The sequence below is a fragment of the Trachypithecus francoisi genome, unplaced genomic scaffold (assembly GCF_009764315.1).
Source record: "Trachypithecus francoisi isolate TF-2019V2 unplaced genomic scaffold, Tfra_2.0 Lachesis_group21, whole genome shotgun sequence".
Taxonomy (NCBI): domain Eukaryota; kingdom Metazoa; phylum Chordata; class Mammalia; order Primates; family Cercopithecidae; genus Trachypithecus; species Trachypithecus francoisi.
The window spans coordinates 24,744,210-24,816,298 of record NW_022681467.1 but is presented as its reverse complement, the minus strand read 5'-3'; positions in this window follow the sequence as shown (position 1 = coordinate 24,816,298).

Genomic DNA, 72,089 nt, shown 5'->3' with positions numbered 1-72,089 from the left:
ATAAACCTCTAGCCAGACTAAGAAAAATAGAGAGAAGACACAAATTACCAATCTCTAGAGTAAAAGTATTGGAATATTACTACAGACTGCACAGACACAAATGGATAATAAAAAATACTATGAACAACTCTATCCACTTAAATTTGACAACTTAGCTGAAATGGGACAACTTAGCTGAAATGGGCCAATTTCTTGAAAGCCACAAACTATCAAGACTCACCCAAGAAGAAATAGATGACCTAAATATTCCCATGTCCATTACAAAATCAAATTAATGTTAATAGTTAAAAACATTCAACAGTATAACTCCAAACTCATACATATGGTTTCAACAAAATATCAGCAAATCACGTCCAGTCATCCACCATGTAACAACTTTTTGGTCAATAATGGACCAAGTATACAACGGTGGTCTCATAAGATTATAGAGACGAAAAGTTCCTAACACCTAGTGATGTTGTAGCCGTCCTAATGTCATAGTGAAACACCTTACTAGCATGTTTGTGTGCGTGCTGTCATCAACAAGCCTACAGCACTGCCAATCACATTAAAGTATAGCAATACAATTATGTACAGTACATAAGATGTGGTAATGATAATAAAAGACTGTGTTATTGGTTTATGTGTTTATTATGCTACATTTTTAATCCTTATTTTAAAGTGCACTACTACTTATTTTTTAAAAGTTAACTTTAGGCCAGTCGTGGTGGCTCATGCCTGTAATCCCAGCACTTTGGGAGGCCAAGGCAGGCGAATCACGAGGTCAGGAGATTGAGACCATCCTGCCCAACAAGGTGAAACCCCCTCTCTACTAAAAATACAAAAAATGAGCCGGGCGTGGTGGCGGGTGTCTGTAGTCCCAGCTGCTCGGGAGACTGAGGCAGCAGAATGGTGTGAACCCGGAAGGCGGAGTTGCAGTGAGCCAAGATTGCACCACTGCACTCCAGCCTGGGCAACAGAGCAAGACTCCATCTCAAAAATAAATAAATAAAATAAAAATTAAATAAAATTTTTTTTTAAAAAAAGTTAACTTGAAAACAGCCTCAGGCAAATCCTTCAGGAAGTATTATAGAAGAAGGCACTGTTATCATAGGAGATGGCAGCTTCACGTGTGTTATTGCCTCTGAACACCTCCCCCTGCAACAAGATGTGGAAGTGAAAGACGGTGATGCTGATGATCATGACCATGTGTAGCCCTAGGCTAATGTAGGTGCTATGTTTTAATTTTTATCAAAAAAAGTTTTAAAAAATAAAAATTTTTAAAAAGTGAATAGAATAAAAATATAAAGAAATAAAATATTTTTGTGCAAATGTGCAATGTGTTTTAGGCTGTTCTTTCAAAAGAGTCAAAAAGTTTTTTAAATTAAAAAGGCTATAGTCCAGACGCAGTGGCTCACGCCTGTAATCCCAGCACTTTGGGAGGGTGAGGCAGACGGATTACCTGAGATAGGGAGTTCGAGATCAGCCTGACCAACATGGAGAAACCCTGTCTCTACTAAAAATGCAAAAAATTAGCCAAGCATGGTGGCACATGCCTGTAATCCCAGCTACTCCCGAGGCTGAGGCGGGAGAATTGCTTAAACCCAGGAGGCTGAGGTTGCAGTGAGCCGAGATCGCGCCATTGCACTCCAGCCTGGGCAACAAGAGTGAAAGTCCATCTCAAAAATAAAAAATAAAAAAAAAAAAAGTCTATAAAGTTACAGTAAGCTAAGGGTTAATTTATTATGGAAGAAAGAAAAATGATTTTTATAAATTTTGTAGCCTAAGTATATAATGTTTATAAAGTTCACAGTCATGTGCAGTAATGTCATTCACATTCACTCAACACTCACTGACTCACCCAGAGCAACTTACAGTCCCGCAAACTCCATTCATGAGAAGTGCCCTATACAGGTGTACTTTTTTTTTTTTTTTACCTCTTATACTATATTTTTACAGTACCTTTTTTATGTTTAGAAATATTTAGATACATAAACACCATTGTGTTAAAACTGCCTGCAGCATTCATTACAGTAACTTATTATACAGATTTGTAGCCTCGGAGCAATAAACTATACCATGCATAGCAGTGTACAGTAGGCTATACTACCAAGATATATTTAAGTACACTCTATGATATTCACACAGTGATGAAATCACCTGACAATACATTTCTCAGAACATATCCTCATTGGTAAGTGATACAAAACTGTGTATATATGGATATGCAAATCACACACACACATGCACACACCCACACATGCATACACACACACAAATATATATATATATGTATGTATGTATGTTTTGCCCAAGTGAAGTTTATCTTGGGGGTCCAATGACAGTTCAACACTTGAAAATCAATGTAATCTAACATATTAACACAGTAAGGAAGGAAACCAAATAATCGTATTAATTGATGCAGAAAATGCATTTAACCACACTCAATATTCATTCTTTTTTTTAAATGTCTCTCAGCAAACTAGGATTAAAAGGCAGCTTCCTTAACCTAATAAAGGGCATCTACAAAAAGCCTACAACTAACATAATAATGGTACCAGAGGGAGCTTTTCCTCTGAGATTGGGACCCAGGCAAGGAGGTCCACCATCACCACTCCTATTCCACATTGTACTGCAGGTCTTAGCCACTGCAATAAGTCAAGAAAAGAAATAAAAGGCATACAGATGGGAAAGTAAGAAATAAAACTGTCCCTATTCCCAGACAATATGATTGTTCCAGACAATCGGAAATTCCAAGGTATCTAAAAACCAAAAAGCAACTAATAGGTAAGTTTGGCAAGGTCACAGAATACAAGGTTAATGCATAAAAATTAATCATATTTTTGTATACCATCTATGAACAATTAGAAACGGAAAATTTGAAAACAGTACCATTTACAACAAACCCCCAAATTGTAAAATATTTTGGTATAAAACTAATAAAACATATATGGAATCTGTATGCTGAAAACTACAAAGCACTGATAAAAGACCTAAATAAACAGAGAGACATACCAGACTCATTGATTGAAAGACTCAACATAGTTAACATGTCAATTCTCCCAAACTAATGCAATTCAAATCATAATCACAGCAGGAATTTTTCAGTAGATGTAGACAAACTGATTCTAAAATTTATATGTATAAGCAAAGGAATTAGAAGAGCCTAAATAATTTTGATGATTAAAATAATGTTAGAGGGCTTACATTACCCAATTTTAACATTTGCTATAAAGGTATAGTAATAAAATCAATGAGGTATTAACAAAAAGACACATAACAGTGGGACAGAACAGAGAGTACAGAAAGAGACCCATAAACATGGTCAACTGGTTTTTGACAAAGTTGCAAAAGTAGTTCAATGGAAAAAATCTCTTCGACAAATAGTGTTGGAGCAATTGAACAGCTATGTGCAAAAAAAAAGATGAACCTCAACTTATACATCATGCCTTACATAAAATTAACTCAAAATTATCACAGATGGAACATTTGAGACAAAATCTCTAAAAACAAGAGAAATCTTCATGTCCTTTGGTTAGGCACAGAGTTCACAGATATGATACCAAAAGCATAATCCATTAAAAATTTTTTATAAATTGGGATTTATCAAAATTTAAAATGTTTGCTCTGCTAACAGAGTGAAAACACAAGCTACCTGTGGGGACAAAATATTTGCAAGCCACATATTTTACAAAGGACTTGTCTTCAGAATATTTAAAGAACTCTCAAAAATCAAGAAGAAGGAAAAAAATTTAAACAGCCACTTTACCAAAGAAGATACATGAGTTAACAAATAAGCACATGAAGAAATGTTCAACATCATAAGTGCTTATGGAAACGCAAATTAAAGCCAAGATGAAACCATCACACGCCTATTAGAGTGACTAAAATCAAGAAAGGAAAATCTAATGTCATGTACTGATAAGGATGGAAAGTAACTGGAACTCTCATATATTGCTGGTAGGAAGGAAAATGGTACCGTCACTCTGTCCTTTAATAATTGATGAGCAAATTGTGGATTATCGACACAGTGCAATAAAAAAGAACAAACTGCTGATACACACAACAGTATGGATGTATTTCAGAGTCATTATGCTGAACAAAACATATCAGCATTAAAAGGTTGCATACTGTATAAATTCATTTATATGACATCAATATGGCAAAACTATAGGGGCAGAGAATAGATTACTGGTTTCCAAGGACTAGGGATTAGGGAAGGTTTGTCTCTGAAGGGGTAGCATAAAAAGTGTTCAGAGGATCATGGTACTATTTTGTATTCTGATTCTTGTTATGCTTATGTGACTATCTGATATATTAAAATTTATAAAATAGTATACCAACAAGTCAATGTCACACTATGTAAATTTTTTTAAAACCCAATGACAGAAAATGGTAGAGGAATGTTTACAAAGTTCTGAACGCAAATCCCAGAATTGTGTATCTACCAAGTTTTCGTTTGTATATAATAGCAAATCAGAGACATCCTCAAGCATGTATGAGCTCAGGAAACATAGCAGCAATGAGCCATTCTTGAAAAAGAAGTTTCTATTTAGGAAATTCAGACAATAAAGAGATAAGTCAAAACAAAGATTTCAGGAAACAAAAGGCCTGGTGGTGTGCCCTGAATGTACTTAAATACGTAATTAAGATTAAACAGCTTCAGCAATAATTATGATTGCCAAAAAATGTTGACAATATAATAATAATTACCAGCTTGGACAACATAGTGAGACCTTGTCTCTACAAGAAAAAAGATGAAGAGAAAAAGCTGGGTGTGGTGGCCTGCACTTGTGGTCCCAGCCACCTATTTGGAAGGCTGAGGTAAGAGGATCACTTGAGCCCAGGAGGTCAAGGCTGCAGTGAGCCATGATCACACACCACTGCACTCCAGCCTGGGTGACAGAGCAAGAGTATCTATAGCTACTGTCTAATAGTAATAATAATAACAATGAACAGAAATTGACAAGTTGGGGAAGAGAGAATAAAAATAATTACAAGGGTGCTAATATCATCATATCTCTTAACAGGGAATGACTCCTCTAGAACAAAAATATTCTAGAGGAATACTCTCTAGAATAAAACTATAATTAAAATATATACTCTCTAGAATAAAAATATAATTTAAAACTATGCCAATCTCTTGTGTTTTATAATTTTTTTCCTTAAGCTCAAAAGGATCTTTTGAAAAAGTTTTTATTTTGAAATAGCTTAGAATAGTTGAAGAATTACAGAAAGTTGAAAACATAGTACAAAGAATTCAGTATGCCCTTCATCACTTCCCCGAATGTTAACAATTTACATGACCATAGTAAAATTATTAGAACCAGGAAATCAACATTGACAAAATATCATTAACTAAACTACAGATCTTATTAAAATATTGCCAAATCTCCCATTGATGTCTTTTTTCTGGCCTAGAATCCAATCCAGGATCCTACATTGCATTTCATTGTCCTATCTCCTTAGTAAATTTTTTAGAGCAATATTAGGAAATAGTAACTCTTGGGTAAAGTCTCCTCCAGGAGACTTTGCTTCTAACTCTTTGACCAGAATGATCACTCCTAAGTGCAAAAGAGTCTGGGAATATGAGTATTTAACCTGAAGATATGAACATTGCAGATACCCAGAATCATGATTCTTTTAGTAAGGAAGAAGGGAATGCATATATTTTGACTAAGCAATTAACAATTTCTGCTAGACAGGCATAAGATTAACAACTCCAAACTATGTCAGTGAATGGGAGCTACAGACGAGTGGGTACATTTGAGATATTTAGGAGGCAAGATAGGCAGAACTTGGTAAATGATTGGCTGTCAGATGTAAGGAAGAGAGATGAATGAAGACTGTGTACCAGATTCCTGTGTTGGTAGCATACGTGAATAGGGATGCTAGGATTGGAGAAGGGAAATGCCACCTGCTATTTTCTTGGGGCTCCCGGTATATTGAACAATATTAGAAATGTTTTCCTTAATTTTTAAAATAATAATCAAAACAGCTACCATCTAATAAGCCCTTACAATGAACTAGGCATGTTACCAAATGCTTTATATGCATTATCTCATTTAGTCCTTATAATAACTCAGTTCATTTAATCTATTTTGGTCATTGGAATTTCACCAGTGCCCAGAACAGCACCCAACATATAGTAGGTGCTCTATGAATAATAAATGAAGGGCTAAAGGAAGGAAGGAAGGATTATCATCATTTTATAGGTGAAAAAATCTGAGAGTCAGAGAAGTTAAATTGGTTGCCTCACTAAGCCTGGACATCTGTAGAATGGAGGAGCTCAGAGTGTAGCTCAACTGTGTACTTCACCATGATTTACCACCTTCCCGTTGAAGACATGAAGCTCCCACTCCATCAGAGAAAATGGAACCACAAGGAAGTTAGAATCCTTCCAGACACCAAATCCTTCCGCAGCCTCCAAAGTCCTGGGTGATCTCGCCTCCCAGTGCCTTCCCAATCCAGTCTCCTCTCTCTCTCCTCCTTATTGCATTAAAGCCACTTTGCTTCTTGCTCACACCGAGGTCTTCCCAGCCTCAAAGTTGCCCTCAGGCTCTCTTCTCTGCCCTGAAAACTCCACCCAGCTCCTGGTTGGATGGATGGTTCCTTCTTATCCATAACTCTCAGAAGCCTTTCCTGGCCCCAAGACTAGGCCAAGTTCCCTAGGTACAGGGTCTCTTAACCCCATGGAACTCTTTTCTTTTCTTTTTTTCTTTTATTTTGTTTGTTTGTTTGTTTGTTTGTTTGAGATGGAGTCTTGCTCTGTCGCCCAGGCTGGAGTGCAGTGGCACGATCTCAGTTCACTGCAAGCTCGGCCTCTGGGGTTCACGCCATTCTCCTGTCTCAGCCTCCCAAGTAGCTTGGACTACAGGTGCCCGCCACCACGCCTGGCTAATTTTTTGTATTTTTAATAGAGATGGTGCTTCACCGTGTTAGCCGGGATGATCTTGATCTCCTGACCTCGTGATATGCCCGCCTCAGGCTCCCAAAGCGCTGGGATTACAGGCGTGAGCCACCGTGCCCGGCCGCCATGGAACTCCTTTCTATAGCACTTCTTGGAGCCTCTGATTAATAAGTTACTGGTGTAATTATGTGTCTATTGACTGAACTCATGCTGGAATGTAAGCTCCATAAATGCAAGGGCTCTGTTTGACTTGTTCACTATAACCCAAGTGTTCAGCACAGTGCTGGTCGATAGTGGCTGCTCAGCACGTATCTTATGCATGCCTGATGAATGGAGAAATGAATGTGATGGATGGGTGGATATAATGGAGGGATGGGCAGATGGTTGTCCATAATGAATGGATGGACAGATGGATGTCCATAATGGATGGATGGACAAACAGCTAAACACATGGATAGATGGACGCTATAGATGAATAGATAGATGCTATGTATGAGTAGAAGGATAAATGGATAGATGGATGGGTTAACGGCTTTCTCTAGATCACCTATGGCAGAGGTTTCTCTATCTCATATTCCCAGGTTTCCTGGCTGGCAGCCCCCTGCTGCAGTTTTTATTACTCCTTCCTATGCTGACAAAGACAGCCTGGTTGGATCTTACCTGGGCCCACACTGCTGGGAAAGTGGCCAAGAGACTCCAAATCTGACTTGGGTATGCAGCAGCAGGAGATTGTGGGCTGATGTGGAAATATCCTCTCCTGGGGAGAAGGTGGGCCCATAGCAATTATGCAACAGAAAGGGCTCTTGAAGTAAATCTGTCTTGCACAAACAGGTTAGAGTTAAATTTGACCTGAGCATGAATCACGCTGTCAGTTTACCAATTCAACCACATCACTGAGCTAGTAACCTCTGTGAGTGCTACTATTTATATAGATACAAATACATGTATTTATACAGACAGAGGTATGTGCGCAACTGAAGCTTTCTGATTAATTGTATCCTTGGAGAGAAAGACTTCTTTTTATAATACCTCCTTTTATGCTCAGTAAACGCTGGCTCAAGGCTACAGAGAGGGAAGTCCTTGAAGGACTTGGGGGTGCCTGGAGTGGGAGGAAAGATCAACAATTCATTCAGCAAACATTTCCTGATGCTTACTCTGGGGCGAGCACTTAGAAGTGTTAGTGGGGTGGTGAAGGGTGTGAAAATTAGTAACATGCTTTTCGCCCCCATGTTATTCAAAGTCTGGTGGGGTTGCTGACTGACACACGGAAGGATAGTGGGTGGTTAAGGATTTAGACTTTAAAATCAAATAGGTGGGGATTCAACTCCCAGCTTCACCACAAACTTGCTGTGTGACCTTGCCAAGTTATTCAAGGTCCCCGAGCCCAAGCTCTCACCTCCATGGGTAATAGATACAGATATTATATAGATATATAGATAGTATCTACCTCCTAGATTTTTGTGAGCCTGGAATAAGACAGCAAATGTGAAGCCTGGCACAGAGTAAACACTCAAGAATCATCATCATCATTGCTTCATAGCTAATCTTTTTCAGTGTTTAGGACATGCCAGGTACAAAAAGCACTTGTAGGTATTAACCCACTTAATCCTCACAACAACCCTTGGAGAGTGATATTATTCCCCACCCCATCCCATTTTCTCAGATGAAAAAGTATGACACAAAGAGGTTAAATGATTTGTCCAAGGTCACACCCCTCCTAATTGGTGGAATCAGGCTTTGAACTCAGAATACCAACCTGGGTCCAGATGGTTACAAGTCCACCCCAGGGTTTCTTTTTTTTTTTTTTTTTTTTGAGACGGAGTCTCGCTCTGTTGCCCAGGCTGGAGTGCAGTGGCCGGATCTCAGCTCACTGCAAGCTCCGCCTCCTGGGTTTACGCCATTCTCCTGCCTCAGCCTCCCGAGTAGCTGGGACTACAGGCGCCCGCCAACTCGCCCGGCCAGTTTTTTGTATATTTTAGTAGAGACGGGGTTTCGCCGTGTTAGCCAGGATGGTCTCGATCTCCTGACCTCGCGATCCACCCGTCTCGGCCTCCCAAAGTGCTGGGATTACAGGCTTGAGCCACCGCGCCTGGCCCACCCCAGGGTTTCTTTAGCACCCTTTTGGCATCCTTTTCGAAACTGTGATGATCCTCTGGGCCAGTGCCTCGAAGACCGAGGGGAAATTGCTTCTTTGATCATTAATTATTGTTACCTGCCAGGTATTTCATATATACGAGAAGCAGTGTTGTGTAGTTTTTATGGTTTGAATCTATGTTCTTATCCCAAGTTAAAGAAAAAAGTAGAAACAGTAGTAATAAGATGAACAATCTGCCGGGCGCGGTGGCTCACGCCTGTAATCCCAGCACTTTGGGAGGCCGAGGCGGGCGGATCACAAGGTCAGGAGATCGAGACCATGGTGAAACCCCGTCTCTACTAAAAATACAAAAAAATTAGCCGGGTGCGGTTGCGGGCGCCTGTAGTCCCAGCTACTCAGGAGGCTGAGGCAGGAGAATGGCGTGAACCGGGAGGCGGAGCTTGCAGTGAGCCGAGATCCGGCCACAGCACTCCAGCCTGGGCGGCAGAGCGAGACTCCGCCTGAAAAAAAAAAAAAAAAAAGATGAACAATCTAACTTAAAAGGCATTCTACAGGGGAAAGGCTTTAGCTCAGATCAGCTTCTGATACCATCTACCTGCTGTCTGACTTTGGGCAAGTCAAGTCCTCTCCAATGCCCTTTCAGCTACTCTCAGCACTTTGCTTATTTAATAAACACTTCTCTGGTCATTCTTCTGAGCATGTGGCTAATATTAAGTTTCATAGTAATCCTATCAGATGGGAACTTGGTATATCCCCATTCTGTGGAAGGGAAAATTGATACACAAAGAGGTCAGACAACTTGCTTAAGGTCAGACAGCTGGTCAAGGGCAGAGCCAAGATTCAAACCAAGCAGTCTAGCCCCATGCTCAGTCTTCTTAAACATGACCCTGTCCAATCTCATGCGCCCTATCACATTGCATCCGCCCTTCCACCCACAGTGGGTAAATAGTATCATTGCCATTGTACACATGAGGATGCTGATGCTCAGGGAGGAAAGCCACTCACCCAAGTGCTCTGACTTGTAAGTGGCAGTGCCCTAAGATCAAGACCAAGTCTGCCATATGTTCTCCACACAGCAGCCAGCAGGATTTTTCTGATCAGTCCACTTTCCCAGTCAGGTTCATTGGCTTCTCCTTGCCCTTAGGATTAAGTCTGAGGGCTTTAATCCAGTTTACCAGGCCCTAAAAGATCTGGCCAGCAATGTCTCCCACCTTGTCACTCACCACTCCCCCTCACACTACCTGAGCCAAACTGAATAATAGGCAGTGCCTAAAGGTGCCAGACTCTTTCCCAGCAGAACCAAAATCCTGCCCTTGATTCTGCCAGGAAACAGAGTCTGGCACTTTTGGGAGCTGCCTGTTATTCCTTCAAAGAGCCTGGGATCTCCCACTCCATAGCTGCCCCCAAATTCCTGTGACTTCCATGGGGCTTTGCCTGGTCCATCTGCTGACCATGTGAGCAAGGTGAAGAGGTGCTTTACTGAGTGACATAACAGCTCAGAGGAGCCCACAGTGGGTAGCTCCTCTCCACAGGCAGGTCATCCCGACATCTGCTCAGCTGTCAGCAGACAGGAGACCTGCAGTGGGTAGCTCCTCTCTGCAGGCAGGTCACCCTGGCATATGCCCAAATCTGGCTGAGTCTGGGGTTTTTATGGGCTTCAGAGGAGAGGAAGTGCATGCTGATTGGTCCATGGCCGGCCATGGGTGGCCCAGAAAAAGGGCCATAAGTTCTTACTCTGGTCTGCAGAACTGGCAGCCCAGTCCCCAGGCCTCAGGCTGTCCCTAGGCTGAAGGTGGCATTTCACCAGGGACCCACCCCTTTCCACTCAGGAGCCTGTCCATCTCCTGCCACCATTAACATGCCATGCACAGTGCCCATAGTGCCCAGGCTGTTCATACCAAGGGGTGCCTGCAGGCCTGTGCTGAGCTGCCCTAACTGCCCCTCTGCCTCCCTTCCATACTTGTCAGCACTCAAAGCCCAGAGGGGGCTGAGACAGCAGGAGGTTGGCATGTCAGTGCTGCCCCCAAGCACATACACACCTGGCCAGGTCGTGACAGTGCCCAGACTCGGCCACAACTTTGCTCCAAAATTGGAGTGGGCACCAAGAGCAGGAAGAGGCCAGGGAGTGGGAGCAGGCACTTCTGAGCCTGTGGGGGTAGGAGGGGTTCCCAGGCCCAGAGAATGCAGAGATTCCTGGGTCCACAGCCATGTCTGGGCAGCTGCAGCTGTGCCTGGAGGGCAGAGCTCCCACCCCTTTAACTTGGATGGGAGCAGGGCTCCCAGCTGTTCCTGGCTCCCACCAGCTTCGTGGAGTGTGCAGCCCCAGCCACACCTCCCCCACTGCAGCTGGTGTCATGGCAGTGGCCACCCCAGATGGGTTGCCATCATAAGTAATATGGGCTGCCATCATAAGTAATATGCAAATATAGTTGTCCCTCAGTATTCTCTGGTTACTGGTTCCAGGACCCACTTCAGATATCAAAATCCAAGGTTGCTCAAGTCCCTTATATAAAATGGTGCAGTATTTGCATATGATTTATGAACATCCTCCCATATACTTTAAATCATCTCTGGATTACTTATAATACCTAATACAAATGTAAATGCTATGAAAAATAGTTGTTATACTGTATTTTTATTTGCATCACTTTTATTGTTGTATTGTTTTTGACTGTTCTTTTTTTGAATATTTTTTGATCTGTAGTTGGTTGAATCTGTGGATCCACAGAGCCTGCAGATATGGAGGACTGACTATACTGTCATTTTATATAAAGGATTTGAGCAACCCTAGACTATGGTGTTCTCAGGGATCCTGGAACCAATAACCTGAGGACAGGGAGGGATGACTGTACACTGCAGAATGGCTAAATCAAGCTATGCAACATACATATTACCTCATATACAGTACTCATCATTTTTTACACTAAGTGTTCGTGGGAACACAATATCTACTCTCTTAGCAGTTTTCAAGAATACAATACATTGTTATTAACTATGGATGCCATGTTGTACAATAGCTTTCTTGAACCTACTTCTCCTATCTAATTGAAACTTTGTATCCTTTGACCAACATCTTCCGTTTCCTACTGTCAGTCCCTGCTAACCACCATTCTTCTCTCTGTGAATTCAACGTTTTTAGACTCCACATGTAAGTGAGATCACATAGTATTAGACTTTCTGTGTCTGGCTTATTTCACTTAGCATATCTTCCAAATTCACCCATGGTGTCAAAAATGACAAGATTTCTTTCTTTTTGAAAGCTGCATGCTATTCTATTGTGTGTACATACTACATTTTCTTTATCCATTCATTCATTGCTGGACACAGGTTGATTCCATATCTTGGCTATTACGAATAATGCTGCAGTGGATGTGTGAGTGCAGGTAGGTATCCCTTTGGCATATTAATTTCATCTTGTTTGGATATATACCCAGTAGTGGTTTTAATTTTTGTTTTGCTTTGTTTTTTACTATCAGGAAAACACGCTCTTCTGAATGGAGCCAGAAGACGTAGAGCCCTGGTGCCAGTGATTACAATTTGGTGGCCACAAAGGGAGATCCTACTGCTCACTGAGGATTAGCCCCCTCTGCATCGAGGGAACACAGGAGAGAAATACATCATGGTCACATTGCTGCTGGATTCATCCTCAGCTTTTTAATTATGTGAGTCAATAAATTCCTTTTCTTGGATAAGTCATTTTAAGTGGCATTTTTGCTTTTACTTTCAAATATAAGCATCCTAGCTCATGTACAACACGCTGCCAAATTGTTTTTCAAGAGTTGTCAACATTTGCAATTAGGCAGAAATTATTTTGAACCTATTAGATGAGAGAGTTGCTTCTGAGAATTCAGTAATTCAGCATATCAGGGATCACAACGACTCTAGGACGTTGACTCATTCAGTTTGGACCTTCAATGAGCTATGGAATGGGAAGTGGAGCAGTGTCTGTCACCCTCACCCCCACTACCTAAAGGACCAAGTAAATTCCCAGATGGTGCTGTGAAATTTTTTTATGTCTGAAAACTTTAAGAGTAATTTTTGCTAGTTTTAAAAATATGAAACAACTCTTGTTCATTACAGAAAAATAAAAATAAATCTATGTTTCAACTATCTACTTTTGTGTAACAAAACCATTCCAAAATTTGGCAGCAGCTTAAAATAACAATTTTATTATGCTCCCACATTCTGTGAGTCAAGAATTTGGAAAGGGAATGAGGAGGGTGGGCAATGGAATGTATTTGCTCCACCAGGGAAACTCAACTAAGATGACCAAAGGCTGGGGTTGACTTGATTGCTGGGGGCAGGATCATCTGGAGATGTCCTCACTCACATGTCTGGCTATTGTTGCTGGCAGTCATCCAGGACCTCAGCCTGGGCCATTGGCTGGAATACCCACATATGACCTGTCCATGTGGCCTGGGCTTGCTTATAGCATGGCTACCTCAGACTCCTTGCAAGGAAGCTCAAGGCTCCAAGGCTTGTACATCAAAATAACTAGCTAAAGCCTTCTGGCCTTTGATGTCCTAGCATTCGAAGTCACATTGCATCACTTTTACAGCACTCCCGTGGACATTTAGTCACTAAGGTCATTCCAGACTCAGTGGGAGAGAACGGACACCCCATCTTTTGCTGGAAGAGGCATCAAAGATCAACTTGCAGGCCTATTTTGAAATACCCCAAGATTCCAGCAAAAAGAAGACAGTAAGCAACAATGCAACTCTGCCCACCCAGAGATCATCACAATCAACACCTTCGTATATGCTTTTCTGGATACTGCTTTGTCGCTGATTTTTATAAAGCTGAAATAGTTTTAGTGGAGACTCTTTTACTTGAAAGTGAGAGAAACCCAATTCAAACTAATGTAAGCAATAAAGGAAATATATTGGCTCATAGAACTGAAAATCTCAAGGGGCTGTCTTCAGGAACAGGTGGATCCAGGAGCTCAATAATATCATCATGGATCTGTCCCACTCTCCCTCTTGGCTTTGCTTTCCCTTGGTTTGTTTCATCTGAAGCAGGTTCTCCCACATGGTGGCAAAGAGGGATCTGACAGCTCTTAGCATACATGGTTTTTAGAACTTATGCCTGCGGAAAGAGAGGTGCTTCCCTCCTGAGAGGTTTATCATCATCCTAGGATCGTTCACTGACCTAGCTTGAGGCATAAGCCTGGGGGGTACACTCATGACATGGCTTGCCCAAGAATATCTTGAAGGGATGAAAAGCTCATATCCATACACAGAGTTTTGTTTCTTGCTTTTTTTCAATTAACTTTATATTTAGGCAAGTAGATATGCTTCCAACAATATCATTTAGAATGATTGCTTTTTAGGCCTATGTGTGGATGTACCATTATTCATTTAATTAAATACCTATTGTTGAACAGTTAGCTAGTTCCAGTTTTTCACTGCAACAATCAGCACAGTATGCCTTTCAACTAAACCTTTGCCAACATCCACTACATATTATTTCTAGACATGGAATTTTAAAGTCAAAAGACATGCGTGTTTTTAATGCTCATAATGCTGTTTGTCAGGCTGTCTTCAAGAAAAGTTGTAACAATTTATACTCCCACCTACGTGATTTAAGATTGCTGATCTCCCCTTGTCCATATCTATACTAGGTATTAACACTTGAAAAACAAAATATGTGCCAAACAAACTGAATAATATTATGTGGTTTTGATTTGCTTTTTTTTTTTTTTTTTTTTGAGACTAAGTCTCACTCTGTCACCCAGGCTAGAATGCAGTGGCATGATCTTGGCTCCCTGCCACTTCTGCCTCCTGGGTTCAAGCGATTCTCCTGCCTCAGCCTCCAGTAGCTGGGACTACAGGTGCATGCTACCACTCTGGGCTAATTTTCTGTATATTTAGTAGAGATGGGGTTTCACCATGTTAGCCAGGATGGTCTCAATCTCCTGACCTCGTGATCTGCCTGCCTTGGCCTCCCAGAGTGCTAGATTACAAGCATGAGCCACCGTGCTCGACCACTTTTCTTTTATTGCTAGTGAGGCTCAATGAATTTCAGTTCCTTCTGTACAAATTGTATTTCCTAATAGAGAAGCAAAACACTGGTTAGAGTGAACTGGCTCAAGGCTTACAGCCCCAGTCCTGAGAGACAATAGTGAGTAACAAGTGTTCTAATTATAGTGATTATTTAAATAATAGTAGCTGCCACTTATAGAGCATCTACTGTATCAAGCATTGTGTCCATTCCCATCCACTCATCATTGTGTTTAACTTCCTCGGATGCCATCCATTAAGGTTCCCTGTTGCAGATGGAGAGCATTGCTCAGACCTTAGCTTCATGGCTATAAAGTCCTCCTCATGATTTCTGCAAAGGGATTTTCTTTACTGTGCCCTTTGCAGGAATATCTTTGTTACCTCCCGATCTACTCAGCCTCTTCCCTTATCTGTCCAGGAACTCCACTCCCACTGAGCATTTTGTGAGTTTTGTCAACTTGACTAAACTCTTGGGAACTGCAGTAAGTAGGCAAGAGGCTTACAACACTGTCTGACCAACTTCATTCTTCCCCGTTGCCTCCCTCCCTCTCAGGAGCAACAGACATTCCCCCTCACCATCTGCACAGCAGCATGGGAATCACCTTTGGTGGTTTTATTCTCTGAAAGGGGTGGGTGCATGTCTCTCATCCTCCACAAGCTTATCAAAGTATGTTTTCCAAACACAGGGAAAAAAAGAGAAAACAAAATGTTCTCTCTGGCTCTTAACACCTATAAATAAGGTAGGGTGCTAATGCTGTTCCATTTTGTAGATGAGAAAACTGAGGCTGGCAGAAATAAGACAATTTATCCAAGGTCCTAAGAACTTCTAAGGGATGCTGCCCTGGCAACAAGAACTTGTCCTAAACGTGCAGTTCATCTTCTTGCCCCCCGCCTTCTCTCCCACTGTTTCCCTGCTGCTCACTGACTGCACCACAGTCTCCCATTATCTCAATGTCTGTTGCACAAAAAGACCATGTCCTCATCCTTCAACCCAGGAAACAGAGCTCAGCATATAAGGATTGGAGAGGTCAGTCACACACACACACATACACACACACACACACACACACACACACATTGTCATCATGGAATGTAAGGCAGTTGCGACCTTAAGACCTTACCCTCCAGCACCCCTAGCACTCAGTCTTGAGAACACGGAGACCTGGGGAAGCTCTGGAGTGAGATACAGCTACCTGGGCTATGGGTAGAGATCAGCTTGTACCAAGGCTGATGACTGACTCATTCACCCAGACACGTTTCCATTTTCTCAGCTCAGGCAGCTCCTAATGCAAAGCTGAAAATTCTCCTCTGCCTCATTGTGTGCCTGCTCTTGGAGGCGGGGGCTTTGGGTAGGTTTCTGAAGAGCAATTATGCTTATTACTGGTTAGGATTTCAGAAATCTTCTCTGTTTGCTGAGTGCATTAATTCTCAGCTCTTTCCATCACTCATTTTTCCTGACAGCCCCATTTTGCAGGTGTAAATGTGCAGATGGAGAGCAATGGAGAAAGCCTGTATAAAAAACCAGAGATGGGGAAGAGAGAGTCAAGGATGGAAAGAGAGATTCCTAAGGACATTATTGGTGTCCGTGGCATTCCCAAGGCGTCTCTGTGGATGCCTCAGTTACGTGAACCAATAAATTTCCTCCTTTCCTTAAACCAATTTGTGGCAAATTTCTCTCATATGCAATCACAAGGCTTTATGCCTCTTAAATGTGGCATGTTTAAAAACAAAACAAAAATGTTTTTATCGCATTTTAATTTGTTTTACAAAAGATAGGTTCATTTTTAAAACTGAAACCATGTAAAACTGTCTATGCTATAGATTTATAGTTAAGCATAACCAGTGAAACACATAGTTACCTCTGTGCCCCTCCATACTCTCACTATAATTTCAGAAATCAAAGAGATGACCCACAGGATAAGGAGAAGGGGAGAGAAGACAACAGCAATGAAACCTTAGTGATGCTATGCAGCAAATGGACCAGTGAAAACTGACTTAGCAGATCTAAGAAAGCTGAAACCTATGCAGGCAGTATAGAACCAGAAAAAGCATCTAATTTATGCTATGGATCCCCACAAAGCTGAGGAACTGGCAGTGTGATGTGCCTCTTAAAAAAAGGTACAGTTGAAGCAAGAGATTCTGGCCTTGAGGTGTTCCATCCCAAAACGGGGAAAGGGCTGAGTTATGCGAAAGGTATCGCTTAAAGGCTGAGGCCTCATTCTCCTCTCTACTGTGACAGACTCGGGCTTTTACTCCACCAGTCGGGAAGATTCCACTTAGGGGAAAATGAGCAGTTCAGGAAAGAAGACCCAGAGATACTCACAGCTGGGGCTTACCCTGAGCAAACAGCCCAGCTATTACAGATCAGGTCTTTCTCAACCAACACCTTTCTCCTACGTATTTATTAATATGTACAGTATCTCAAAAGGAAGGAAGGTTGTAACTGCACACACAGTTCTGCCACTTGCTTTTTAAATTTAATTATGTGCTATGGGCACATCCGTATCTATCCACATCAGTCATTAGGTGCAGTGGAGTTATATGTATGAAGAATAGGATTTTCACACTATCTCCAAGTGTCATCCTAAGGGTTATTTATTTACAGAGGTGTGAGCGTCCAGATCTGATAACCACTGCTTAGCCAAGGGATTGAATTTAGCATCACCAGTGAGGGACAAGGGACAAACTGATATGACATGCCTTTCTGTGTGAGGCACTAATAAGGACATGACATCACTTCGGAGGCATTGCCACCAAAAATGCACGTCCTGAATCTAACCAGGAAGAAGCAATCAGATGGATCCAAAGCGTGAGATATTCTCCTTGACTCTTCAAATATGTTAGTGTTATGGGGACGGGGGGCACTGGGAAAAGGCTAGGGAACTGTCCTAGGTTGAAGGCAACTACAGAGACATGACATCTCATTGTAGGGCATGGTCCTGGGTTGAATCCTAGATTGGAAAGAAACTAGCTGAAAAGGACATTTGGGAGACAATTGGGAAAATCTGAATATAGAATGTGGATTCAAATATAGAACGTAGCGAATGTATGGTATTAACCTTGAATTTCCTGAGTATGGTGCAAATGTGACAAAATGTTGAAGGACTGGTGAATCTAGGTGAAGGATGTATGGGTATTCATTGAACTTGTTTTGAATTTTTCTGTAGGTTTGAGATTTTTTTTAAAAAATGAAAAGCTAGGAAAGAAGAGAGTTGGCCTCTGGAATGTGCTCCACCCAAACCACTTGGGCAGGTGACTCAACTTCTTCAAGTGTCATTTCCTCCTCTGTCAAAGGGAGATAATAATAGAACCTACCTCATGAGGCTGTTGACTTAAATGAGATAATGCCTGCAAAGTGTGTATCATAGTTCCTAGTAAATGTTAACTGTCATTATCATCTGCCTCCCTCTCTTTAATGGATGCATAATTCCATTGTCTTCAGTTTCTCTTCATTTGGCAGCAAAAGTCATCCCCCAGCTAATGAGCTCTGTGGTTATCTTGTCAGTGCAAGACAAGGTGGTCACAATTTGTGCTGTCTGCTACTGCTTGGAGCAGAACGAGGTCTTGCTCTGACTGTTGACTTTGGATGCCTGACTGTAGACACCTGTGGTTCAGAGCGCCTTTCCCTACCTCCCTAGGGAAATAGAACCCCCTTCTCTGTATATGGAACGCATTAAATGTGGTTCACCACCACAGGGGTAGCCACTTACCCAGACCTGGACAAAGTTCTCTTTTTGCCTGGCCATAGTGGTTACTTTAAGGATAAGCATCATCTCAGACAGAGTCATCTCTGGGAGATATTTGTCAGCACAATCTGGAATACCCATCATGAACCAGAAATATACAAGTAGATGAAGCCCAGTCCTGGTCCCAGGGAATCCTTGGGCCTAGAAAGGGGAGACAGACAATATGCAGATCCAGCACCCCAGGACTCCAAGTCCCAAAAGTACTCCAAAAGGATTAATGCTTTTACACCTTTCTGTCACCTTCAAATGAGGCACCAAAATTGAACTTCTCAGAAACTCGCTTTATCTGCAAGGGCAGAGATTTAAGGTTCACTCTGAAACACCTGGAGGAGCAATTTTCTTCCAATTACCACTGGTTTCTCGTCAACACCATTCCCCCTGGGGGCCATTAATAGAGGGGAGATAGTACCGGATGATAATGTCAGGGAACCGGCACCATTAAATAACTTCTGGAAATCCTCAAGGTTTAATGACAATGCTGTTGCTTTTAACTCCTAACTTCTTCCTCTTCTCTTTTTTTTTAACCACTCTCCAGTTATTTCATTTTATTGTGTTTAGGCCATCCTTTGACGCAAATAGGATGAATATAGTCACATCCATCTCTCTAATAGCACAGGGTGGTTCAGTTCACAGAGGAGAGCAGTCTCTGGCATCAGACTGCCTGCATTCCCTCTTGGCTCTGTCAATGAGCAGCTTTGTAACCAGTGACTCTGCATCTCTAGGCTTCAGTTCCCTCATCTGTAAAATGGGGGTAAAAAGGACCTACTGCCTAGTGTTGTGGTAAGACTGGGATAAAATAATGAATGCAGTGCAAGACCTGACTCATAGTAAGTGCTCAATAAGTATCAGCTTTATTATTATTATAGACAGTCCAGAGGTGAAATGTAGACAATTACAAATTGCTGCTAGGTAGAAGCACAGTGCTAGACGCAGCTAGACACAGCACTAGATCGAGGCAGATCCAAAGAAAATTGTCCCTGCTCTCAAGGCTATCACAACTAACTTGAGGAAAGAGACAAAATGCAGTGGTAAACAAAACAAAAATCACAGCAGTTAGAAAAGAGTCCCCTGTAAGGGATGTTCAAGGTGACTCCAATAGTTAGACACACAGTAGAGGCATGTGGGTGAGATCCGCAAGGCAAGGACAGTAACCAGTTCATCTCTGTGGCTGGGCATCAGCATAGAATCAAGCCCAAGGAGATGCTCAGGTGAATAGCTATATAAATGCTTAAGTGTTTAGAATAGGAAAATGTGTTAAAAGACATATGTGGTTTGAGAAGTGTCTTGCCACATTCTCACAGCGAAGTAATGTTAGAGAGTCACAGAGCTGGCCTCATCTAGAATCCAGGTCTGCCTGACATCAAACTCCCAATCTTTCAAAGACATCCTGTTGCCTTCATTGATTTATGTCTAAATCTCTACAAATTCTGAAGTATAATAGGTGTCCACTCCATACTGGTGGAGAAGATGGAAGGATGAGTATTTGGTGAAGAGACAGTGGAGAGATTAATTGATGGTGAATGAGTAGTAGGTGAGTGGGTGGATAGGTGGATAGTAGATGAATGGATGGACGGTGGATAGATGTGTAATGAATTGTAGGTGGATGGATAGTTGAGAGATGAGTGGATGGTGGGGTGATGGTTGGATGGTAGGTAGATGGTCAAAGGCACAAAATTAGATGGACAGTAGACCAGAGTAAAGTGGGAATGAAGAAGCAGCCACATATAGTCAGGTACTTAAGAGCCCAGTTATCCCTTGTTAAAATAACAGCTACTTAATACTATTCAATAAGTACTATAATCAGTACTTATATGACAGAGCCTGTGCTAAGCTCTTTACAGAGGTCATCTCCTACAATCCTTAGAAAAATCCCAAGGTCATTATTATTATACCCATAAGGGAACTGGAGCTTAAGGGGGCAAGTCTCCAAGCTGCTTGGCAAGTAGTTGGCAGATTCAGTGCTCAGACTCAAACTGCTGGAAACTCAAACTGCTCTTAACGTCTGTGCCAAATAGCAGTGATTGACCTTCTTCTTCCCAGCAGAAGTTCATAATACAAATCAGGAATCAGGAAATATTTCCCAGGGAAGGAGACACCTGAGCCAAGTCTTAAACGCCAACAGAAGAAAGGGCTTTCAAGGCAGAAAGAACAGAGAGTCTGGCACCAAGACATGTAAGAATGGGGCAGAAATAAAGACAAGGCTGGACAGGTGGGCTGGGAGCAAATCATGGAGGCCCTTGAGTGCCACATATAGAACAATTAATAACAATATTGTGAGTCGAGAATGCTGCCAAGTCCCTTTACCTGTATTATCTCATCTAATTCTCTCAACTATCTGAGAATAGTTGCTACTATGAACCCATTTTGCAGCTGAGGACACTGATCCTCCAAAAGATTCTGTACCTTGCTGAATGTCACACAGACAAAGCCACAACATGAGCCCAGGTCTCTGACTCCATGCTCCATGCTCTTAACTACCAAGCTGTACTGCCCTATGTCAGCTTGAACTTTGTCCATTCCACAAGGATTTGGATTCATTCTGCCTAGTGGGAAGCCATCAAAATCTTTGAATCAGGAATAATCTGATAAAGTGTGTGCTATTAGAAGTATCCTCTCTGATGACTCTGGAAGCTGGACAGAGGAAGACAAGGCTGGTGTCTCTTGTAAGCCCCCCTTTGGCCTCTTCTGCAAGCCTGCCTTTGCCCAGGTAGCCTGCAACCCTCCTTCCAGGCTCTGGATCCCATTCACTAAATGGGAGGCCAAGATCTGCTGTGTGATCTTAAGCAGGACCTGACCCTCGCTGGGCCTCAGCTTTCTTAGGTGAAATAAGAAGAGACTGGGCTCACACATCCTTAAGAATCTCTCCAGCTCTGACATTATAGCTTCCCTCTGATGTTCTCTGGGACTGTGTGGCTAAATGTACCACTTTTAGCCACTTAGCCTCAGGAAAGTTGACATCTGCATTTTTTTTTTCACTACCATGAATTTTCGATGGCTCTTCCTCCCAATATAAAAGAGTTATTTTTGGCCACTGTTCAATATAAAGCTTTCGTTCTCCCAGCCCTCAGGTGTCATCATCAGTTTGTCTCTGCAGAATCCTCTTCAAGACACCTTTGCCTTCCAGAGCCACAACTCCAAGGGGGAAGCTATTTATAAACCCCTGACAGTGTATAATCACTGGCTGTGTGTAGCTGAGGAGTTGACAACAAGTAGCATGATGCTGAAGGTTGGCTCTTGAAACACCAGCAGAAGTGTCAACTGCCACTTGCTGGAGACACAGGGGAAGGTTTGCATTCCATTTAAATGTGGCCTGAGAACTAAACTGGGGAGAGGGGAGACTAACTATAAACAAAATGGGGAACACGACCTCCAGCCCTGTCCTGAAAAGTGTTCAGGTTGGACTGCTCCTGTCAGTGTTGATGGAAGGGCATGCAGTCTTGTGAGCAGTGGGCAATATAGTGTGGTATTTGTAGGTGTGGATTTTAAAGCCAGACTGCCTGGGTTCAAAGTCCAGCTCCAATCCTTATGGGAGCTGCAACCTTGGGCAAACTATTTAACATCTCCGTGCTTCAGTTTCCCCATCTGGAAAATGGGGATATTGTGCGTTTGAGTGAGGCGTTGTGTGTGACAGCACACACATCAAGAACAGCATTAGAACAGCATCAAGCACAGAGTAAATGTTCAATAAGATGTTGGCTGCTATTATTATTAGGACTTTAGGGGCAGTGAGAGGCCCCACTGACCTGAAGAAGTAAGCATACCGTAAGTTCTCAAATTGTGGTCCACAGGTTCACCAGGGAACTTACTAGAAATGCATATTCTCAGATCCCATCCAGCCCCACTGAATTAGAATCTCTGGGGGTGAGAGCCATAAATCTGGATTTTAATGAGCCCTCTGGGTGATGTGATGCCAGAGGCGTCCCTCCATACCTCCTAAACCATTCCTCATGGGCCATTTCCCTCAGAGGAAGAAAGACGGCAGCACTGGCTGTAAGACATACGATGGATCTTTTTCTTTACCTGTGCCTCACTTTTTCCACTGTAAAATGGGGTAAAAATACAGGGCTGTTGTTAGGAGTCAGTGAAATAGGGGATATGACAAACTGAATATCCCATCCCATCTCTGTTTTATCTTCTCAGAAGACCTTAGGAAAACGTCTCTAGGACGAGAGGCAGGCCCCAGCAGAATCAACAACTGGCCCAGCCATCTGTAAACGTGGGGGCAGGGGGCTTCGGAGCTGGTGACTAAGGGAGGGAGAACAGGTAGGGATGACCAGGACTTAAATCTTGGCTTTGGCAGAGCAACAGAGGCAACTTACTTCACCTCCCTGAGACTTTCTGTAAAATGAAAACACTCATAGTTCCATTCAGGGTTGTTAAGACAACTAAATGAAATCTCTTGCCCAAGAGAACCTTATTAAGCGCCTGCCCATGCAGGCTCTGTTCTGGCCCTGAAGGTACAGTAGTGAACAAGACATGCTCCCTGCCATGGCAGAGCTGACGCTGTAATGAGGCAGACACATATTTAATATCTCATTATAAAATTAATTCTGGTACAATTGTGATAGATACATGGTAACCTAAGAGGGACCCACCTAAAATGGGAGGTTGAGGAAGGGTGAAGGCATGATGGTCGAGAGCAAGAATTCAGGAGGCAGAGTTGGAAGGTCAGGGCTGATACTCAGTCAGAAGCAATAGCACATACAAAAGATGGAAATGAGTATCGGCAATTGCAGGATTTTTGTTGTTCTTTTTTGAAACAGAGTCATGCTCTATTGCCCAGGCTGGAGTGCAGTGCTCCAGTATGGCTCACTGCAGCCTCCACTGCCCAGGTTCAAGGGATTCTCATGCCTCAGCCACCTGAGTAGCTGGAATTACAGGCGTACACTACCATATCTGGCTAATATTTGTATTTTTAGTAGAGACGGGGTTTTGCCATGTTGGCCAGGCTGGTCTGAAACTCCAGACCTCAAGTGATTCGCCTGCCTCAGCCTCCCCAAATGTTGGGATTACAAGCCTGAGCCACTGCACCCGGCTGACAATTGCCGAATCTTCAAGGCCACCTTGAGAATTTTGAGCAAAAAGAAACAATCAGAGGATTTTCAATAGGGGAGTGGCATCACTAAATTTGATTTGTTAAAAAAACATTCCTGGGACGGGTGCAGTGGCTCACACCTGTAATCCCAGAACTTTGGAGGCTGAGGTGGGTGGATCATCTGAGGTCGGGAGTTTGAGACAAGTCTGGCCAACATGGCGAAACCCCGTCTGTACTAAAAATACAAAAATTAGCCAGGTGTGGTGGCAAGCGCCTGTAGTCCCAGCTACTTGGGAGGCTGAGGTGGGAGAATCGCTTGAACCTGGGAGGCAGAGTTTGCAGTGAGCCAAGATCACACCACTGCACTCCAGTCTGGGTGACAGAGCGTGACTCCATCTCAAAAAAAAAAAAAAGAATCAACCATATAAAGTGTTGGTGAGGATATGGAGCAACTGAAACTCTCATATGCTGCTGATGGAAACACAAAATGGCACAGCTACTTTGATGAATAGTTTGGCAGTTTTCTACGAAGTTAGAAATACCCTCAAACCAGCAATCCCACTTCTAAGCATTCATTCAACTGAAATTTAAATGTATGTTCATGTAACTGAGTACCCTCATTTTTCTAAGAGATAATTTAATAATTTTTTCTCTCTCTCTTCTTTTCTCCTTTTCCCCACTTCCTGCTTAACCGTTTAGAAATGAAAATACAGCCTTCTTTCCCCTTCACCAGACACTCCCTACAAGGCAAGTGCATCTACAACTATGTGCTTAGGAGCTCCAGAAAGGAACTCTCACCCGCTAGGAGGTTACCTCGAGACACAACAGTCAATTACAACCCAAGGTATGCCTGCGCACAAAAACACCAGCAGTTACCAGCTTGACAGCCTGGTAGATAAGGCACTAAGCTAACAGAAGACCACCTACCTGCTTATTTCCCCTACCCCTCCTCAAGCTGTTCATGTTAGGCCCTCTTTAAAAGTGCTCACTTTCTGCTCTAAAAGTAAGTGGTACCCTTAAAGCAGGAAGCCCGTATTTCTTCCCCTAAGCTAGCTTTGGAACAAAAAATCACTTTATACGAGACCTTACTGTTAATTGGACTCTGCAAGCGGCAAGCAACTGAACCAGCATTTCAGTTCCATTCACACACAAGCACAAACTGGAGGTAAATGTTTGTATTAAATAGCAGCTTTGTAGAGAATCACCAGAAACCTGGAAACAATTCAGATGTCCATTGACTGGTGAAGGGATAAACAAACTATATACATCTATTCAATGAAATACTACTATTGAGCCACAAAAAGGAACAAACTGCTGAAACACACAACAACACAGATGAATCATGTAAGAATTATGCTGCATGAAAGAAGTCAGACTCAAAAGAATCCTACTATGTTACTTTATTTATATGGTATCTTTTAAAAGCCAAAACTATATGGATAGGAAACAGAGCAATGCTTGCAAGGGGCTGGGGGTGGAGGAAGGAGTTGCCTGCAAGGAGCCTCAAGGAAACTTCTCTGGGTGACAGAACTGCACTGTTTATTTTTTAATTTAAAAATTTTAATTTTTAAAATCTTGGAATTGTTCTAAATTTTGATTGTGATGGTGGTTACGTGACTGCATGTGCTTGTCAAAATTCATAGAACTATACCTCAAAAAAGGTGAATTTTACTCTATATGAATTGCACTTTTTTAAAAAGACAACACCTTTGCTGCAGAAAGGAGAACTGATTTGGTTGGAGACCAATTAGAAGACCTTTGCAGATAAGAGATGAGATGATGTGTCTGTACCAGGATGTGGCAGTGAGGATAGAGAAGTAGGCAGATCCAAGAGCTATTTAGGAGGTAAGCATAATACACAAAATGCCATGCAGCATAGGGCTGGCACCTAGTAGGCTCACTCTCAGTTGCTTTCTCTATCAGTTATATGAGCCATTTGTATCCTAGACAACTTCCCAATAGATATCTGCAACTTCTGCCAATCAAAGCATGCTGTGGCCTTATAATTTCAGAAGGGGAAGGAGACAGGGACAATAGTCAGGCGAGTGGGCAGAGGAACCACTGGAGACCCAGTGGAACAGAAATTCATATTACAGCAGGACAGACTGGAATTAAGACACGCCTGAGGTATGAACAGGATCTCAGGTGATGGCTGCAGAGAGTCAACCAGCCCCCATCCATGAATAAGGAGACCAAGGTAAAGGTGGCAAGTGACTCTGGCAGGCTTTTAGGGGGCTGCCATGACCCCTCCCTGAATCCGCTTGAATTTTCCTTCTCATCTGAGGCTTTGAGCCCCGACTTTAGGACCTCAGAGGAGAGTCATGAATCACGGGTTAAATTTCAGGTCTAATTACTTCCTCTGGTGACGTCACCTTCAAATCTTGGAGACAGAGATTGAATTCTGTGCAGTGAGACCTGGAATGGGAGTCATAAGACCTGAGTCATCATCCTGGTTCTGACTCTGTGACTTTGGGTGACTTATTTTCACTTTCTAGGCTTTGACTTCTTCATTTGAAAAATGAACAAGTTGATCTCTAAGGACTCATCCGGCTTTAAAAATAAGGGTATTCTACTTGAAGGATGTTTATTTTAGCCATCCTAATGCCGCAATGTATGTAAATTTTAAAAGTTTACTGAAAGGAATAGAGCAGGATAAAATAAATAGATTAGGAAATTGAGATGAAGAGAAAGTAAGAGGAGGCCAGGGGTAAGAATACAGACTTACAGTTTGCTAGAAATGTACCTTATCCTTAACTCTGAAGATGAAATTTATGTCCAAGCTTTCTAGTAGCCAAAGCAAAGAAATGGCCAGGGTTGTTAGAGCTGTTCAATAGAAATTTCTTCAATGGAGGAAATGTCCTACAGCTGCAGTGTTCTACTGTAGCCACCACTACCCACATGTGGTTATTGAGCACTTGAAATGTGGCTGGTATTCCTGAGGACTGGAATTTTACATTCTTACTTAATTTTAATTAATGTAAATCCAGTAGCCACATGTGGCTACTGGACTGTTATATTGGACAATGCAGTGTTAGATAACTTACAATGTTTGTTCCATGTGCCAGTTATAAATTTACTGCTTCTCAGCTCCAAATTCTCCCTTTATTGCCTGGTCTGCAATAATAGAGGTGGGCCTTGTGAAGATTTTTCCTTTGCCAGCCAGCACAATGTTAAGCTTTGACATTAGGGAACACAGAAAAGACACTGAAGGAGAAAGATGTTTCTCTTGCTTTTCCCAGTGCATTTCTCTCCGCAGGTTTTTGTGGTTTATGTATCACCTTGTTCTGGAAGTGCAGACTGCTTTTGCAGGTCCCAACTCCAGTCGCACAGCAGCTTCTCCAGTGCCTGGCTTCTGCAGCACCTGACTCCAGTCTTGGCTTCAACTTCCAACTCCTAAAGGGCAGGCACCAGTCCCTACATGGGGCAGCAGCCAGCAGCACCCAAAGGCAAGCAGATTTCCCCATAACCAACTTAGGTGACCTCAGAGTGGAATGCCACAGATGAGGTACCTGCATGTGAACTGCCTCTGGTGGCACCCCTTTGGGCAGCTTTCCAGCAAGTTTCAAGGCACAGCATCTCTGCATGGATGCTCCTCATTGGGATACAGGAAGGCAGATTTCAGCAAGTCCCGCTGGGGCAGTAGCTTGGACACTGCTCCACTAGTCAGCGAGTCATAGCCATGCCTTCTCCAACAAGGTCTGGATAACAGTCTGGAGCTAGGGGATCTTCCTTGAGCACTCCATCTCAATCCTAAGGGTAGTGGGTACTCCTTATACCTGCTATTTCTGCATTCTTTGCAGTTCTTCACTTCTTACCAGCCAATCCCTTATTACTCCAATACTCTCCTATAGTTAGTAATGTTTATATTCAACTTTCTCTGTTCAAATTACTGTGTGGTTTTTATCCCCTGACTAGACTCTGGCTGACGTAGGAGTAGTCTTAGGAAATAGATCTGTAAAGATGGGACTTGGGCACTGGTTTGGTCATGCCCTTGGGCTTGAGCACAGTAATGAGCTCCTTACCAATGGGAAATGGGATGCTAGCAATTCACTGCATGCAGTGCCAATTAAACAAGCTACAACCAACCGAAGAAGTGCTCAGGGAGCCCAGGAGGATGCTCCACTTGATTGTTACAGCAGTAATGATGACTATAATGATTGCAGTGTGGAATATATTCTTTTGAGTGGACTTGAATGCTTACAGGGAGAAAATGCCAAACTCAGCTCAAATCATGACCTGAAAACCAGAGAGGTTAAATGAATATTTTATTTCTTAAAGATACAAAGCTGATACTGCTGAAAAAGATAACAGAAATTTAAATGTGCAGATTGTCGAATTATAGTGTCAGCCAGATTCACAAGCTTACTAAGTTGCTCAAATGAAAGTTGATTGGAAAAAAATGGAATCATAAAACTGGAAACAGGGACATCTGGTTGGACCTAGATGAAGTTGATAATCTTGAATCCCAAAATCACTGTGAGCTTCTCTTACCAGTGGAAGTAGCTTACCCTCTGGTGTATTAGGACACTAGCATTTCTTTGCTTGATATCCCTGTGACAACCCCATCTGAGGCAAATGCCTTGAAAAGGTATGGTCATTCTTTTCCAAACTCACCACAACCACCTTTTGTTGCCCCTAGACCCATAACTAGGGTCAAATAACAGCAGGCTCCAGGGAGACAGGTACACATTATGACCTTGGAGAAAATAGCTTAAACACCAAAAGAATTACATAAATTTGTTAATGTATATCAGCATTAACCTGGGTAACGTGTGAGTATGGAGTTGAAAGGAGTTAGACCAAGAAGGGTAGATTATAACACTATACTGAGCAAATTCACTGATGCAAGTGAACTTACTAGTGACTGGATTTGGGGGAGAGCATGAGAACGTCATACTTTTAAGGAAGATAGCTCCACCTTGTATGGACCTCATGTTCCTGGAAGCGTCTCTAGCTGCTTACTTGGTTGTTGACTAAAACTTGGGCTCAACGGTGACTTACATTTAATGATATTGAGGTGCCAGAACTTCCCTAAAATTACACAGAGGAGGAAATTCAAAGGCTTAGAGAGACCAGAAGGTTTGCCTGTATGTATCATGTGCAACCTGCCCACTCACCTGCCAATTTTCTTCATAAGAAGGCCCAGCAGACACTCACTTGACCAAGGCAATGAGAAATACTAGCTTTGATTATTTCCCAGGGTGGAAATGCTTCAATCAGAGAACGCAAAAACGATTCCATTGAATTGGAAGGTGAGGCTGTCACTTGGTCATTTGGGGACTCTTTACACCACTGAATCAATAAGCAGAAAAGGGGGTTACTCTGTGGGTTGGAATGATTGATCCTGATTAACAAGAGAAAATTGGATTGCTGCCACAAAGTGGGGACAAGAAGATCTGTGCCTGGAATGCAGTGGAGTCTATGGATCGCCTCTTAGTGTGTCCATGCCCAATAGTAAACATTAAGATAAAACTATAGCAACTTCAAAAAAGGCAGAATAATTGAGGACTCAGGCCATTTGAGAAGGAAGGTTTGGATTGCCCCATCAAATAAGGAATCCCAACTAACTGAGGCTCTGTTGGAGAGCAAAGGAAACACAAATTGGGTAGTGGAGCCTGGGCGTGGTGATTCATACTTGCAATCCCAGCATTTTAGGAGGCTGAGGTGAGTGCATTGCTTGAGCTCAGGAGTTTGAGACCAGTCTGGGCAACATGGTGAGGCCCAATCTCTACAAAAAATAAAAAATTAGCCGGGTATGGTGGCACATGTTTGTAGTCCTAGCTACTTGGGATGCTGAGGTGAAAGATCGCTTGAGTCTGGGAGGTCGAGGCTGCAGTAGCTGTGATTGCACCACTGTGCACTCCAGCCTGGGAAACAGAGCAAGGCTCTGTCTGTTTTTTTTTTTAAAGGGTGGGGGATAATGGAAGAAGGAAGCCATGGATATCAACTATGACCTCATGACCTATTACAGAATCAACACCTGTAGCAGCTCTGCATATGTTCTCTTTGCTTGTTATAAGAATGTGCTAACTGCTTTATTCTTTTTCTTCTTATTTTTGTTTTATATTTTACAAATTTTTGAAGCTAAATTTTATAATTTAGCCTTTAGATAACAGAATATCCAGTGGTACTACAACAGATTGAAAGGCAATTAATATATCCAGCAATGGATATAATGACTGTCAGGATGGTGCAGTACCTCATTTTGGGGAGAAGGTGAAAACTGCTTACTAATGTAAGGAGGATAACTATATCTTGTTAGATGGGAAGATGAATTGTTTTATTATACAGGACTCTAAATGTGTGTAGAGGGTGCACATGTAAGCCGAGTAGCTGTGGTGACACATGCTAAGGCAATCCCCAATAAGTAAAGGCTTTGTATATCATCAATTCCCCCTTAAATTTAGGCAAAACCTGTGACTTACTTCTAGCCAATAGAAAACAACAAAGGTGATAAGATGTAACCCCCATGATTACATTATGCAATGTAAGTCTCCATTTCAGCAGATTTAAGCCAGAGGGTCCTGTGCTGGCTTTTAAGAAGCTGCCATGTCATGGGCGGAGGGTTATGAGACCTGTGACAGGGCCACGTGGCAAGGTACTGTGAGTGACCTCTAGGACCTGAGAGTGATCCCCAGTCAACAACCAGCAAGAAAATGGGGACCTTAGATCTACAACCACAGGGAACTGAATTCTGCTCCCAACTACATGAGCTTGGAAGAGGATTCCAAGCTCCAGAAAGGACCACAACCTAGAAGACACCCGGACTGCAACCTGATGAGAACCTGAGCAAGAAACCCAGCTAAGCCAAGCCCAGACTCCTAATCCATGAAAACTAAGGTCATATGTGTATGCTTGGTTTTTCATTTTGGTTTGGCTTGGAATTTTTTGTTTGTTTTTAAAATGTACAATTCAGCGGTTTTTAGTATATTCACAATGATATGCAACTATCACACTATTTAATCCCAGAATATTTTCATCACTTCCCACCAAACACCACCATACCTCTCAATTTTTCCCTGCACCCTTCTCTCGGTAACCACTAATTTACTTTTTGTCTGTATAGATTTGACTATGCTGGACATTTTATATAAATGGAATCATACCATACATGGGCTGTTGTGGCTGGTTTCCTTCACTTAACATGAGGTTTTCAAGGTTTATCCATGTTGCAGCATGTTGTTAGCATTTCACTCATGTTAATGACTGAATAATAGGCCACTGTATGAGCATGCCACATTTTTTTATTCATTCATCAATTGATGAACATTTAGGTTGCTTCCACTTTTTGATGGAACATTCAATCATTTGACCGCTCATGTACAAATTTTTGTGTGGATACATGTTTTTAATTCTCTTGGGTATATACCCAGGAGTATAATTGCTAGATCACACGACAACTCTCTGTTTAACATTTTGGGGAATTGACAGATAGTTTTCCAAACTGGCTGCATCATTTTACATTTCCACCAACAATATGTGAGGGTTCCAATTTCTCCACATGCTCAGCACTTGTCATCTGTCTTTTTCATTGCAACCACCCTAGTGAATGCAAAGTGATATCTCATTGTAATTTTGAAATTTGAAAATCTCCCTGTCTAATGATGTTTAACAACTGACTTTGCCCATTTTTAAATTGAATTATTTGTTTCTTTATTATTGAGTGGTAAAAGGTTTTTTTTTTTGTTTGGTTGGTTTTTGTTGTTGTTGTCACTGTTGTTGTTTTTGAGACAGAGTTTCACTCTTGTTGCCCAGTCTGGAGTGCAATGGCGCAATCTCGGCTCCCTGCAACCTTCACCTCCTGGATTCAAGCAATTCTCCTGCCTCAGCTTCCCAAGTTGCTGGGATTACAGCCGCGTGCCACCATGCCCAGCTAATTTTGTATTTTTAGTAAAGATGGGGTTTTACTATGTTGGTCAGGCTGGTCTTGAACTCCTGACCTCAGGTGATCCACCTACGTCGGCCTCCCAAAGTGCTGGGACCACAGGTGTGAGCCACTGTGCCCGGCCAAGGTTGATTTCTATATTCTGATACCAGGCTTTTATCAACTACATGATTTGTAAATATGTTCCCTCATTCTGTTGGTTGTCATTTCACTTTCTTAATAGTATCCTTGGATGCACAACAGTTTTTAATTTTGATAAAGTTCAATGTATCCATTTTTAATTTTGCATCTTGTGCTTTCGATACCACGTTGGAGAAACTGTTGTCTAATTCAAGGTCACAGAGAGGTATGCCTGTGTTTCCTTCTAACAGTTTTATAGTTTGAGCTGTCATATTTAGGTCTTTCACACATTTTGAGTTAATTTTTGTATATAGTGTGAAGTGAGAATCCAAAGTAACTTTTTTGCCTGTGGATATCTAGTTGTCCCAGCATCATTTGTTGAAAAGACTGTTTGTCACTCTTTTCTCACTGAATGGTTTTGGCATCGTGTCAAAAAATCAATTCACTATAGATGTATGGGCTTATTTCTGCAGTCTCAATTCTATTTCATCAATATATATGTCTATCCTTATGACAATACCCCACTGTTCTGATTACTGGTAGCTTTGTAGTAACGTGTTTTGCTTGCAGCCTCCAAGTTTATGGTAATTTGTTACATAGAAAGAAAACTAACAGTAACCAAAAGGTAGACTCAATCAGTTATCAACATATTGCCTCCAAGCTCTAACATTACCCTTCATTCTCTCTCTATAATAATGGAGCTGGGCTTGGGCTCTGTAAATATATCTCCTTCTCAAGCTTTGGCAGTAAAGAATGCTGTGGGACACTGGAGGAGGAAGAAATCCTCTTCCTGGCTCCTACATACTCCTCTGGGCAGGTTTCTAAAGCACTGCATGCTTTTCCAGCACTGGGTGTGGCTTTACTAGTGCAGCTCCTCCAGTGCAGGTGGCTTCCCCAGTGCTGCTCCCCCATAGCATACACAGCTTCTCCAGTGCTTGCCTCCTGTGGTGTACGAGGCTCTTGTAGGACCCAGCACCAGTGGCCTACATGGCTTTTCCAGCACTTGGCCTCAGCAGCGTATGGCTTCTCCAGTGCCCTATAGCATGCAGTGGCCATCAGCTTTCTCCCACACCTCTTGGACAACTTTGTAGCAGAGTGCCACTGCCAAGGTACCTCTCTGTGAGTACCTCCTCAGGCAACCTCTCAGACAGCTTTGCAGTGAGCACTAAGGCATGGCGTTTCTTCATGGGTGGCTTCACCCATATCCCAGAGGACAGATTCCCCAAAGTCCTGGTGGCACTGCAGGTCAGCCACATCTCTGCCACAGCCTTGCCCTCTCCAACAAGGTCTGGATCTCAGCCTATAGGGGAAGAGCACCTCTTTCTTGGGCACTCTATCTCAGCCCTAAGGGCAGTGCCTCCTTCTTATACTCTACGATTCCTGTATTCCTTAAGTTATACTTTAAAGTGGCGGGGGACAGGGGGTGCGGTGGGGAGGGGAGGACAAAAGCACCCTCTCCACCAAAACAAACAAAAAACCAGCTGATCAGGATATCAACTGCCCCTGGGTAGTTGGGAACTAAAGGAACTTCTCCCCCAGCCCCCCAGGAAATAAGGTAGAGAACGTCTTCCAAACCAGCTCCACCTCTGTCACTAGACCTAAGCATGCAAGGTTCTTTTTTGAGACAAGGTCTCCCTTTGTCACCTAGACTAGAGTGCAGTGCAATGGCACCATCATAGTTCACTGCAGCCTCAACCTCTTAGGCTCAAGTGATCCTCCTGCCTCAGCCTCCTGAGTAGCTGGGACTGCAGGCACATGCCACCACACAATGTTTTTTATTTTTTATTTTTTGTACAGACAGGGTGTTGCTTTGTTGCCCAGGCTGGTCTCAAACTCCTGGGCTCAAGTAATTCTCCTACCTCACCTCCCAAAGGACTGGGATTATAGGCATGAGCCGCCGTGCCCAGCCCACAGGGTTCTTTTTTTTTAAGATAGAATTTTGTTCTTTCACCCAGGCTGGAGTGCAGTGGTGCGATCTCAGCTCACTGCAACCTCTGCCCGCTGGGTTCAAGTGATTCTCCTGCCTCAGCCTCCCAAGTAGCTGGGATTATAGGCACCCACCACCACACCTGGCTAATTTTTGTATTTTTAGTAGAGATAGGGTTTCACCATGTTGACCAGGCTGGTCTCGAACTCCTGACCTCAGGTGATCCACCCACATTGGCCTCCCAAAGTGCTAGGATTACAGGTGTGAGCCACTGTGCCTGACCCCACACAGAGTTCCTGATAACCAGAGTGAACCACTCTGCCAGAACTGAGCAACCTGGGCCAAATCTCCTGACCTCTCTAAGTCTCATGTCTTAATTTGGGGTCCTTCATACCCTAAGATAAAAATTCAAGTGCAAGTAGTTTATTCAAGAAGTGAAGGGAAAACTGACAGGAGAATAGAGAGGTGAGGGACAGAAGGAAAGAGCCAACAGAGGGAATGTGATTAAGGCAGCTGCCACCGTGGGCAACTGGGGCTCAACCCCACTGGGGATTTCTGGGAGATGGTATAGAACACACACCTCAGGGTTACCCCCGAGGGTCAAGGGAGCTAGGGTATCAATGCACAAACTCCCATCAGTCAATGTTTGAAAGCTGCTGGTGTAGGGGTTATAAATTCTTCCAGCCTGCTGGGTCAACAGCAAGAGGAAACTGTTGGGCAAAGAAATGCAGGTGCTAGTTCTTAGTGTTCAGTAAGTTGGTTGAGGCAGGAAGATATGAGTGAGGACCTGAAAGTGTCTGTGACACTGCAGTTCCCTCCTCTATAAAATAAGGAAGAGAATTCCTACCGTATAGGGTTGCTGCTGTACTGCCGCATTGCAAATTCCAGGGGTTACTGTTCATACCTTGGAGGCCCTGAGTAGCTGTGAAAACTAAAGGAGGTAGTGTAGAGAGAGAACTATATGTCAGTAAGTCCTCAATATGAGTATTCCTTTTTCTTTTTATTTTAACAATCGCATCATTTACTCTGTGCCAAGTACTGTACTCGATGTTACCCACACCTGAGATACAGATACTAGCCATCTTTCACAGAAGAGGAAAAGAGGCTCAAGGAGTTTCAGCAACTTTTGCCAGGTCACGCAGCACATCAAAGCCATGTCTATGTGACCGCAGAGCCCTTGCTCTTAGCCTCTGCTATGCACTGAGTGACCAGGGCTGATTCTGACACACTGCCCAACTGTGCTTAGTTCGGAGGTCAGGTGCCAAATGCCTTGATCAGCATCGTCCCTTGTCAGACATGACCCAGATCAGCTTGGGGAGAAGCTGCGGCCAGGAACTGACATGTCTTCTACTGCTTCTCTGCCTGCTTAATTGGTGTCCCTCCAAGATAGCTCAGGTGGGTGAGAGAAAGTCTTATTTCAAACTGCCTGAGGCTTTGGCCTCTTCTGCCCACGTATGCCCCATAGGCATGTTGTAGCACCGGCTTTTGAGGAATTAATTTTGGCATCTTAAATACCACCCTTGGGGGAGTTAATTTTGAATCTCTGCCTCTAGGTTTCCAAAGACAAGTGGCAAGGCAGGGCCCTTTGTTCTGTCAAACTGGTTTAGCTAAGCCCAAAAGAAATGAACGTTGTGCCCACTTTTGTCTTTCTGCCTTGGGAGGTCCAATCTGTGACTGCTAACCTTTCTCTCCAGGGCTCCTGGGATATCCAAATCTGGGTACCCGTGCAGAGGAGATTATTCAACTTTCATGAAGTGCAGGCCTCAGGCCAGGTCCTGACTGGGCTCTGGGAATAAACGTGTGATGGACATTGTGGCTGAGTCCTCAACATCCCTTCCATTCAATCCTACATGTGGAAAGTCTGTGGTGTTTGGAATTGCCCCAGTTCCAGAAATAGGTCCTGGTATTTTTGGCTAGCTATTCACCACATCCATTTTCCTTTCCTCTGGAGATGCAGCTAGACTACATTTCCCAACCTCCCTTTCAGTTAGGTGTGGCCATGTGACTAAGTTCCAATGCTGTGCTGGTAAACGTTTAACAACCAGGTTCACCAGGGTGACTGGAGGCCCTGATCGTAGCATTTGGTGATTCCCATGTATGGCTGATTTCAAGATACCAATGTGATGTCACTGAAAATGGAGTTAAGGATGGGTGTGTGCTAGCATACTATTTCAAAGCATTCCTCCATACAGATACAATGGTATTCATAACTCTAGAGCATAAATACTACTTGCCAGGCACTGAGTATGTGCTTTTCATGCTGTCATAGCTGAGACAGAGTTTAGTGTGCAGGACACTTATTTAAAAAGGCCCTTGGATCAACACTTGATGGCAGAGAGTGGACCAAAATAGAATTGGGCAGAAGAAGAAGTCAAGCTGTAATGCAGGTCCAATAACAACACTCGCCAAACCCACAGACAGCTCTGAAGCTAGAATGGCCCTTCAATCTTGTCCCAAATTGGGCCATGATGGCCAGGCCCTTATGCTCCTATGTCAGTCAGTCTTCGGATACGAGCCACCATGGGGAGATTAAAACCTTGGATGAGAAGACTCTCTGCAGCTGACACCCTCCCAGCATCTGGAGCAACGAGTCTTAGAGGAACTCTGAGAAACACACACATTATTTTATTCAACAACCCTATGAAGAAGAGACTATTCATAATCCCATTTTACAGGTAAGTAAGTAGAAGTTCTGGGTGTTTAAATAATTGCCTTAAGCCACAGGTCTGTGTGATTGGCAAGCTCATGTTCAGTTTTATCCCTTATATCCTGTCCTATTTGCCTCCAGCCCTCATCTGCAAGGCAGACTTGGCAGATGGGGCAGGAAAGGCAGGGAGGACTGCCTGGAGTTCAAAGCACTCACTGTCCTTGGAATGTTGGAAAGTTATTTGGAAAGTCCTTCTGAGCCTGGGGCACATTCTTCTGAAGAACTTTCTTAATTAGAAAAGTCCTGTACTTTGAGGATGGAATTGAATGTGTGGGAACAGCCAAAGGTCACTAGGAAAGGAGCCACAGTTGCAGGGAAAGTAAGCAAGCTCAGGGACACCATTAGAGATGGAAAGCCAGCCATAGCTATACAGAGACAGACCCAAAAGAACAGTCGCCTCCAGCAGGGCCATGGCAGCTTCCATGGAGGAAGTCCTAAGCCGCCCAGAGAATGAGTGCCCCAAAGTTGCTCATTAGCTGCGCCACCTAGAGAAAGTCAGTCCACCTCTCTGATACTCAGCCTTCTCATCTGAAAACTAGGGACAATGACCTGCTCTGCCTGAAGCAGCGCAATGGAGCATTTAGGATTGCTGGCTTTTGAATCAGACAAGGAGTCCTCGACTCTGCCACTTACTGTATAAATTTGAGCAAGTTCTCCAATTTCTCTGTGCCTGTTTCCACATCTGTAAAATAAGAATGAGAGTACCTGTGAAACAGGGCAATTGGACAATTACATGAATTGACATAGAAAAAGGATTTTGAACTGCACCAGGCATACTGTAAGCACTCAATAAATGTTAGTTTTTGGTTTTATTACCTTAGAGTGGAGTATGAGGATTAAAGGAGATAGTGTGTGTGGAAGGTTTGACATATAATTTGGCCTAGAGGCTCAGCTCAGAAAATGGTGGCATTCTGGTATCTAATGCTGCATCACAAGCCATTCCAAAGCTCAGTGGCTTAAAATAACAACAGTCATTAACTTTGCTCATAAATCTGCAATTTGGGCAGGGCTTAGCAGGGTTGGCTCATCTCTGCTTCATGCAACATCAGCTGGGGAGGTGTGAGTGGGGCTGGAGGATTTGCTTCCAAGCTGGCTCACTCACATGGGTGAGTGCTAGCTAATGGCTAAGAGCTTGACTGGGGCTATGCACCAGTGGCCTCCATTATCTCTGCATGGGCCTCCCTGCAGGGCTGCTTGGGCTTCCTTACAACATGGCAGCCAAGTTCTAATAGCAAGCGTTCCAAGAAACACAATCTGGAAGACTCCAGCCTCTTAAATCCTGGGCCAGAAAATGGGTACAACTTCACTTCTGCAATGTTTTATTAGTCAACATTCACTGAGTCTGCTCAGATTAAAGGGGAGAAACACAGACCCATCCTCTTGAATGAAAAGAGTGTCGAAGAATTTGCAGACATCTTTAATCTACCACAGGTAGTTTGCATTCTCACTCCAGGTACTGGCCCCAGATAACTACGCTTAGACACAGACAGATAAGTTCTTCTTCCTCAAACCATGTTCCAACCTAGAAGTAGGTGATCAAATGGGGAATGGAGAAGTGACTCCTCACAACTGAGGTAAGTCCTACTTGTCATTTAAGATTCAGTAGAAGAGAATCAGAATCTCCCATCTCCCAAGATCCCTGAGTTAAGCACTCCCTCTGCACTCCCATATCCTGGCTTCTCAGTTCCTGGAACTGGTCAGGGAGGAGACTGTGTATTCAGGGGCTGCAAGTCAGAATGGAGAAGAGCACAGAGTTGGGTGGGCTTCCTAAACTCACTGTGCCTTAGGTATCTCATCTGGAAAACAAGAAAGATAATCTCTACATCATAAAGTAATTCTGAAGATTAACTGAGGTCACAAGTAGGTAGGGTGAAAACAAATTAACAGGCAACAAATCAAATGCATTTCTGGAAAACGTGGCATTATTTTTTGCTTTAGAAACACATCTCCTCTTGCACTTCAGCTCCCTACCCCATTAGTTGTGGTGAGTGGGCAGAGAAAAAGGAACTTTAAATAAGCAATTAAAAGTATGCCTTTCTAAGATGGGAAGCTGTATATATATTTAGCACGATCGCAACTATGTAAAAAGATAGGAACTAGAAGGAAATGTGCCAAAATGTTAACAGTGGTTGACTCTCAGAGGATGATGGTATGACAGGTGATTTTATCCTATTGCTTCTTTAGACTTTTCTGGTATGTCTCTACATCTTACCAGTTTTTGTGTTACTTTTATAATAAACACACACACACGTATATATACAATGAATAAATATGTGACAGCACCCCTTCCGCCTATACCCACACACTCCCACACAAGTTCATTCCTCTGTAGAACAGGCTTTCTATAAGATGGTGCTATTAGAGCTTTAGACCTGACAATTCTTCCTATCCTGAAGTAAATCACACATTGCAGGACATTTAGCCTCTCTGCCCTCTGCCCACTTAAATGTCAGTAGCACTCCTAGTGTCAAACAAGAGCATCTCCACATGACGCAGAAAGATGTTCTTATTTTTCAGAGATGTATTCAGGGGTTGAAATGTCACAATAGTTGTAATTTGCTTTAAACTGCTTCAGAAAAAAACAGATAAAACAATTACAGCCAAATCCCCCACATAACTGAGAAATCCATGTGATAGATATACGTGTATTTGTTCCATGATTCTTTCTACTTTTCTGTAGTGGGTAGAAAATGCCCCACCTATTTCCAAATGCCCCCTGCTAGTGTGATGTCACACCAGGTTGAAAACCCATGCCTCATTGCATCTCATCCCCTTCTTCATAAATACTGCATCTGATTATCAGGTTAAAATCTCTACAGGGGCTGCTTTATTTTTCTTCAAATGTTTTCTCCTCTGCTTCCTTCTCCTCAAGATGACATCTGGATGTAGGGAAATGTTCTCATGACAATGAGGAGAGGTGGCCCTTGTACAGTCCTTTGACTACTGGCTGGTTTCACGAGATGCCCCTTGCTTGACCTAGCCAGGGGTGTCCTGATGGCACCAGCTGCTAAAGCCCACACCTGCTGAAACTCACAGTCTGTTCTTGCCACCACCACTCTCCTGGGCACCTGAGCCCCAGCTGCATCCTCCATCCAGCCTTGCCCCAGCTGGTCACCCCACAGTTCCCTAGGCTCCCTGGTTTTCAAACCCTTCAGCAATCTCCCCCATCCCAGATTCACAGGGACTTCTGGATCTCTCCCAGGCCATGCACATCCGTGACACGGTTCCTAGTACAGGAGACAAACTGGGATGGGATAAGATGCAGAAATCGGAGGACCTCAGCCCTCCACCCGTACATTACATGTATATGGCATCTTACACATGTCATGTCCACTCTGTTTGAAATAACAAACCCTTTCTGGGTGCCTACTCTGTGCCAGGCACTGTACTAAGGGTCTGGGTGCCCCAGCTCACTTCAGATACACACCAGGTACCTGCTGATATGGGAAAAGGCAAACAAATCATCATGCACCTATGCAAGTTAATACCGGGAAGCTATTGAAAAGGATACAATTAATTGACATGTGTTGATAAGGAAAGGTGCTCAAGATATTTAGTTAGGTGAAAAGGTAAGTTTTAATACAATAGGTGGGGTATGATCTTTCTTTCCATGAAAAGATACATATAATAATGAAAACCGTGAGCAACACATTTTTCTGCCCCTGCCTTAAACAATACTGGGGCCAAGTAATAGTAATTTAGCTGTTTGCTCCAGGAAATGCCTGCTCTTGGAAGATAAGACCGAACCAACTAAACATCTTACTTATCAAAATAGATAACTTGCTCATCAAGAATTACTTCAAGGCTCTTTCCTCTCTGGGCTCACCAATTCAAAGCAATTATGTCATAAATTCTGCCCAAGCCCAGCCTGTCTATATCACTTACCTAAAAATTACCCAGAGCAGCCTAAACCCTGTAAGTGTCCTTTCCTTAATTTCTTCATTTTGAAATACTAGAAGAACTTCTTAAGGTGTTCTCCCTTACTACAGTTAACTGAATATGCTTAGCTTTGTTTGATCAACAGTTTTTCCTGGTGGGCTTTCAGGGAATCAATCATCAAAAAGAGTCATTTAATATGTGCCGAGCATTAGGCCGAGTGTTTCGTACACTAATCCCACTCTGTGAGATTTTTAATGTCAGTCCCATTTTACAGATGAAGAAAGTGAGGATTAGAATTTGAACAACTTAAGGACATGAACAGACATGTCTCAAAAGAAGACATGCATGCAGTCAACAAACATATGAAAAAAAGCTGATATCACTGATCATTAGAGAAGTCCAAATCAAAACCACAATGAGGTACCATCTCATGCCAATCAGAATGGCTATTACTGGCCAGGCATGGTGACTCATGCCTGTAATCCCAACACCTTGGGAAGCTGAGGTGGGCAGATCATGTGAGTCCAGGAGTTGCAGACCAGTCCAGGCAGTATGGTGAAACCCCATCTCTACCAAAATACAAAAAAAAAAAAAAAAATAGCCCAGTATAGTGGTACATGACTGTAGTCCCAGTTACTTGGGAGGCTGTAGTGGGAGGATTGCTTGAGCCTGAGAGACAGAGGTTGCAGTGAGCCGAGATCGTGCAACTGCACTACAGCCTGGGTGACAGAGTGAGATTGTATCTCAGAAATAAAAAAAAAAGAGAAAAAGAAAAAAAAGAAGGAAAAAATAGCCTGGCTATTATTAAAAAGTCAAAAAAACAACAGATGCTGGCAAGGTTGTGGAGAAAAAGGAACACTTTTACCCTGTCAGTAGGAGCTGTCAATTAGTTCAACCATTGTGGAAGACAGTGTGGCAATTCCTCAAGGACCTAGAGGAAGAAATACCATTTGACCCAGTAATCCCATTACTGGGTGTATACCCAAACAAATCTAAATCATTGCATGACAAAGATACATACACATGTATGTTCATTGCAGCACTGTTTACAACAGAAAAATCATGGAATCAACTTAAATGCCCATCAGTGATACACTGGATAAAGAAAACGTGGTACATATACACAATGGAATACTATGCAGCCATAAAAAAGAATAAGATAATGTCCTTTGCAGGGACATGGTTGGAGTTGGAAGCCATTATTCTTAGCAAACTAACACAGGAACAGAAAACCAAATACCACGTTTTCTCACCTATAAGTGGGAGCTGATTGATGAGAACACATGGACACACATGGTGGAGGAACAATACACACTGGGCACCTGGGGGCTAGGGAGGTGGGGGATGGAAGAGCATGGGGAAGAATGACTAACAGATGCTGGATTTAATACTCGCGTGATAGGACAATCTGTGTGGTAAACCACCATGGCACACATTTACCTATGTAACGAACCTGAACATCCTACACATGTACCCCTGAACTTAGAACTTGAACAACTTGCCAAATATTGCACAGGGAATAAGTTTCAGAGACCACATTCAAAACCATGCAGTCTGGCTGCAGAGTCTGAGAGCTTAACCGCCTCATATTGCCTCTTTGCTGGTTATTATGACTACGTAACAAATTACTCAAAACTTCTGTGACTTAAGAAAACAACTACACTTATTTTGCTCGCATATCTTCACTGTGGATAGGGCTTTAGGGGAATAGATTGCCTCTGTTCCAGCTAGCATCAGCTGAGGTGGCTTGAACACTGAAAGATGGAATCATCCAGAAGCTCATTCTGACAATTGATGCTGTCAGCTGGGATCTCAGCTGGGAAATCAGCCAGAACACTTGCTTCCTCACAACATGGTGGCTGAGTTCCCAGGGTGAGCATCCCAAGAAAGAGACTTCCAAGTGGAAGCCATAGTGTCTTTATGACTTGGAAGTCATGAAGTATCATGTGTGACACATTTTATCTGCCAAGGCAATCACAAAGCCCTCCCCAGTTTCAAGAGGAGGGAAAACATACTTATCTCGTGATGGGGAATGGCAATGTCTAGAAAAGCACATGAGACCAGAAATATTGCTGTGGTCATTTTTTGAATTGTGATCTTCCACAGACCCATATATTCAGTGTGTATATATACAAATCTGAAATATCACATAACAGATAGTTAGCTATGGTCATTTCTGGGGCTGATAGGCAGTCTTTTATTTTCTCTAATGTTTATTGTTGTAACAGGTGTAAAAAGCACTGTGGCAACATTACTTTCCAAAGACTTGGTGTCTACCCTCAAAAGCTCACACTGAAGGTAAGTACCCTAAGCATTACCCGCTCCTTCTCCTGTATCCATATCTGCCTCTCTCTGCCTTGCTGTCTGTTCCAGGAGACAGAACTTTATAAAATCTATCACCCAAGCTCCATCACCCTCTGACCTGTGGTTGGTTTCAGCCTATGGGAGCAGTGGAAGGAAATCAGAGGGGGAGAAAAAAGAGAGGTTGTAGGCATTTGTTCTTCTCTTCCCACCTGTCCACCTGTTGGGCAGTCCTGTTCCATGGCTATAGGTATCACTAAGTTCCAGTAATAATTCTTTCATCTTAATCCTTCAAGCCCAAGACTAGTAATGGCTTCTGCTTATGGCTAGGCCCTGGGCGCTTCATCATCCGGTATGGGTTCCCTTATTCCTGTCTAATCCTCTCTACAATGAACCCCATAACTGTGCTTTCTGTTTCCTACAAGTTCCTGACTGATCCAAGGCATTGATGGAGACCAATCGACAAACAATGGCGTTACAGTGTGATGATTGCTTTGAGAGGCATGTATCGAAAAAGAAAATCTGTATTTTTCTGGAAGAATCAGGGAAGCCTTTCTAACAAAAGTGATACTTAAATTGAGACACAAGAGATGAATTGACATTCACCAGTTTGTGAAAAGGGGATTTTCATGGAAAGGAAATAGGCCCAGAGAGGCAAGGTGACTTACCCATGGTCATACAGTGAATAGCACGAACTGAAGCCTTCTGCTTCATCTATCACACTAGAGGACAAGTTTATTGTATCAGTTGAGATGTTTATGGCTGTAAATAACTTTAAAAAGTCTTAATTAGTAAAATGCATTGTGTAATAATATGAAGACCGAAGTAAGGTAACTCCAGGATTGATTAAATTAAATCAAATGCTTAATAATGTCATCAAGATGAAGTCAAAATAAATGGAATGATATACCATGGATTAGAAGACTCAATATTAGTAATTAGTTCCCTTGAAATTGATTTATAGATTTAATGCAATCCCAACCAAAACCTTATAAAGTATAGAAATTATCAAGCTAATTCTAAAATTTATACGGAAATGCAATGGACCTAGAAACAAACTAGGCAATCTTAAAGAAGGATACACACTGCCAGATATTAATGCTTACTGTAAAGCTATAGTAATTAAGGCAGTGTGATATTGATGCAAGGAGAGACAAATAGACCAATGGAATAGAATTTAGACTCCAGAGGTGGACCCAAACATGTATGGTCACTTGATTTACAACAAAGGTACTACCTAAATTCAGTAGTTTGGGAGAAATTTATGTTAACATAGAAAATAATCGATATGAAAAAATGAATGGAACATTACACAGTGCTCTTTTTAGACAGATAAACTAGCCTGGGCATGGTGGCTCATGCCTGTAATCCCAGGTCTTTATGAAGATCAGCCTGGGCAACACGGAGAGACCCTGTCTCCATAAAAAAAATTTTTTTTTAATTACCAGGGCATAGTGGCATGCACCTATAGTCCCAGCTACGTGGGAGGCTGAGGCAGGAGGATTGCTTGAGCTCAGGAGTTTGAAGTTGCAGTGAGTTATGATCATGCCACTGCACTCCAGCCTAGGGGACAGAACCAGATCCTATCTCAAAAATAAATAAGTAAGTAAATAAACACTACCAGTGTTACATAATTACATTAAAGAACCTCAAAAACATGTTGAGCAAACGAAGTCAAGTGCAAAAGAGTTTATACTATATTATTCAATTCATATAAAGTTCAAGAACAAGTAAAACCATGGAGACAGGAATTAGGACAGTGGATTTAAAATGGGCAAAGGACTTGAATAGATAATTCCCCAAAGAAAATGGCCAAAAAGCACATGACAAGATGTTCAGCATCACTAATCTTTTGAGAAATGCCAATCAAAACCACAATGTGATATCATCTCACACCAGTTAGGATGGCCATCATCAAAAGAACAGAAAACAACAAGTATTGGCAAGAATGCAGAGAAATAAGAACACTTGTGCACTGTTGGGGGGAATATAAAATGGTGCAGCAGCTATGGAAAACAGTATGGAAGTTCCTCAAAAAATTAAAAATAGAATTACCATATGGCCCAGTGATCACACTTCCAGGTTTATATCCAAAAAAATTCAAAGCAGGATCTCAGAGATATTTGGACTCCCATGTTCACTGCAGCATTATTCATATTAGCCAAGATGTGGACACAACCCAAATTTCCAACGACAGATGAATGGATAAAGAAAATGTTATTTGTGCATATACGGGAATAGTATGCAGTCTTTTAAAAGAAGGATTTGTTGGTGGGAGTGTAAATTAGTTCAACCATTGTGGAAGACAGTGTGGTGATTCATCGAGGATCTAGAACCAGAAATACCATTTGACCCAGCAATCCCATTACTGGGTATATACCCAAAGGATTATAAATCATTCTACTATAAAGACACATGCACATGTATGTTTATTGCAGCACTATTCACAATAGCAAAGACTTGGAACCAACCCAAATGTCCATCAATGATAGACTGGATAAAGATAATGTGGCACATATATATCAGGGAATACTACGCAGCCATAAAAAAAGAATGAGTTCATGTCCTTTGCAGGGACATGGATGAATCTGGAAACTATCATTCTCAGCAAACTAACACAGGAACAGAAAATCAAACACCGCATGTTCTCACTCATAAGTGGGAGATGAACAATGAGAACACATGGACACAGGGAGGGAAACATCACACACCAGGGCCTGTCGGGGGGTGGGTGAAAGGGGAGGGAGAACATTAAGACAAATACCTAATGCAGGTGGGGCTTAAAACCTAGATGACGGGTTGATAGGTACAGCAAACCACCATGCCACATGTGTATCTATGTAACAAACCTGCATGTTCTGCACATGTATCCCAAAAGTTAAAGTAAAATTTAAAAAATGTAAAAAGACGGATATCCTGCCGCATGCTGTAACACAGACGAACCTCAAGGATATTTTGCTCAGTGAACTAAAGTAGTCACAAAATGACAAATACTGTATGTTTTCACTCGTACGAGGCATCTAAATTAGTCAAAATCATAGAAACAGAAAATAGAATGGTGATTGCCAGGGGCCAGGAGGAGGTGGGAAAGGAATTAGTGTTTAATGGACATAGAGTTCGGGTTTTACAAAATGAAAAAATTCCAGAGATCTGTTACACAACGATGTGAACATAATTAACACTACTGAACTGTACACATAAAAATGTTTGAGTACAAATTTAATGTTATGTGTTCATAACCACAATTAAAAACAACAACAAAAAGTTGTTAAGGCATTGGAACACTGAGGATTGGAAATGGCCTGGGAAGGGGCATGAGGCAGCCCTCGGAGAGCCAGAAGTGTGCTGTATCTTGATCGGGCTCATGGTTACAAGAGTGTATACACATGAAATCTTCCCCAAGCTGTACACTTAAGATGTGTGCACTTTATTGTATGAAAGTTATACCTCTGGTTTAAAAATATGCCACCAAAGAGGACCCAATTCTTTTTATATTTTCACTGTGACAGCCTCAGTGTGTGGACTTTGTCTTAATCATAAGATGGCAGCTGTAAGAGCCAGGCATTACATATAGTAAGGAATATGTCTGGGGTAAAAAAAAGACCCTCTTTCCCTATGTGTTTTTGAAAAGTAAAGACACATTTCTCACAGCCATCACCCCTACCAGCAGATGCCTTCTCACGTATTAATGGCCACAACTGCATCACACGTCCTGGCCTATGCCAATCGCTGGCAAGGGAAATGAAAATGGCATGATCAGGGTTTACCTTTCCCCAGGTCACGTGGACTACTGGGTCAGTGATCAATACTATGTTTTGGTTTTTGTTTGTTTGTTTGTTTTTGTTTTATTTTTTGAGATGGAGTCTCACTCTGTCACCCAGGCTGGAGTGGTGTCTCGATCTCAGCTCACTGCAACCTCTGCCTCCCAGGTTCAAGTAATTATCCTGCCTCAGCCTCCCGAGTACCTGGGACTACAGGAGTGCACCACCACGCCCAGCTAATTTTTGTGTTCTTAGTAGATACGGGGTTTCCCCTTGTTGGCCAGGTTGGTCTCAAACTCCTGACCTCAGGTGATCCACTGGCCTCGGCCTCCCAAACTGCTGGGATTACAGGAATAAGTCACCACACCCGGCCAACTCTACAAGCATAATAACAAGTTGCTGAACAAGGGACTGGACTGCCCCACAGAAGACAACCTACAAGGGTAAAGCAGCATCTCTTCTTCTACACTTTCCTTTTTTTTCTTTCTTTTTAAAAATTTTTTTTTTCCAGAATGGTGTATCATCACTGTTTTTCTAATTATGTGATTAATGTTCATTGTGAAAGTTCAACTAGTAAGTGAAAATAATCCAAAATTAACCCTCCCCACCCCACCATAATAAGCAATATTAAAAGTCTGGTCTATAGTCTTCCAGATTTTTTCTTGTCATATATGTCATTTTATGTACTTAGACAATTTTTTAAACTACAGAAATAGGAGCACAATATATGTGTCAAATACTATCATTAGTCTACATACATAACAAACACTTCTCGATCATTTCCTCTGCTAACAATCCCAATATTCTTCAAGGGGGAAATCAGCCCCTTCCCTAGTCCCAGGAGGTGAAGTATAATTAGCATAAAAGAATTGTTTTGTTTTGTTTTGTTTTGTTCTTTTGAGACGGAGTCTCGCTGTGTCCCCAGGCTGGAGTGCAGTGGCACAATCTTGGTTCACTGCAACCTCCGCCTCCCAGGTTCAAGTGATCCTCCTGCCTCAGCCTCCCAAGTAGCTGGGACTACAGGCACCCGCCACCACGCCTGGCTAATTTTTTGTATCCTCAGTAGAAACGGGGTTTCACCATGTTGGCCAGGATGGTCTCGATCTCTTGACCTTGTGATCCACCCGCCTCGGCCTCCCAAAGTGCTGGGATTACAGGCATGAGCCATTATGCCCAGCCAAAAGAGTAGTTTTGAACCCTGCTACTCATTGAAAATACCGAGGGAATTAAAACCATATACATAGCCCAGGTCCCACCCCCAGAGATACTGCACTACAGATTGTTGGTGTGTTGTGGACTCAGGAGCCTAGACCTTGCAAGTAGTATTGCTAACATGTGGCTGGAGTTGAGAGCTACCGGTCTCAACTCATTGTTATAGTCCTGCTCTTACCACTGACTGGTTTAAGAATTGTTATATTCCTGTTCGCCTTACCAATTGATGGAGTTTCTGGAAAAGTTTTTCCCAGTCTCAAAAAGGGACGTGGTTAAGATATTAATATCCTCTGCCTCTACATATTGCCATTAGCATAGCACTTCTGGAGCAATGGAAATCATCCTGGGCCTTGGAGGGAATAAGACTAAGACAGGGACCCCAACTGGGTCACTGACCAGTACCTATCCATGGGTGGTCTGTTAGGAACTGGGGCACAAAGCAGGAAGGGAGCGGGGTGAGCAAGCCTTACTGCCTAAGCTTCGCCTCCTATCAGAATCAGCAGCAGCAGCAGCATTAGCTTCTTATAGGAGCAAAACCCTACTGTGAACTGCGCATGCAAGAGATCTAGGTTGCACGCTCCTTATGAGAATCTAATGCCTGATGATCTGAGGTGGAACAGTTTCATCCTGAAACCACCAGCAGCACCCTCCCCAACCTTTCCCCTCTCCCTGCCACCTGTGGAAAAATTGTTTTCTGCCAGACTGTTCCTTGGTGCCAAAAAAGGTTGGACTAAGAGGATGAGCCAATGATCTGGGGATGGCAGAACAGGTATATAGAAAGAACTCAAATCCTTGATGATATATCTAAGGTTGAATTAGCCAACCCTGGAAACACTCTACTTCTGAGCTTCTTGAGTGAGATAGCATTTCATTTGCATTTTCACATTTGAGTTACATACAGCCAAAAGCTTCATAACTAGTACAAGCTGGAGTACAGTGGCATAATTATGGCTCACTGCAGCCTCTAACTCCTAGGTGCAAGCAGTCCTCCTGCCTCAGCATCACAAGTGCTGGAACAGGCAAGTGGCACCACACCCAACTGATTTTTTTATTTTTATTTTTGTTGAGATGGGGTCTTGCTATGTTGCTGGTCTTGAACTCCTGACCTCAAGTGATCCTCTCACCTCAGTCTCCTGAGTTGCTGGGATTACAGACATGAGCCACTGACCCTGTCAGTTTTTTAAAACTTCTTTCTGTTTCACTCCTTCAGGTATTGTTTATTATTAGTTCATGATATATTTTTATAATTTTGTTTGAGAAATTTTTTTTAAAAAGGGGGGGAAATAATAACCACAGTGTCAGGATTGTGTTCAGAAGCACATGGAAGAAGCTCTGACCAAAAAATGATATAAATCAGCTAGTCACAGTGGCTCACACCTGTAATCTCAGCACTTTGGGAGGCCAAGGTGGGTGGATCACCTGAGGTCAGGAGTTCTAGACCAGTCTGGTCAACATGGTGAAACAACGTCTCTACTAAAAATACAAAAATTAGCCAGAAGTGATGGTGCATGCCTGCAGTGCCAGCTACTTGGGAAGAATCGCTTGAACCAAGGAGGTGGAGGTTGCAGTGAGCCGAGATCACACCACTGCACTCCAGCCTGGGCAACAGAGTAAGACTCCGTCTCAAAAAAAAAAAGATATAAATTACTAAAATGCTTATATGTCTCATGTAACAAAAAGGGCTGGGTATGCCTTATGCCTCCTCTTTCCTTCTTTCCTCTTTGCACAGTGTGAAGACTCATCTTCAGGTTTTGTAGTCTCTTGGCTGTACGCTGTTTGCTGCACTCTGGACAACACTTTCATGTTCCAGACAGGGAGAATGGGGAAGGGGCAAAAAGGCAAAAGAGAGGCAAGGAACAGGGCTGTTCTTTCCATAAGAGTGTTCCTGAAAGTCTCACCCAGTGACTTCCACTGCACTTTATCATCCAGGACTCCTTGGTACTGCGGGGTTGGGTCACTCTGTTGTGTTTTTATACTTCTACATGTAATTCTAAACTTCATTAAACTTATCTGGGATATAATGAGTAACTTTTTCCCAAAGATAATTTTTAAATATTCTATTGCGTTTTAGGGGTATAAATATAAATGTTTTTCCTATGTAAGCATTTGCCAAAAAAGGCATTGTTCTTGAGAGATAGGTATTCTCTCAAGTTTGAGTATTATAAATTAAGAATGATTCCACTGGGAAAATGTTAACCAGAGAAATATTCTGCAGGATATCCTTGAATACTGTGGAGGTTTTTCCTTACCTCCAGCTCCACCTTATCTTTGGTGAGTTGCAAAGTAAACATTCCACTGTGTGGATAATTAAAGTACCTTGTCCCCTACTGTTGAACATTTAGAATGTTTCCAATATTTCACAACTATAAGCAAGGCTGCATTGAAGATCTTTATAGAAACACTCTTGACCATTTGTCCAATTACTTCTTTGGGATCCTTGAAATGAAATGCTGAACTGAAAGTTCTGCAAATTTTAAATTTTGATACATATTGCCAAATTGCCCTCTGGAAAGATTGTACCAGCTCCACTGCTTCTCCATTGCTGGAATAACGAACATGCATCGCAAGGGCACCCTGGCCCTCTTACATGAAGAGGAGGATAGATGGTTCTGTTAAAGTAGCCTTTGGAAGCAGAGAGCTTCATAATTCAGACACCAATTACATTTGGAAATGAGATTAGTATAAGGAATCTTCCCATTCATCTCTCTAAAAGTTTCAAGGTTCCATTCCTGGGCAGATGAAACAATAAAACAAAACCAGTGAAATGAAGTCAATGTGGAGCCAAGACATTTACTTTGATAAATGTTTCCATTTAGGACCAATTTTCAGGGCAGCTTGCTTAGCTCTGACTTGAAGGAGCGTCACTACCATGCTCCACCCACAGTTTCTCTCTATTAGTGATTTTTCTCCCTAAAACACGCACATTGACCTCATTAGCTCCCTTTTCAAAAGTACGTCATGATGTCCCACCCCACACATGTTCTTGAGAACGATGCGCAGTGTTCTAGTAGAAGAGCTGCAGTTGCTTGCTGCATAGTAGGGACAGCATCAGCAATCATATAAAAGCTCACAGTTACTTAATGGGGAGTTAGTGTTTAATGGGTCCAGAGTTTCAGGTTGGGATGATAGAAAAGTCCTGGAGATGAATGGCGGTGATGATTGTACAACAATATGAATGTATTTATTGCCACTGAATTCAACTCTTAAGGATGATTAAAGTGGTAAATTATCTATTTTACTACAATGGAAAAAAATTTTTTTTAATCACAGACTTCCAGTTTCCAGTTTAGCATGTGAGATGTTGGAAGTTGCCATTTCATGCTAACAAGTCAAAAACTGAACAAACTGAAAAATCAACAACTCTTCTTAGATTTGTCAGAGAACTGAGATCACAGGACAAACTGCTGCCCTCTAAATTGGAGAAAGACAGACTGATACATAGAATCACAATTTGCCAGAGCAAAAATCCTCCAGTAGAAAGTTGTGCAGGATTCAGTACAAGATAGGAAAACCTGACCTGCCGTTGACAAACCGCTGGAGGCTCAGTGTGGAAAAGTCTGACAGATAAAAATGTCAGAAGGGTCCAGTCATAGGGAGGCCCCCATACTTCTTACCTTTTTACCTTCAGGAGCTCTATGGGGTTCTCACAATGAATATTAAAGAAAAATAAAGGCTTCTTGCAGGTGGAGTGGGGAAAGGAACCATTATGAAATACACCAGAGCATTCTGTTCGTGAACAAGTCTGTCCTCAGGAAAAACTATTTTGCCAGAGTCTGACCTATTGGAGTTTTAACAGAACCAAACCAACCTAGGGGAAGGGAAATACCCAACTTCCCCAACTCTAGCCATCTTGTCCCACTTAAGGGGGCAGAGGGGACTAAGAAGCACATGTGAAGTTCATAGCTCATAGACACAGACTCACTAAAAGACTGAGACCTAATCATAGGACTACAGAATGTTTCCCCTCACCCTACACCTTTTACCACAACGCTAAAGACCTATCTATTGAAGTTCTTTTTATGCAGTATATCATGCTTGGCTTTCGACATAAAATTATAAGGCATACTAAAAGGCAAAAACAATTTGCAGAGAGACCAAGCATCAGAACCGGATTTAGATATAGCAGGGAGGGATGCTGGAAATGTAAGACCATTGTGATTAATATGCCAAGGGCTCTAATGAGAAAAATAGACAACATGCAAGAGAACACACAGGGCATGTGAGCAGAGAGATGGAAGGTCCAAGACAAAGTTAAAAAGAAATACTAGAGATTAAAAACACTGTAACAGAAATAAAGAACGTCTCTGGTGGGCTCAGTAGTAGATTGGATGTGGCTAAAGAAAGAATTTCTGACTTTGAAGATACGTCAGTAGAAACTTCTAAAACTGAAAATAAAAAAAAAGACTGAAAACAAAACAAAGCAAAGACAAGAATATCCAAGAACTGTGGGACAATTACAAAAGGTATAACATATGCATATAGGGAATACCAGAAGAGAAATAAAGAGAGAAAGGAACAGAAGAAATATTTGATGCAATAATCATTGATAATTCCCCCACAAATAATGGCAGACATCAAACCACAGACCCAGGAAGCTCAGAGAACATCAAGCAAAATAAGTGCCAAAAATCTAACAACAAACCAAAAAAAAAAAAAAGATATTTGAACCATATCATATTTGAACTGCAGAAAATCAAAGATAAAGAAAAAATTTTGAAAGAAGCCAGAGGAAGAAAACAGCTTACTTACAGAGAAGCAAGGAAAAGAATTGCTTGTGTCTTCTCTTCAGAAGCCATGCAGGCAAGAAGATGGTAGAGTCACATATTTAAAGTGTTGAGAGAAGAAAACAGAAAAAAGCAACCGAGAATTCTGTGCTCTGTGGAAGTATCCATCAAAATGAAAAATAAAGACTTTTTCAGAAAAGCAAAGATGGAAGGAATCTGTTGCCAGTAGACCTGCCTTGCAAGAAATGTTAAGCAAATTTCTTCAGAAAGAAGAAAAACTATATAGGTCAGAAACTCAGATCTACGTAAAGAAAAGAACATTGAACGAGGAATAAGTGAAGGTGAAATATAACTTTCATTTCTCTTATTCTTAATTGATCTAACAGATGACAGTTGGTTAAAAATAATAGCAAAGATGTATTCAATTATGTATGATTATGTGTGTGTGTGTATATATACACACACTTATGTATAAATAAAATGAGTGACAGCAATGACATAAGAGATGGGAAGGAGGAATTAGGAATACTTTGTTATTATGAGGTACTTGCACTACCTGTGAAGTGGTATAGTGTTATATGAAAGTGACTTGTATTCATTGCATATGTATTTTATATATAGACACAATTCTAGGGCAACCACTAGAATGCATATGTGTTATATATAGCTGTATACACATTATATATATGTATAGAGAGGGTGAGAGAGTAAGTGAGTTCCAGGGCAGCCACTAACAAAAGTATAAAAAATAGAAGTATGATATACCCAGAAAGGAGAGTATATTAGACCATTCATTGCATTGCTGTAAAGAAATGCTGGAGGCTGGGTAATTTATAAAGAAAACAGGTTTATTGGCTGTCAGTTCTACAGGCTGTACAAGCATGGCACCAACACCTGCTGGATGTCTGGTGAGGCCCTCAAGAAGCTTTTACTCAAGGCAGAAGGCAAAGTGGGAGCAGGCACATCAGATGGCGAAAACGGGAGCAAGCGGAGGGCGATGCCCCTTTTAAACAACCAGATCTCATGAGAAATCATTCACTATGGCGAGAACAGCACCAAGGGGAATGGTGCTAAACCACTCATGAGAAATCCACCCCCATGATCCAATCACCTCCCTCTAGGCCCCAAGTTCAACACTGGGGATTACATTTCAAAATGAGATTTGATGGGGGCAAATATCCAAATGATATTGGAGACACAATAGAATAATATAAAGTGCTCAATTAAAACTGCAAAAGGCACAAAAAGAGTGAGACAAAAATAGGAACAAAGAAAAACGGCAATGAATAGAAAACTGTAGCAAATATTGTAGATATGAATCCAACTATATCAATAATCATGTAAATGTCAGTGATCTAAATACATCAATTAAAAGACAGATTATCAGAGTGGATTGAAAAATAAGACCTGGCCAGGTGCGGTGGCTCATGCCTGTAATCCCAGCACTTTGGGAGGCTGAGGTGGGCGGATCATGAGGTCAGGAATTCCAGACCAGCCTGGCCAACATAGTGAAACCCTGTCTCTACTAAAAATACAAAAATTAGCCAGGCATCGTGGCGGGCACCTGTAATCCCAGCTACTTGGGAGGCTGAGGCAGGAGAACCACTTGAACCCGGGAGGTGGAGGTTGCAGTGAGCCGAGATTGTGCCACTGCACTCTAACCTGAGTGACAGAGCAAGACTCCATCTCAAAAAAAAAAAAAAAAGACTCAACTATTTGGGTCATAAATTGTCTACAAAAAAAATCCTCTTTAAATATAAAGACACATATAAATTAAAAGAAAAGGGGTAGAGAACAATATGCCATGACAACGCCAATCAAGAGAAAGCTGAAGCATCTATACTAATTTCAAATAGAGGCCGGGTGCAGTGGCTCACACCTATAATCCCAGTACTTTGGGAGGCCGAGGCGGGAGGATTACAAGGTTAAGAGATCGAGACCATCCTGGCCAACATGGTGAAACCCTGTCTCTACTAAGAATACAAAAATTAGCTAGGCATGGTGGCACATGCCTGTAGTCCCATCTACTCTGGAGGCTGAGGCAGGAGAATCGATTGAACCCAGGAGGCAGAGGTTCCAGTGAACCGAGATTGTGCCACTGCACTCCAGCCTGGACAACAGAGCAAGACTCCATCTCAAAACAAACAAACAGACAAACAAAAACAGAGCAGACTTCAGAGCAAGAAAATTATCAGGAAAAAGAAGAGCATTACATAATGATAAAATGGTCAATTCTCCAAGAATAGACATAACAATTATGTCTCCAAGAAGATATAACAATCTTTAATGTCTACGCACTTAACAACAGAGCATCAAAATACATGAGGCAAAAACTGACAGAAATGCAAGGGGGGTGGGGGCGGAGCAAGATGGCCGAATAGGAACAGCTCCAGTCTCCAGCTCCCAGAGTGAATGACACAGAAGACCAGTGATTTCTGCATTTTCAACTGAGGTACTGGGGTCATCTCACTGGGGAGTGCCGGACAATTGGTGCTGGTCAGTTGCTGCAGCCTGATCAGCGAGAGCTGAAGCGGGGCGAGGCATCGCCTCACCTGGGAAGCGCAAGGGGGAAGGGAATCCCTTTTCCTAGCCAGGGGAACTGAGACACACAACACCTGGAAGGTCGGGTAACTCCCACCCCAATACTGCGCTTTAAGCAAACGGGAGAATATATCCCACACCTGGCCGGGAGGGTCCCACGCCCACGGAGCCTCCCTCATTGCTAACACAGCAGTCTGCGATCTAACCGCAAGGCAGCAGTGAGGCTGGAGGAGGGGCGGTCGCCATTGCTGAGGCTTAAGTAGGTAAACAAAGCCGCTGGGAAGCTCGAACTGGGTGGAGCTCACAGCAGCTCAAGGAAACCTGCCTGTCTCTGTAGACTCCACCTCTGGGGACAGGGCACAGTTAACAACAACAACAACAAAAGCAGCAGAAACCTTTGCAGATGCAAACGACTCTGTCTGACAGCTTTGAAGAGAGCAGTGGATCTCCCAACACGGAGGCTGAGATCTGAGAAGGGACAGACTGCCTGCTCAAGTGGGTCCCGGACCCCTGAGTAGCCTAACTGAGAGACATCCCCCACTAGGGGCAGTCTGACACCCCACACCTCACAGGGTGGAGTACACCCCTGAAAGGAAGCTTCCAAAGTAAGAATCAGACAGGTACACTCGCTGTTCAGCAATATTCTATCTTCTGCAACCTCTGCTGCTGATACCCAGGCAAACAGGTCTGGAGTGGACCTCAAGCAATCTCCAACAGACCTACAGCTGAGGGTCCTGACTGCTAGAAGGAAAACATCAAACAGGAAGGACACCTATACCAAAACCCCATCAGTACGTCACCATCATCAAAGACCAGAGGCAGATAAAACAAAGATGGGGAAAAAGCAGGGCAGAAAAGCTGGAAATTCAAAAATAAGAGCACATCTCCCTCTGCAAAGGAGCACAGCCCATCGCCAGCAACGGATCGAAGCTGGTCAGAGAATGACTTTGACGAGATGAGAGAAGAAGGCTTCAGTCCATCAAACTTCTCAGAGCTAAAGGAGGAATTATGTACACAGCGCAAAGAAACTAAAAATCTTGAAAAAAGAGTGGAAGGATTGACAGCTAGACTAATTAATGCAGAGAAGGTCATAAACGAAATGACAGAGATGAAAACCATGACACGAGAAATATGTGACAAATGCACAAGCTTCAGTAACCGACTCGATCAACTGGAAGAAAGAGTATCAGCAATTGAGGATCAAATGAATGAAATGAAGCGAGAAGAGAAACCAAAAGAAAAAAGAAGAAAAAGAATGAACAAAGCCTGCAAGAAGTATGGGATTATGTAAAAAGACCAAATCTACGTCTGATTGGGGTGCCTGAAAGTGAGGGGGAAAATGGAACCAAGTTGGAAAACACTCTTCAGGATATCATCCAGGAGAACTTCCCCAACCTAGTAGGACAGGCCAACATTCAAATTCAGGAAATACAGAGAACGCCACAAAGATACTCCTCGAGAAGAGCAACTCCAAGACGCATAATTGCCAGATTCACCAAAGTTGAAATGAAGGAAAGAATCTTAAGGGCAGCCAGAGAGAAAGGTCGGGTTACCCACAAAGGGAAGCCCATCAGACTAACAGCAGATCTCTCAGCAGAAACTACAAGCCAGAAGAGAGTGGGGCCCATATTAAATTTCTTAAAGAAAAGAATTTTAAACCCAGAATTTCATATCCAGCCAAACTAAGTTTCATAAGTGAAGGAGAAATAAAATCTTTACAGATAAGCAAATGCTTAGAGATTTTGTCACCACCAGGCCTGCCTTACAGAGACCCTGAAGGAAGCCCTAAACATGGAAAGGAACAACCGGTACCAGCCATTGCAAAAACATGCAAAATGTAAAGACCATCAAGGCTAGGAAGAAACTGCATCAACTAACGAGCAAAATAACCAGTTAATATCATAATGGCTGGATCAAGTCACACATAACAATATTAACCTTAAATGTAAATGGACTAAATGCTCCAATTAAAAGACACAGACTGGCAAACTGGATAAAGAGTCAAGACCCATCAGTCTGCTGTATTCAGGAGACCCATCTCACATGCAGAGACATACATAGGCTCAAAATAAAGGGATGGAGGAAGATCTACCAAGCAAATGGAGAACAAAAAAAAGCAGGGATTGCAATACTAGTCTCTGATAAAACAGACTTTAAACCATCAAAGATCAAAAGAGACAAAGAAGGCCATTACATAATGGTAAAGGGATCAATTCAATAGGAAGAGCTAACTATCCTAAATATATATGCACCCAATACAGGAGCACCCAGATTCATAAAGCAAGTCCTTAGAGACTTACAAAGAGACTTAGACTCCATACAATAATAATGGGAGACTTCAACACTCCACTGTCAACATTAGACAGATCAACGAGACAGAAAGTTTACAAGGATATCCAGGAATTGAACTCATCTCTGCACCAAGCAGACCTAATAGACATCTATAGAACTCTCCACCCCAAATCAACAGAATATACATTCTTCTCAGCACCACACATCACACTTATTCAAAATTGACCACATAATTGGAAGTAAAGCACTCCTCAGCAAATGTAAAAGAACAGAAATTATAACGAACTGTCTCTCAGACCACAGTGCAATCAAACTAGAACTCAGGACTAAGAAACTCAATCAAAACCGCTCAACTACATGGAAACTGAACAACCTGCTCCTGAATGACTACTGGGTACATAACAAAATGAAGACAGAAATAAAGATGTTCTTTGAAACCAATGAGAACAAAGATACAACATACCAGAATCTCTGGGACACATTTAAAGCAGTGTGTAGAGGGAAATTTATAGCACTAAATGCCCACAAGAGAAAGCAGGAAAGATCTAAAATGGACACTCTAACATCACAATTAAAAGAACTAGAGAGGCAAGGCAAACACATTCAAAAGCTAGCAGAAGGCAAGAAATAACTAAGATCAGAGCAGAACTGAAGGAGATAGAGACACAAAAAACCCTCCAAAAAATCAATGAATCCAGGAGTTGGTTTTTTGAAAAGATCAACAAAATTGACAGACCGCTAGCAAGACTAATAAAGAAGAAAAGAGAAGAATCAAATAGACGCAATAAAAAATGATAAAGGGGATATCACCACCGACCCCACAGAAATACAAACTACCATCAGAGAATACTATAAACACCTCTACGCAAATCAACTAGAAAATCTAGAAGAAATGGATAATTTCCTGGACACTTACACTCTTCCAAGACTAAACCAGGAAGCAGTTGAATCCCTGAATAGACCAATAGCAGGCTCTGAAATTGAGGCAATAATTAATAGCCTACCAACAAAAAAAGTCCAGGACCAGATGGATTCACAGCTGAATTCTACCAGAGGTACAAGGAGGAGCTGGTACCATTCCTTCTGAAACTATTCCAATCAATTGAAAAAGAGGGAATCCTCCCTAACTCATTTTATGAGGCCAACATCATCCTGATACCAAAGCCTGGCAGAGACACACAAAAAAGAGAATTTTAGACCAATATCCCTGATGAACATCGATGCAAAAATCCTCAATAAAATACTGGCAAACTGGATTCAGCAGCACATCAAACTTATCCACCATGATCAAGTGGGCTTCATCCCTGGGATACAAGGCTGGTTCAACATTCGCTAATCAATAAACGTAATCCAGCATATAAACAGAACCAAAGACAAGAACCACATGATTATCTCAATAGATGCAGAAAAGGCTTTTGACAAAATTCAACAGCCCTTCATGCTAAAAACGCTCAATAAATTCGGTATTAATGGAACGTACCTCAAAATAATAAGAGCTATTTATGACAAACCCACAGCTAATATCATACTGAATGGGCAAAAACTGGACAAATTCCCTTTGAAAACTGGCACAAGACAGGGATGCCCTCTCTCACCAGTCCTATTCAACATAGTGTTGGAAATTCTGGCTAGGGCAATCAGGCAAGAGAAAGAAATAAAGGGTATTCAGTTAGGAAAAGAAGTCAAATTGTCCCTGTTTGCAGATGACATGATTGTATATTTAGAAAACCCCATTGTCTCAGCCCAAAATCTCCTTAAGCTGATAAGCAACTTCAGCAAAGTCTCAGGATACAAAATTAATGTGCAAAAATCACAAGCATTCTTATACACCAGTAACAGACAAGCAGAGAGCCAAATCAGGAATGAACTTCCATTCACAATTGCTTCAAAGAGAATAAAATACCTAGGAATCCAACTTACAAGGGATGTAAAGGACCTCTTCAAGGAGAACTACAAACCACTGCTCAGTGAAATCAAAGAGGACACAAACAAATGGAAGAACATACCATGCTCATGGATAGGAAGAATCAATATCGTGAAAATGGCCATACTGCCCAAGGTTATTTATAGATTCAATGCCATCCCCATCAAGCTACCAATGAGTTTCTTCACAGAATTGGAAAAAACTGCTTTAAAGTTCATATGGAACCAAAAAAGAGCCCGCATTGCCAAGACAATCCTAAGTCAAAAGGACAAAGCTGGAGGCGTCACGCTACCTGACTTCAAATATACTACTACAAGGCTACAGTAACCAAAACAGCATGGTACTGGTACCACAACAGAGATATAGACCAATGGAACAGAACGGAGTCCTCAGAAATAATACCACACATCTACAGCCATCTGATCTTTGACAAACCTGAGAGAAACAAGAAATGGGGAAAGGATTCCCTATTTAATAAATGGTGCTGGGAAAATTGGCTAGCTGTAAGTAGAAAGCTGAAACTGGATCCTTTCCTTACTCCTTATACGAAGATTAATTCAAGATGGATTAGAGACTTAAATGTTAGACCTAATACCATAAAAACCCTAGAAGAAAACCTAGGTAATACCATTCAGGACATAGGCATGGGCAAAGACTTCATGTCTAAAACACCAAAAGCAATGGCAGCAAAAGCCAAAATTGACAAATGGGATCTAATTAAACTAAAGAGCTTCTGCACAGCAAAAGAAACTACCATCAGAGTGAACAGGCAACCTACAGAATGGGAGAAAATTTTTGCAATCTACTCATCCGACAAAGGGCTAATATCCAGAATCTACAAAGAACTCAAACAAATATACAAGAAAAAAACACAACCCCATCAAAAAGTGGGCAAAGGATATGAACAGACATTTCTCAAAAGAAGACATTCATACAGCCAACAGACACATGAAAAAATGCTCATCATCACTCGCCATCAGAGAAATGCAAATCAAAACCACAATGAGATACCATCTCACACCAGTTAGAATGGCAATCATTAAAAAGTCAGGAAACAACAGGTGTTGGAGAGGATGTGGAGAAATAGGAACACTTTTACACTGTTGGTGGGATTGTAAACTAGTTCAACCATTATGGAAAACAGTATGGCGATTCCTCAAGGATCTAGAACTAGATGTACCATATGACCCAGCCATCCCACTACTGGGTATACCCAAAGGATTATAAATCATGCTGCTATAAAGACACATGCACACGTATGTTTATTCCGGCACTATTCACAATAGCAAAGACTTGGAATCAACCCAAATGTCCATCTGTGACAGACTGGATTAAGAAAATGTGGCACATACACAACATGGAATACTATGCAGCCATAAAAAAGGATGAGTTTGCGTCCTTTGTAGGGACATGAATGCAGCTGGAAACCATCATTCTTAGCAAACTATCACAAGAACAGAAAACCAAACACCGCATGTTCTCACTCATAGGTGGGAACTGAACAATGAGATCACTTGGACTCGGGAAGGGGAACATCACACACCGGGACCTATCATGGGGAGGGGGGAGGGGGGAGGGATAGCATTGGGAGTTATACCTGATATAAATGATGAATTGATGGGTGCTGACAAGTTGATGGGTGCAGCACACCAACATGGCACAAGTATACATATGTAACAAACCTGCATGTTATGCACATGTACCCTAGAACTTAAAGTATAATAAAATAAATAAATAAATAAATAAAAGAAATGCAAGGAGAGGCCAGGCACAGCGGCTCATGCCTGCAATCCCAGCACTTTGGGAGGCCAAGGCAGGTGGATCACTTGAGTCCAGGAGTTTAAGACCAGACTGGGAAATGTAACGAAATCCCATCTCTACAAAAAATAAAAAAGTAGCTCAGCATGGTGGCTCATGCATGTGGTCCCAGCTACTCAGGAGGCTGAAGAGGGAGAATCGCTTGAGCCCCAGAGTTTGAGGCTGCAGTGAGTTGTGTATGCGCCACTGCACTCATCATGGTTGACAGAGAGAGATGCTATCTCAAAAAAAAAAAAAAAGCAAGGAGAAATGGATGAATCCACTATTATACGTAGAGACTTCAATACTCCTCTATCAGAAATGGACAAATTCAGCAGGCAAAAAAATCAGTAAGGATATAGTTGAACTCAATAGCACCATTTATCAACAAGAAATAATTAACAAATACAGACCACTTCATCTAACAACAATAGAATACCCATTCTTCTCAATTTCAGATGAATATCACTATGATAGACTACATTCTGGTCCATAAAACACATCTAAACACATTTAAAAGAATAGAAGTCGGCCGGGCTCAGTGGCTCACGCCTGTAATGCCAGCACTTTGTGAGGCCAAGGCAGGCAAATCACTTGAGGTCTCGAGTTCAAGACCAGCCTGGCCAACATGGAGAAACCCCATCTCTACTAAAAATACAAAATTAGCTGGGTATGGTGGTGCATGCCTGTAATTCTAGCTACTTGGGAGGCTGAGGCAGGAGAATCTCTTGAACCTGGGAGGCAGAGGTTATGGTGAACTGAGATCGTGCCATTGCATGCGAACCTGGGCAACAAGAGCAAAACTCTGTTTAAAAAAAAAAAAAATAGAATAGAAGGAATGGAAGTCATACAATGTCTACTCTTAGGCCGCAATGAAATTAAACAAGAAATCAATAACAGAAAGACAGCTAGAAATTTTCAAACTACTTGGAGAGTAAACAACACTTTTCTGAATAACAGGTCAAAGAAGAAATCTTGAGAGAAATATAATACTATTTTGATATAAGTAAAAATGAAAATATAATTTATCAAAATTTGTGAAATGAAGCAAAAGCAATTCTTAGAGGGAAATTAATAGCATCAAATACATGCATTAGGGAAAAGAGGCCGGGCACAGCGGCACACTCCTGTAATCCCAGCACTTTGGGAGGCTGAGGCAGGTGGATCACTTGAGGTCAGGAGCTCGAGACCAGCATGGCCAACATGGCAAAACCTCGTCTCTACTAAAAATACAAAAATTAGCTAGGTGTGATGACACATACCTGTAGCTTCAGCTACTCAGAAGACTAAGGCAGTAGAATCGCTTGAACCCAGGAGGCAGAGGTTGCAGTGAGCCAAGATTGTACCACTACATTGCAGACTTGGTGACAGAGCAAGACACTGTCTCTAAAAAAAGAAAGAAAAAAAGAAATAACTAACATCAATAATCTAAGCTTCTATCTTAGGAAATTTTTTAAAAAAGCAAATTAAACCTAAGTAAGCAGAAGAAAAGAAATAATTTTTTTAAAAAACACAAAACAATGAAATTAAAAACAGGAAGTCAATAGGGAAAATAAACAAAACAAAAAATTGGTTATTTGGAAAGATCAATTTTGGCCAAGATCAAATAACCCTTGGCCGGGCGTGGTGGCTCATGCCTGTAATCCCAGCACTTTGGGAGGCCGAGGCGGGTGGATCACGAGGTTAGGAGTTCAAGACCAGCCTTGCCAACATGGTGAAACCCTGTCTCTACTAAAAATACAAAAAAAATTAGCCTGGCATGGTGGCGGGCACCTGTAATCCCAGCTACTTGGGAGGCCGAGGCAGGAGAATTGCTTGAACCTGGGAGCCGGGGGTTGCAGTGAGCTGAGATCTTACCACTGCACTCCAGCCTGGACAACAGAACAAGAAATTGTCCTCAGCAAAATATTAGCAAATCAGATCCAACAATGTGATGAAGGATTATACACACCATGACCACGTAAAATTTATCCCAGATATGCAAAGATGGTTCAACATTCAAAAATCAATTAATGTTTCAACAGTAGACAGATACTAAAAGCAAATTAAAAATAAATAAATAAATGTAATCCACGTGAACTGGCTAAAGAAGAAAAATCACATAATCATATTAACAGTTGCAAAAAAAGCTAGTGACAAAATTTAACATCCATTCATGATAAAAACTCTCAGCAAACTAGCTGGGTACAGTGGCACACACTTGTAGTCCCAACTACTTCGGAGGTTGAGCCAGGAGTTTGAGTCAGCCTAGGCAACATAATGAGACCCTGTCAAAAAAAAGAAAAGAAAAGAAAAGGAAGGAAGGAAAGAAGGAAGGAAGGAAGGAAGGAAGGAAGGAAGGAAGGAAAGAAGAAGGAAGGAAGGAAGGAAGGAAGGAAGAAGGAAGGAAGGAAGGAAGGAAGAAAGAAAGGAAGGAAGGAAAAAAATTAACAAAAAATGTGAACTTTCAGCAAACTAGGAACAGAGGGGAACTTCCTCAACTTGATAAAAGACAGATATAAAAACCTTATAGCTAAAAACATATTTTGACAAAAACAACTCACTAGAACTAGTTAGTGATTATAGTAAGTGTGCAGGATAAAAAATTTATGTTTAAAAGTTAATCAATTTCCTATATGCCAGCACTGAACAAGTAGAATTTGAAACAGAATACTATTTACATTATCACTCCAAAAATGAAATACGTAGGTATAAATCTAACAACATATGTCTCAAATATATATGAGGAAAACTACAAAACTATGGTAAAAGAAATCAAAAAAGAACTAAGTCAATTGAGAGATATTTCATATTCATGGATAGGAAGATTCAATATTGTCAAGACATTGGCTCTTCCAAACTTAGCTCAATAGATTCAATGCAATCTCAATCAAGATCAAAAGCAAGTTATTTTGTGGATATCAGCAAATAGTTTATATTAAGAGGCAAAAGATACAGAATAGCCAACACAATATTAAAAGAGAAGAACACTATTAAAGGAGAAAAACAATATTAAAGGAGAAGAAAAAGTGTCAGGACTGACACTATCTGATTTCAAGATTTAATATAATGAATGCTACATACTTCGGAGGCTGAGGTGAGAGGATTGCTTGAGCCCAGCAGTTCAAGGATGCAGTGAGCTATGATCATGCCACAGCACTAAATAGATGTAATCAATAAGAAGAGAATTGCTTTGACAGATAACACTTTGATTGCTCGATATCTTGGCAAATACAGCATCATCTGCATGGAGGATCTGATTCATGAGTTCTATACTGTTGGGAAACGCTCCAAAGAAGCATACAACTTCCTGTGGCCCTTCAAATTATTCTCTCCATGAGGTGGAATGAAGTAACAGACCACCCATTTCATAGAAGGTGGAGATGCTGGCAACAGGGAGGACCAGATCAACAGTCTTATTAGAAGAATGAACTAAGGTGTCTACCATGATTGTTTTTCTAATCTGGTCAGTAAATAAACAGTACCTGCTCTCAAATTGAAAAAAAATAAAAATACACACACACACACACACACACAAAGCTATAGTAATTACAGTAATCAAGACTGTATTATGGGTGAATGAATAGACAAATAAATCAATGAACCAGAATAAACAGCCTAGAAATAGACCCATATAAAAATAGTTGATTTTTGACAGAGGAATAAAGGTAGTACAATGGAGAAAAGATAATCTTTCAAAAAATAATAATGGAACAACTGATTATTCGCATGCAAAGAAAATGAATCTAGACACAGATCTCACACTCTTCACAAAAATGAACTCAAAATGGGTCATAAGCCCAAATGGAAAACACAAAACTATAAGACTCCTAGAAGATAACATAAAATAAAAACTCAATGACCTTGTGTATGGTGATAACTTTTTAGATACAACACCAAAAGCATGATACATGAAAGAAAGAACTGATAAGCTAGACTTCATTAAAATTAAAAGCTGTTCTTGAAAAGACAATGTCAAGAGAAGGAAAAGACAAGCCACAGACTGAGAGAAAATATTTGTAAAAGACACATCTGATATAGGACTGTTATCTAAAATATACAAAGAACCATTAAAAACTCAACAGGAACAAAAAACAATCTGATTTTAAAATGGGCAAAAGACTTGTACACACACCTTTGTGTGTTGTGTTGTGAAGATATATGGATAACAAATAAACATCTAAGCAGATGCGTCACATCATATGTAACCAGGGGACTGCAAATTAAAACAACGAGATACCACTACATACCCATCAGAATGGTAAAAATCCAAAGCACTGATGACACCAAATACTAGTCAGGATGTGGAGCAACAGGATCTCTCATTCATTGCTGGTGGGAATGCAAAATGGTATAGCTACATTGAAAGACAGTTTGGCAGATTCTCATAAAACTAAACATACTCTTACTGTACGATGTAGCAATCACACTCCTTGGTATTTACCCAAAGGAACTGAAAACTTATGTCCATGTAAAAATATGCACATGGATGTTTATAGCAGCTTTATTCATAATTGCCAAAACTTGAAAGCAATCAAGATGTCTTTCAGTAGGAGAATAGATGAAAACTGTGGTACATCCAGACAATAGCATATTATTTAATACTAAGAAAAAATGAGCTATCAAGACATGCAAATAGATGGAAGAAACTTAGACGTACATTATTAAGTGAATGAAGACTATCTGAAAAGGCTACACACCGTATGATTCCAACTATATGACATTCTGGAAAAGACAAAACTATGGAAACAGTAAAAAGAATCAGTGGTTGCCAGGGGTTGGGGGCAAAGGATGAATAAGGAAGAGCACAGAGGATTTTCAGGGCAGTGAAACTACTTTGTATGATAATATAATGGTGGATACATGTCATTCTAGATCTGTCCAAGCTCAAGATATGTACAACATCAAGAGAGAACCCTAAGGTAAACTATGGACTCTGAGTGATAAAGATGTGTCAGTGTAGGTTTGTTGATGATAACAAACATACCACTCTGGTTTAGGATATTGGTAGTCAGGGAGGCTGTGTGTATGTGGGAGCAGGGGAAATATGGGCTGTATCTCTGTACCTTCCACTCAGTTTTGCTGTGAACCTAAAAGTGATCTAAAAAGAAAGTGTATTTTAAAATTAAATTTTAAAAAGCTAGCATTTAATGTGTGCCAGGCACTATGTATACATAATTTATTATTATTATTATTATTTGAAACAGAGCCTCTCTTTGTTGCCCAGGCTGGAGTGCAATGGCGCGATCCCGGCTCACTGCAACTCCTGCCTCCTGGGTTCAAGCGATTCTCCTGCCTCAGCTTCTGGAGTAGCTGGGATTACAGGCACCCGCCACTGCGCACGGCTATTTTTTTTTTTTTTTTTTTTTTTTTTTTGAGACGGAGACTCTCTCTGTCACCCAGGCTGGAGTGCAGTGGCACAATCTTGGCTCACTGCAAGCTCCACCTCCTGGGTTCACGTCATTCTCCTGCCTCAGCCTCCCCAAGTAGCTGGGACTACAGGCGCCCGCCCCCACGCCTGGCTAATTTTTTTGTATTTTCAGTAGAGACGGGGTTTCACCATGTTAGCCAGGATGGTCTTGATCTCCTGACCTCAGGTGATCCGCCTGCCTCGGCCTCCCAAAGTGTTGGGATTACAGGCATGAGCCACTGCACCCGGTCTATGTACACATAATTTAATCTTCACAACAATGCTATAAGATGGTTCTATTACTGGGTTGGAGTATACCATTTCAAATGAAATTCTGTACGAAAACTGACCTGCAAAAGACCTCAGGAGTCTTAGAATTGACCATGGTTAGGGCGGGCGTGGTGACTCACGCCTGTAATCCCAGCATTTTGGGAGGCTGAGGCAGGCGGATCACGAGGGCAGGAGTTTGAAACCAGCCTGGCCAATATGGTAAAACCCTGTCTGTACTAAAAATACAAAAATTAGCCGGGCGTGGTGGCACATGCCTGTACTCCCAGCTACTCAGGAGGCTGAGGCAGAAGAATCGCTTGAACCCAGAGGGTGGAGGTTGCAGTGAGCTGAGATCGTGCCACTGCATCCCAGCCTGGGCAACAGAGCGAGATTCCGTCTCAACAAAAGAAAGAAAGAAAGAAAGAAAAGAATTGACCATGGTTTATCCCTATGGAGGACAGAAGGATGAGACAGAAGTCATTGAAATAATTTTCATGCCTCTCACCAAAACCAGATTTGGATTTTTGAGAGTTGACTCTGGCTGCAACATAGGAGATGAATAGAAGAAGAGGAGAATGGCATTTGAGGAGCAAGCCAGGAAACTGAGCAGGCATCCAGATGAGAGATGGGGTGGCCTGAACCTGGGCAATGCCTGGGAGGAGTAGAGGATTTAGGAAGAAGAATCCCCTTGGTCCAGGACTAAGGCATTGCCAGGGCAGGAGGGAGGGTGTCCAGGCAACTTACTCACCTGTCTCAGTTCATTCCTTATCAGTGAAGGTTCCTAACCGCAAACCACAAATATCAACTCTGATCAATGTAAGCAGAAAAGAAATAAACTAGGAAGATACGGGGCGGTACAGAAAACTGCGAGAACTGACTAACCAGGTTGGGGCAGAAACAGGTACTTCAGGTGCCCCATGTTACAATTGCTTGGCCCCAGCTGCTGTGAATAGTTCTATTCACATTGATCATGTTCTACTTCAGGGGACTACTCCATCTCTGCTTTTCTGCCTTGGGACTTTCTTGAAATCTCAGGAGTCTGCTCAGCCCACGCATAGATTCAGTTCAAAAGTGCCATGACCACTCCTGGAGGCAATCCAGTAGGGAAGGACTCTGGCACATAAATGTCTACTATTCTTTTTGCTTCTGAGAGGTACCTGGAGTTGAGCCCCATTTCCTTTAGAATTCAGCTAGAGAATGCACCCTTTCTAGGCTTTTCCTCCTTCCTGCTGTCGTTCTCCTTACTTCCTCATACCTACTTTCTGGGATCACCTCCTAAATAAACCATCTCCACCTGAGGTTCTTGTTTCAAGCTCTACTTTTGGAAAAACCTGAAGGAAGACAGAGACTCTTTAGCAGGGAACTATGCTGAAAATAAAAGTACAGGACTAAGTGGTCCAGGAAGGACACCTCTGATCTGGAGGAGCACTAGACAAGGTGAAGTACATCACTGACCCCTCCCACCTGGGAGCCTGGATGCTGCCTCAGCACCACAGCCACACCGCCTGCAGGAACACGAATTTCCTGTGACTGCTGCCCCTGTCATGCAAGCCTTCCTCACCATCCTCATTTCCTGTGTCACTTGTTTTCTCTCCAAAGTGGGGGTGAGTGTACCTGACTGACTGAGCCTAGCTCACACGACCATCCTATAGCTGCAAGGGAAGCTGGGCAGTTGAATGCCTCCTTGGAGGTTTTCAAATCTCAAGTGATGTCTGCCTCCCATTAAGACTCATAATATGAGGAATTCTCCAAATATAGCAAACAGAGGCAGGGTGGTCCCCAAATAATTAGTATTCATCCCACATATCACACAGGTTAGGACTGGACCCACTTGGATACTCCATTCCCCTGTCCTGAGAAGCGGTAGCATCTGGTGCTGAATCAGACGGTTCAGGTGTTGCCTTGACCTTGACTTTCATTTACCAAGTTCAGATTCACTTTTACAGTATTCAAAAGAGCTTCAGTAAAACCCAGCCCTACTAGGGAGCCTAAGGGCAGAGGCACAAAGAATTGTGATAATTGCCCTGCCTTCCCCTTTTTATTTTTTCAGACAATGCACTCTGCCTTCTGCTGGGCTTTGAAATGTAATTCAAAGGACTAAGCTGATTTACTCCTATCCAGACCAGCTCTCAGCCCAATTAACAAGTGCTTCATCCTGAGACTGGGAACACAGGTGCTACTGGGAGAAGTTGGGCTTTTCCACCCAGAGGCAGGAGGCACATTCCTCTAAACAAGATGGGGAAAGTCAACAGATGGGGAAACACCAAGTGGTCACCTAAACTCAGAAAGGAAGTTGGGGGCCAGGAAAGACTTCCTGGAAAAGCTGATATTTAAGATAAGTCTGGAAAGAAGAGTAGGAATTAACTCCATCTAATAGGAAAATGATGATCTAGTCAAATTACCTGCATGTGCAGAGGCCTGGAGATGTGTGAAGGTAAGATATATTCAAGGAATAAAGCCAGGGAGAGAGCTTAGAGACTCAGACAATAAGTGGATCATCAGTTCTTAGGGGATCTGAGAACCCCTTGAAGAATCTGATTAATTCTACCCCAAATTGAGCCCATATACCTGCATACACAGAAACTGACACACTGCCAAGGGATGCAGGGATCCAAGATTAAGACTTTATTATGTCCCCAACCGTTCAGTTGCAGATGCACAACAGCCCCAGAGAGGGCTGAAGTGGAAGTCACAGCAAAGCATTGTTTCTGCAACAAGATTTGGTTTGGTCTCTCTCATTCAGGTTGGAAACTTACCTCAAGGGACTGATGATCTTTATCTCAAAGGGAGGCGAGTAAAAGCTGATGGAAAGCTTAGTAAGCATGGAGAGGGTTTGACAACTGATGCATTTCCTTATAGGGCAATTGAGTGTCCAGCCAGATTTTTCACTGAAAAGTTCCAAAGGTCACCATTGCAGGTCCATTCTCTGGGGCAGTTCAACTTCTTCATAGAAAGAAGCTCCAGTCCCTTGCCTGTTAGGGGATAGGGAACATTGCCCAGTGAGCCTAGATGTAATGTTCTGATGCTGGGCTAGGAACAGGTTGGAAGTGTCATCATTCGGGATGCAATTTTTAGTTAACCCCTATGTTTGGTTCAGCCCCCTCCCGCCTCTCCCCTATATTGCGGCCAGAGTCAACGCTCTCTTTGTGGCCACTGAATCTGGAACATGTCTGATTCAAATTTCCCAGAGATCAAATCCCTGGTGGCCTCTGGGGACAGAAGTGCATGGCTGCAGAAGGTCAAAATGCCCCCACAAAGACTTTCAGTTAATCCTCATGTTTTCAGCACCCTGCTTTCCCTCTACCTCCTCAATGTCTGGTTCTGCTAATTCCTGAGCCTTTCTGGCTCACTGGGGTGAATTGGATGTTCCTCAATAGATGCCCCTTCTAAGGCAGCAGGGTTAACCTTCTTCCACTCTGCCAAATTGTTTACCATTCCCCAACACATTTTCTGTCTTCCTTTACAGTATTGCAGGGCTAGAGATGTTCTACTGGCTTCATCAAAGATGGAAAGGGTGTTTCTGTTGCATGTTCTCCTAATTGTCTGGAGTGGATTTAATGAGAAGAGAAGTGGATAGAAGCAAAACTTGACCCTCCTTGAATATACTTAACACTGTTGATCTTTACAGTTTGTAAAGTTGTTCAGATGGTAAATTTAGGCTATGTGTTTTTTTTTTTTTTTTTACCACAATTAAATACAAGACAAATAAGCAAAACTCAGCCATCTTACCAGAAGTGTCCCCACTGAGTTTTCCATACATTTTGAAAAACAAACACAACAAGCCATTTCCTTTGAAATTTATTTACATGTAGAACATGAACATTTTAACTCCTCCTAAACAATTTATTGAGTCTATTACAAGGACCATCTAGAGTGGTGCCTCTTAGAGTATGGTTCCTGGACCAGCAGCAGCCACAGGACTTTGAAACTTGTTAGAAAAGCAAATTCTTGGGCCCTACCCCAAACCTACTAAATCAGAAACTCTGAGAGCAAGGTCCAGCAATCCATGTTTTAAGAAGCTCTCCATGACAAAAGATGACCAGCTTTGTGATGGTTGATGCCCAGTTAACGTTTGACAACCACTCATCCAGAACAATACGGGGGAAAAAACAAATGAAGGAGGTTGAAGGTCAAAGGAAGGGTCCAACTTCATAATCTGGAGAAAAGCTAAAGGAAATCATGAAAGGAGAAGAAAAGGTAACTGCCATTCATTGAGTGCCTACCTTGTGCAAGGTACCATGCTTCCCAGTTTATATATGTATCTCATTTAATCTTCAGTTTCCTTCAAAAGAAAGATGTATTTCCCCCATTTTACAGATAAGAAAACTAAGGTTTAAAAAAGGTAAGCAAGTTAGCTATGTAAAAAGGGTTTCAACCAAGGGTTCGCCTGACTCCTTAGGCTCTTCTATTTATTTTCCATATGTCACTTTTTTTTTTTTTTTGAGACAGAGTCTTGCTGTGTCACCAGGCTGGAGTGCAGTGGCACAATCTTGGCTCATTGCAACTTCCGCTTCCCGGGTTCAAGTGATTCTCCTGCCTCGGCCTCCTGAGTAACTGGGGCTACAGGAGTGTGCCACCACACCCAGCTAATTTTTGTGTTTTTAGTAGAGATGGGGTTTTGCCGTGTTGACCAGGATGGTCTCAATCTCCTGACCTCATGATTCACCTGCCTTGGCCTCCCGAAGTGCTGGGAATACAGGCGTGAGCCACTGTGCCTGGCCCCATCACTTTTTAAAAATTAACATCTTCACTGAGAATATCACTGACTATGGAAGAACAGAAAAAAAAGAAAAGAAAATGTCATCATTGCTTGGTAAAATCCTATTCTTCCTCCTAAGCAGAACTCAAATGCCACCTCCTCTGGGAAGTCTTCCAGGACTGCCCTGCTCAAAGTTAACCATCCCATAGTACCTTGTACATACCAGCCCTGCAGTACTCCACAGACCTTATTGTAGAAGTTCTCAAACCTTGGGTCCCAGGGCCTCTTAAAAATAATTAACATTCACAGGCAAATATAAACTTTGATCTAAACCTCACACAAGAAAATTAATTCAAAATGGATCAAAGGTTAGATATAAAACATAACACTATAAAACTTTTATTTTTTTAATTTTATTTTTAAGAGACAGGTTCTCACTCTCTCCCAAACTGGAGTGCAGTGCTGTGCTTATAGTTCACTGCAGCCTCAACCTCCTGGCTCAAGAGATCTTCCCACCTCAGCCTCCCAAGTAGCTAGGACTACACTCATGAGCTACCAGGCCCCACTAATTTTTTAAATTATTTTTTGTAGAAATGAGGTTTTGCCATGTTGCCCAGGCTGGTCTCAAACTCTTGGCTTCAAGTGATCCTCCCACGTCAGCCTCCCAAAGTGTTGGGATTATAGGCATGAACCCCCATACCTGGGCTATAAAACTTTTAGGAAAAAAAACTAAAAAACCATAGGATATCTTTGGAATGTAGAGCTGGGTGAAAAATTCTTAAACTTGATACCAAAACATGACCCATAAAAGAAAAATGGATAAGATGAATCATTCAAAATGAAAACCTTTCACTCAAAGACCCTGTGAAGAAGACGAAAACATTGAAAGTATTTGCA